General features: G+C 37.3%; 2 protein-coding genes across 4 annotated transcripts in view; both read left to right on the top strand.

Annotated features, from left to right (window-relative positions):
* CD69 (CD69 molecule) overlaps positions 1–3,784 on the top strand; it is a 9,385-nt gene extending 5,601 nt beyond the window's left edge. Inside the window, exons 3-5 of the mRNA XM_042945775.1 lie at positions 1,016–1,215; positions 1,557–1,660; positions 2,668–3,784. Of these exons, the coding sequence (XP_042801709.1) occupies positions 1,016–1,215; positions 1,557–1,660; positions 2,668–2,776 (413 nt within the window). The 3' untranslated portion in view covers positions 2,777–3,784. The remainder of the gene's footprint in view (positions 1–1,015; positions 1,216–1,556; positions 1,661–2,667) is intronic.
* Positions 3,785–28,419: 24,635 nt separating this feature from the next.
* CLECL1 (C-type lectin like 1) lies at positions 28,420–52,955 on the top strand. 3 transcript variants are annotated; one of them, XM_042945773.1, is made up of 7 exons: positions 28,420–28,554; positions 28,722–28,811; positions 32,558–32,644; positions 34,676–34,774; positions 45,871–46,040; positions 51,204–51,316; positions 52,335–52,955. In XM_042945773.1, exons 2-7 carry the CDS (start codon positions 28,730–28,732, stop codon positions 52,447–52,449), a joined length of 666 nt encoding a protein of 221 aa, XP_042801707.1. In that variant the 5' UTR covers positions 28,420–28,554; positions 28,722–28,729; the 3' UTR covers positions 52,450–52,955. The 3 variants fall into 3 exon arrangements, with proteins under 3 accessions (XP_042801707.1, XP_042801708.1, XP_042801706.1); XM_042945772.1 differs by lacking the exon at positions 28,420–28,554 and having other exon boundaries at positions 28,581–28,811; XM_042945774.1 differs by lacking the exons at positions 28,420–28,554; positions 34,676–34,774 and having other exon boundaries at positions 28,577–28,811.
* Positions 52,956–72,089: the final 19,134 nt, after the last annotated feature.

The following is a 72,089-nucleotide window of genomic DNA, read 5'->3' as shown; positions in this document are numbered from 1 at the left end:
AGCCCCAGAACCCTCACAGAGGAGGATATGGTCTCACATGAAGGAAAAAAAAGCGGTGTGTGTGTGGGGGGGGGGGGGGGGGGGGGACTCTCATACTTTGGAATCTAGAAATGGTCTCTCTCTCTCTCTCTCTCTTTTTTAGAATCACCCCCATTTTTTATACATGGCTGATTTCTTTGAACATCCCAAATATAATTCCATATTCTTTAGATAATCAATGCAACGCTTTCTCAGTTGCCTAGAACGTCTTTAGAAGTATTAAAGGTGTCTATGATTTAAAAATTATTGTGGGATGGGGGAAGGGAAGGAAAAAAAATAAGTTAAAAATTATTGTGGGAGAAAATTACACGAGCAGATTTTTAAATCTGAAGTGAAAGGGACTGATTTAGATTCTAACTAAACAGACATTTAGCTAGGGGGAAAATGTGGGCTTCACATTCATTTTTGATAGAAAAAAATAATATCTAAGCCATAGATTAATCAGGAATTGACCAGTCTTTTGTTTTTTATCTCAAGGGCAACAGAATGGTGCTTACGCATAATTAAAATATATATATATATCTAGAAGCTCCCAAAGAATTAATTGGGATACGGTATTCAAAACATAGCAATACCAAGACATTTGCCTTTAACAAACATGAAATCTTACAATTTTATGAAATGTCCCCAGCCATAGTTCTTTCTGTATTCTGAATTATTTCCCTACAAATTATTCTCTCCTTCTCCCAATTTAGTGTTTCGTTGGCTGCATTGGAATTTATAATGCCCTTTACCCTTTTTAGTCCAAAGACTACTGGCAGGATTTTTCTATTTTCCTACCCCTTTCGGAAATTATGGCCCAAAGGACACCTTCTTATTTCTTGCATCCTGACAGTGGTAGTTAGGCACAACAGGAAATTAGATAAAGTGAGAACCTGCCTTCTTGCTCTTCTCAGAATTCACTTCTTGCCTCTCATCCTTGTCATTGTCAGCTAGTTTCTTTTATTACTAAAACAAACCATTTTCCTGTTCACAGTTGGCCAATACAACTGTCCAGAACAATATTCACACCCACTGCCATCAAATAGCCCTGTTTCTTCATGCTCAGATGATTGGATTGCATACCGGAGGAAATGCTACTTTATTTCCACTGTAACAAAGGACTGGAAGTCAGCACAAAACTTTTGCTCTGAACATTGGGCTACTCTTGGCTTCGTTGATTCTGAAGAGGACATGGTAAGATTCAAAAACAATTTCCTAAATATTTGCTATTTTTTGATAGAGATAATCTGTGATTTCTTTGAAGACATTGTACCTATCTCCCTTGTAGGGAAATTTAGTTACAGAAAAGCATGAGATCAGTCTGAGGTCATAATCAGGGTTCCGTTTAACCTTGTAAATTTGATTTGATTATTTAGCTTCAATGGCCAAAAGTTCAAACGAGCTGGTCCCAAATAGAGCTAATAAGTGAGCAGCTTAGCCATCATGCCTTGAATTGCAGCTTTTGAGAAATGTAATTTATTACATACTTACCAGAGGGGTTGTTTAACATATGCCTTCTTTGTGCTTTCTTCAAGATCTTTTTAAAACGATTTGTGGGTAGAGCCGAACATTGGATTGGGCTGAAAAATGAAGATGGCCGGACATGGAAATGGTCAGATGGCAAAGTATTCAATAACAGGTAAGTTTTTAGATGTCTCTTCATCCTCCCCAGAATGGCAGCTCAGGGAAGCCATTTTCCTTTCAAATCAAAGGTTGTGCCCTTTATGAGCAGAGCTTTACCAGTCTGTTTTGTACGCTTATACTCTTTCAAATTCTTCAAAGAACGGTTTTAATATTGCCATTTTTCTCTTTTTATCTATTTGGAAATCATACAATAAATGCTTCTAGCATGTTTATCTCAGCAAATTTCAGTGTGAGTGACAGACTCAGAAATTTTCCAGAAATAATTGCAATGCTGCAAAAAGAAAAAAATCCAACATTTCCAATCTCGTATATATATTTTCCTGATAAGCTGGAGTTTTTCTTTTTTCTTTTTTTTTAGAAAATAATTCCCTTTGCCCTCTCCCAATTCTCATCACCACAGAGATAAAGAACAATATTTCTAATCATGAATTAGAAGCTTCTGTGAACCTAAGAGAAAACTTGCCTCAGAATGAAAGATATTGCCTAATTTTATTACCTGTAATTAATGTACATTTTAAAGTTTAAAGGACATTTTATATGTTTAGTGTTAATCTTTTCATCTGAAAACTCAGAATTGAATAAATCTCTAGGTATCTAAATAGTTTCATGATAATTACTGATATGGAGAATAAATTTAAAAATCTCTAGAAAAAGAATTCTTAATATATGTCCTATGGGACTATACATGCAGATGGGCTTTAGGGGCCATAAACCTAACTCAGCAACAACCAAGAATCACTCTTCTGGTGGTATGCCAACCGAAGGAATGGAACTGTTACTCTCTGCTCTGTATCCACCCTCCACATAGTATTTCTTCCAGTCTCGGTCTACTGTCTTTACAAGTTAGTTTATGGTCAACTTGACCAGCTGACATGCTTCATGAGGTCCTACCAAGCGAAAAAAAAAAAAAAATCACAGACTACCCTCACAAAGTTCATTCTCCTGTAACTGAATGGAAATAATGAACTGAAAATAATGCTGACTTTCTTTATTGTTTGCCAGGTTCAACCTTACAGGATCTGAGAACTGTGCATTTCTGAATAGCACAGGGGTCATCAGCACAGAATGTGAAAAGAATTTATACTGGATATGTAGTAAGCCCTTCAAATAATGAGGAAACATATTTGCTTCTAGACTATGGTGACTTGGAACTCGAGGAAATTTGTGTTGATGGATGCTGCTTTATGGTCAGAAATTTTCCATAAAAACTTTGTGGGAAAAAAAAACCTTTGTATTATTTTGGAAACCTTCTTCCAAATGAGACTATGGAAAAAAGGAAAAGAAATTCCAGGTTATCCAGCCATGAGCTGAAAAAGGCACAGGTTGCCTGACCATTCATTACGCGCAAAAATGAGAATGACTTTAAGCCTTATGGATGCACTTTATATTTTAAAATTCAGAAATAGTAAAATAACTAGGCTTAGAGTTATTATTTATTGTTGAATGACTACCGAAACTGAGTGTGCTCCTCATATTTGCACTATTTGAAGATGTTAACTGATGGTATTAAAAACCAAATGTCAACATAAGAAATTTTAACCAGTAGTGCAGACATTTAGTCTAAATGCATTTTTTGAGAAAAAAATCAGAGAACATTTCTAAGTGGACAAATGCTTATGAAACTAAGCTTCATAATATTTTTCTCTTTATAGAGAAGTTTGCCAAGTTACTTTGTCATTTTCCTGCCAAAAGAGTGGGATAATCATGTATTTATATGGTTTGTTGGTTTTTGTTTTTGTTTTTGTTTTTTTAGTTCTACGTAACTCATCTTTTCCAATGGTACATACTTCATTGTCTTAAAAATCTTACATGTAGCATTTTACAGAGACACAGACAAAAGCAAAGACTATAACGGATATTTGTGAAGCAGATGAAAGTGTTGGAAAATGTGCAATATGTGATGTGGTAAATTTCTACTGGGAAAAAGTCTGTATTCTTCAAACCTGGAATAGTCAAGTCTTATCTGACTATAAATTTGTACCTTTCCTAATCAATTCTCCCACGTGCAATGCTTCATATGAAGTATTTTCTGAGTGCAATAGTGTTTCTTTGTCTTTTGTATTCACTGCCATTATAAGCTGATTTTGTGTAAGTTAAAATAAAAGTAGAATCCACAAAACGGTTTCTAAGAAGTGTTCATTCCTTCAAAATACACTAATATATGTCATAGTATCAGAAAACAGAACATTAGAACATTTTTTAAACTTATGTACAGTAGAAACTTAGCTTTATAGCACAGTTTGTACTTTTGGTTTTTGGAATTTTTTTTAACATCTATTTTTAAGACAGAGAGAGACAGAGCATGAGCCGGGAAGGGGTAGAGAGAGAGGGAGACACAGAATCCGAAGCAGGCTCCAGGCTCTGAGTTGTCAGCACAGAGCCCGACGTGGGCTCGAACTCACAGAGCGCGAGATCATGACCTGAACCGGAGTCAGATGCTCAACCGACTAAGCCACCCAGGCGCCCCTAGTTTGTACTTTTTGAATTGTTTTCATATGTGCTTCCAAAAGGGCTCTATTTATTTTTCTGTAGAGCAGATGTGCAGTGAACATTCAAATTGACTTGAGAGGAATGTAGGTCATTTAAATTTCTGACTCTGTTATTTTCTTCCTTTCTGTTGTTATTCATCACCCTCATACTAAAGAGACATAGAGAAATTAGGAGACATCTAGAGTTATTTTGCAAGGGCCTATTTATAAAGCTCATCTTCTCTCAGGCCTGGTGCTGACAGCTCAGAGCCTGGAGCCTGCTTCTGATTCTGTGTCTCCCTCTCTCTCTCTGCCCCTCCTCTGCTCATGCTCTGTCTCTCTCTCTCTCTCTCTCAAAAATAAACATTAAAAAAATTTTTTTAAATAAATAAAGCTCATCTTCTCTCCAATAAAAGTATAATTGGCCCTCATAACTGATGCTCTGTATTTTAGTCATTTACACAAAATAATCCATAAAGTAGAAACAAGGCGCTATGTTAATCTCTACAAGATACTCGAGTCAGGAAAAATTCTGTTACCTTCAAAATTGTTTGATGAATGCGTTTCACAATATGCTTCTCCGAAAGCTGCAATGTATTTCATCATATTCTTCTCTGAAGGCTTCTCTGAATGCCATTCTGATATCTCTAAACTGTTATCACTAGAATGCCATATTGGAAAGAAATGTGGGTTCCAGACACTGCCTATAGTGATAAAAAAAAAAAATAGAGGTTTCTTAATTTCAGTGTCCTTCAGTTCCCACAGCTGCAAAATAAAACAAATGGCTTTCAAACTCTAATATCCTATCGTTAATAATAACAAAGCACTCTTGAGTCACGTTAGAAAACAAAGTCTTGTGATTTACCTGTTATGAAATGTGTAGGCGGAAAGTGTAGCTAAAGGCCAAAGCACAGGACAAGTATTTGTTTCGCTTCCGCCCCGCACCGTCACCGTCACCAGTTGTCCAGCTGTTTTAGTTAGCACTGGTCAGAAACTTACTTACAATTGGGTAGAAATTAAATTAGTTAATACATGGAAACGAACTTAGAAGAGTCCCTGCCTCAAAGTGAACCCCCAGGATGTATTAACTTTGAATAATGATTGTTATGTCATTAAAGGTCCAGTATTGACATAGAGCAGCATTTCTACATAATATGTTTATTTCTACAGCATGTTTTTTTTTTTAATTTTTAATATTTATTTATTTATTTATTTATTTATTTATTTATTTTTGAGATGGAGAGAGACAGAGCACGAGCAGGGGAGGGGCAGAGAGAGAGGGAGACACAGAATCTGAAGCGGGCTCCAGGCTCCGAGCTGTCAACACAGACCCCAACTTGGGGCTTGAACTCAAGGACCGTGAGGTCATGACCTGAGCTGATATATATACTCGATTTGCTCCCGCGTTCAAGCTTTTACGTAATTTTTAAAATGTTGAATTTGCAGGCTATATTCATCTTGGATAATTATGTTAATGCGTGCTGAAGGCACCTACCAATTATCTGTGTTTTATTTGGCATTTGCAACACAATTTCAATTCCTTCCTCTGGAAAGAGGAATAACAGTTCACCTGCTTATTTCACATAAATACAGGGACTCAATAAAATGACAACTACTTTTAAAATGATAGAATGCCATTGAAATGCTGGATCCTATAGTCAGTATTGAACTGATTCAACATTTTTATAATTCTAATATAGAAATGATCTTTCTAAGCTTGCTCTCAGTTTTCATAAATTTGACTAGATTTTAACACATGAAAATCTATGCTAATAAAATTCTAGAGAAAATGTTGGAATATATATGATTGGAAAGATTGCTGATGATCAAACACATTGGTATAGTTTAACCTTTGGAATGCAGTTTTTAAAACACTTACCAAAAACCCTAAAAAGATTCCATGTTTCTTTTGATGTGACCATTTTGGGGGGGAGAGAGAAGACTTTAAAGGAATAATCTCTGATGTTCAAGATATAACCACAAAATGTTATCAAAGAGCTATTTTTAATAATGATAAATTAGAAACCACTTAATGGTCCAAAATTAAAGATTTAGTTAAGTAAATATGATTCTACTACATGATGAAATAATATGACGACAATGAAAAATAATAATAAAAAAGAATGTTTAGGTATATGGGGGAATGTGCAAAGTATTATTGTTAGGCCAGGTGAAATATATATCCAGTAAGATTTTATCCTGTTAAATATTAAATAGAAATACACACATTTTGTGTTTCTATATCTTAAAGACAGAAAACTACAAAGGTGAAGACAATGGTTTTCCCTGAGTAATAGGAGTATAGATAACATTTGTTTTCTTCTTTATGTTTCTTCATAGTTTCAAGATATTCTATAAGAGAAATTTATGTTAATAAGCCCTAATATAGTATCATTAAAGTAGCAATTTTATTATTTAAAGTATGACTCTATTTCCTAGTGACCAATTGCCAATATTAAAAATGAATTTGGGGGCACCTGAGTGGCTCAGTCGGTTAAGCATCCAACTTCAGCTCATGTCATGATCTCACCATTCACGAGTTCAAGCCCCATGTTGAACTCTGTGCTGACTGCTCGGAGCCTGGAGCCTGCTTCATATTCTGTGCCTCCCTCGCTCTCTGCCCTCTCCCCCCTTGGGCTCTGCCTTTCTCTCTCTCTCTCTCTCTCTCTCTCTGTCAAAAATAAATAAACATTAAAAAAATTTAATAATGAGTTTGTTTGCGGTGCCTGGATGGCTTTGTTGGCTGAGCATCCAGCTCAGGTCATAATTTCGTGGTTCCTGAGTTTGAGCCTTGCATCAGGCTCCTGTTGTCAGCGCAGAGCCCCCTTTGGGTCCTCTCCCCCCAACTCTCCCCCCTCTCCCATCCCGTCTCTGTCCCTCCTCCTCCTCTCTCTCTCTCAAAAATAAATATTTTTAAAAAATGGGTTTGCTTTGAAACAGTCCCATAAATACAGAGAATAAGCTAATAGTTGCCAGAGGGGATGGGAATGAGGGGATGAGAAAAATGGGTGAAGGAGCATGGGAGAAACAGGCTTCCAGTTATGCAATGGATAAGTCTGGGCATGAAAGGCAAAGCAAGCACAGGGACTATAGTCAATGATACTACAATAGCCTTGTATGGTGACAGATGGTAGCTACACTTGTGACGACCCTAGCATAATGTATCGACTTGTGAAATAACCCTGTTGTACACCTGAAACTAAATCAACACTGTGTCAACTATACTTTTTTTAGTATTAATTTTTGAGAAAGAGAAAGAGGGAGAGAGAGAGAAACAAGCTGGGGAGGGGCAGAGAGAGAGAGGGAAACAAACTCCCAAGCAGACTCTGCGCTGTCAGTGCAGAGCCCGACGTGGGGCTCGAACCCACGAACCGGGAGATCATGACCTGAGCTGAAGTTGGACGCTCAACTGGCTGAACCACCTAGGCATCCCTCAACTATACTTCAATAAAGAAAAAATAATAATAATAATAAGGTTGCTTCAAGAATCTCCTCTATCCTAATTTAACTCAAGTTCCCCCACTCTTATGGGCACGGCATGGTGCAGTGTCACCTAGTGGCGGGGCAAAGTCACTACACTTTTGTTTTGTTGGGTTGTTTCTTGGCTCGGAAGATGTGTTTAACGGGAGAGAAACTGCAGGTTTGTTTTTCTTTTTAAACGCAGTTTAAACCCGGTTTAAGTGTCATGGGTAGTATAATCAGCTTTACGTATTTCATTATAAAGACATTGCGTCTAGTTTCTGCTCCACAGTGCAGACCAAGGAGATGATCTACACCACAAATAATGCTACCTAACGTGTAGCTTTGTTTTAGTTTGTTTTGTTTTCTAGATTTATTTGAGGTATGATTAGTATGCAAGAAAATGGCACATAATTAATATGTACAATTTGGTGCCTTTGGTCACATGTACATATATGCTCATGTTACCATCACCACAATCCAGGTGATAAACATATCCATCACCTCCCAAAGTTGTTCTCTTGGATTTTGTTTGCTTGTTTGTGTTTCAAACTCACAACATGAGGGGGGTCTGGATGGCTCAGTTGGTTAAGCCTCTGACTCTTCGTTTCGGCTCAGGTCATGATCTCCCTGTTCATGTGTTTGAGCTCCGCATCAGGCTCTATGCTGAGAGCACAGAGACTGCTCAGGATTCTTCCTTGCTCCCTCTCTGCCCCTCCCCCCACTCATTTTTTCCCCCTCTCTCTCTCTTTCAAAATAAATAAATAAACATTTAAAAAATCACAGCATGAAATCTAACCTCTTAACAAAGTCAGTAGAGTTGCAGGTTACAAAATCAAAATACAACATCACTTGCATTTCTATACGCCAACAACAAACACTAGGAAATTAACAATCCCATTTCAATAGCTCCAAAAAGAATTAAAAAAACCTTAGAAATAAGCCTAACCAAAAAAGTGAATGACTTACATGGTGAGCGCATTAATAAAAGAAATTAGAGCAGATACAAATAGCTGGAAAGACATTCTGTGTCCACGGATTGGAAGAGTTAATACTATTAAAAGGCCATATCACTCAGAGCAATCTACAAATTCAGTGCAACCCCTATCAAAATCCCAAAGATATAGTGTATAGAAATAGAAGAAAAAACAATCCTAAAATTCAGATGGAACCACAAAAGACCCCCACATGGGCAAAGCAATCATGAACAAGAACAAAGCTAGAGGCTTCATACATCCTCATTTTAAAATATATTACAGGGGCGCCTGGGTGGCTCAGTCGGTTGAGCGTCCAACTTCAGCTCAGGTCATGATCTCGCAGTCTATGAGTTTGAGCCCCACACTGGGCTCTGTGCTGATGGCTCAGAGCCTGGAGCCTGCTTCTGATTCTGTGTCTCCCTCTCTCTCTGCCCCTTCCCTACTCATGCTCTGTCTCTCTCTGTCTCAAAAATAAATAAAAACATTAAGAAAAAAATTTTTTTTAAATAATAAAATATATTACAAAGCTACAGTAATCAAAACAGTATGGTACTGGCATAAACACTGACCTAGAGATCAGTGGAACTAGAGAGCCCGGGGGGTGGGGGGAAGCATGCATATAGAGTCTTTTGATCTTTGACAAGGGTGTCAAGAAAACACAGTAGAGAAAGAATAGCCTTTTGAATAAACGGTGTTGAAAAACCTGGATATCCACATCTACAAGAATGAAATTGGATCCTTATCTGACGTCACCATACATAAAAATTGAGTCAAAATGGATTAAAGATGTGAAAATAAATCCCAGAAAAAAAAAAATTAGGGAAAGTCTTCTTGACATGGGTCTCCACAATGATTTCTTGAATGACACCAAAAGCACAGGCAGCAAAAGCAAAAATAGATAAGTAGGATTACATCAAACTAAAAGCTTCTGCGGAGCAGAGGGAATGGCAGAATAAAAACGTAACTGGGGAATCTGGGCGTCTCAGTTGGTTCAGCGTCTGACTCGGTTTTGGCTCAGATCGTGATCTCACGGTTCGTGGGTTCAAGCCCCACATCGGCTCTGTGCGGATTGTGCAGAGCCTGCTTGGGATTCTCTCCCTCTCCCTCTCTCTCTGCCCCTCTCCCAGTCATGCTGTCTGTCTCTCTCAAAAATAAATAAACTTAAAAAAAATTTGAAAAGGTAACCTATTGAATGAGAAAAAAATATTTGGAAAACATACATCTGGATAAAGTGTTATATGCAAAATATATAAGAATTTTTTTAATTCATAGCAAAAAGATAATAATAGTGATAACCTGATTTAAAAATGGGCAAAAGACTTAAATAGACATTTCTCCAAAGAACTCACTTTTTAAAACCTTTTTAATGTTTATTTATTATGTAATATGTGCAAATATGCTAAAGTACTTTGTATATGCTAAAGCCTCTACTACCAAAGTCTATATTACCAAAACATACTTCAAAATGTCTAGTTTTTGAGACCTGAAAGTCACCTTTTTCTTATTATATAATATGACTAATTATCAATATTAATATAATGATGAATATTATATAAATGTGATTATTAATAATATATACTATAGTGAATATTAATATCTTATTTTATACATATGTTATACGTGTTTAATAGCTTGCAATGAACACAATACTGTATTAATTAATATTAATGAAATATATTTAATAACTTGTAACCAACATACAGACAAGGGTACAACACATAAATGTAGGTTTAACAATTTTTTACAGAACAAATATCCATGAAAACTGTACCCAAATCAAAAAGCAGAACATTGCTAGCACCAAATGACACTTTCTTGCCCTTTTTTCGTCTCTACCCCTTTCATCTCCCCCAGAAATACAGAGATACCTGTTTTCATAACTTCTAAAATTGATGTTTGCAGTTTGTTTTTGACCTTTGTATGAATGGAATGAAGTGGTGAGTGTTCCTCTGTGTCTAGTTTCCCTCAGTATATCTCAAGCTCAAACTCATAGCCAACATCACGTGGGTGAGTTTCATCCACGCTGTTAGGTGTACCTGTTGTTAATTACTTTTCATTCTTATATGTTGTTTCTTGTATGAATAGGCAGTATTGATTGATATTTGGGTTGTTTTCTGTTTTTTACTGTGGACGGGGAAAAAGAATTTCTTTCTACCCTTCTAACCTCCTTGGCAATCAAATTAACGTTAGACAGAGTAACAGGAGAAAAACTAATTTAATTGCAAATGTGCAGGGACCCCATAAAAATGTAAGACCCAAGGACAAGCCGGGCAATGGAGACTTCTATGTCATCTTAAGCTAAGGCCTGGGGCTTCAAAGGGAGGAAGAATAATTCACAGACCAAAGAGAAGAACAGAGATGTTTGATAAACAGACATTTGACCTGCCATGCAAATAAGTCATTCACGTAAAAATGTTATCTCTTGTTAATGGCTCTCTTTCTGAGCCAGGTCCCATATCTAAATATTTTTTAGATAGTTTAAGGGAGAGGTAAAGCTATTCTTGAGTCTGTTGGGTCTTGATTGACTTCAGCTTGCAACAGTCTGCTTGCCCACGTGGCACATTTTGGAGAGACTTGTTCTGAACCCCTTTACTCCTATTTAAATAATGTTGTGATTGGCAACTACAGGCTTCTTATGTCGGCTGTTTCTCAACCTGTTCTGCTCTCACAGGAGAAATGGAGACATGTGGATGTGAACATTATCGGTGGCAGAGGTCATGAGATGTCCCAGACTTTCAAAATTTCAACTTAATCTTGTCCATAAAAATCTCCTTATGTTATGCGGCAACAAAGCATAAATGGGGTTCCTAACTACGTGGTCAGGACAATGTGATCTTGGATATCTGGTTCCTTTCTGTGAGTTAGCACTCCAGCTAACTGCCTGCCAAATTACAAACCTGTGCTCCTTTGTTCCTAAAATTGTGCCCCATAAATGCGTCCCTCAAGAAATCATAGAAAATCCATTAGTATATCACAATTCCAAATTCTATTCAGCACTAAAGGTCCCATTAGTCAAATTTGGGAGATAATCAGTCAGAAAAGCAATCCTAAGTCTCTCCATGGTCATGGAACCGGAGTTCAATACCACAAAGTGAACTTTATAAATACTCAGAAGTTAGGGGAAAGTGGGTGATGGGCATTGAGGAGGGCACCTGTTGGGATGAGCACTGGGTGTTGTATGGAAACCGATTTGACAATAAATTTCATATTAAAGAAAAAAAAAAAAGAAATACTCAGAAGTTAACAGCTCAGCCTCTATGGTACTCCAACGCCATCATGCAAAGAGGAGCTTATGCCATCATCAGTGAAAAATGTTGCTTCTCTGTAAACAAAGCAGGACAAATAATATCTAATTTAAATCTGTTAAAAGAAAGAATTAATATTTTTTTGTCAGATAGAAGAAGTACAAGTATTCTATAGACCTGATCTATTTCTGGAGCTTGGACTGGCTTAATGGGATATGGGAAATGGGCTCTGATTTGTTCTTTTCTGTTTATTCATCCTCAGTCTTTTTTTTTTTTCAGAGAGAGACAGAGAGAAAGAGAGAGAGAGCACAAGCAGGGGAGAGACAGAAAGAGAATCTCAAGCAGGTTCATACCCAGTGTGGAGCCAGACATGGGACTCCCTCCCATGACCCTGGGATCATGACCTGAGCCAAAATCAAGAGTGATGCTTAATTGACTGAGTCACCCAGGCTCCTGTGGGTGCTCCTGACAGGCGCCCCTGTCAACTTCATTCTAATCTATGTTGTTTCTACTCTCTGCAGATCTCTTCCACGCATTTACTAATTCCATTTCTCTCTCCACAGTCACCAGATCAGCTTTTAGTGTGGAAGTTTCCAGGGAAGCTAGAAACTGTAGGGGCCCAGGGCAGGAACTAGAACTGTAGAGGCCCAGGGCAGGCCATCCCAAATGTGCCACAATGGCATATTGATTGTTTTGAATTGAAGCTATTTGGAAAACAACCAACACGAGGACACTTAGACCCTCCCTTGTCCCCCTGAAAGCAGGAAATAAATCCCCCATGTGAAAAAAATGCCCTCCCCATGATAGGAAGGAAAAAGACCTCCTTATCACCAAAGACAGAGACTTTGAAGTTGAGAAATTTGTAGAAAAAAACCTCTCATTACTCTTTTACTGTAATCTATGACCTCAGCCCAAATTCCACATAGAATTAAAGCTACTAATTAAAGCTCAATGGAATACTACTTGGCAATGAGAAAGAATGAAATCTGGCCTTTTGTAGCAACGTGGATGGAACTGGAGAGTGTTACGCTAAGTGAAATAAGTCATACAGAAAAAGACAGACACCATATGTTTTCACTCTTATGTGGATCCTGAGAAACTTAACAGAAGACCATGGGGGAAGGGAAGGAAAGAAAAGAGAGGGAGGGAGCCAAGCCATTAGAGACTCTTAAAAACTGAGAATAAACTGAGGGTTGATGGGGGGGTGGGAGGTAGGGGAGGGTGGGTGATGGGTATTGAGGAGGGCACCTGTTGGGATGAACACTGGGTGTTGTATGGAAATCAATTTGACAATACATTTCATATTTAAAAAAAAAGCTCCCAAACACCTGTTGTTTTCTCCTTCTTCTTCTTCTTCTTCTTCTTCTTCTTCTTCTTCTTCTTCTTCTTCCTCTTCTTCTTCTCCTTCTTCTTTTTCTCCTTCTTCTTTCTCTTCTTCTTCTTTTGAGAGAGAGCACGTGAGCAGGAGAGAGGCAGAGAGAGAGAGAGGGAGAGAGAGAGAATCCCAAGCAGGCTCCATGCCCAGTGTGTATGGAGCCCATCAGGGGGCTGGATCCCATGGCCGTGAGATCATGACTCGAGCTGAAATCAAAAGTCAGACACTTAACTGACCCAGCTATCCAGGTGTCCCTATGTTTTCTTTATCCGGTCAATTCCTATTGTCTCTTTTCTAAAATGTGTAAACACTGTCTGCCTTGGTCATTTCTTGGCATCTCAATGTCATAATTGAGTCTCCGCAGACATGTTATAAAACTTGTGTCTTTTTTTTTCCTCCTATTAATCTATCTCATATCAATTTAATTCCTCACTAGCTAGAAGAACCCTGGGGGTGGGGAAGAAAAGGAAATTTTTCCTTCCTCAACACTGGCAATCTGGCATCATTTCCCTTCAATTTTAGTGACTGAAAAGTTTGAAGTTGACCTTCATCTCCTTCAAAGACCAGCCACTCTTCCTTGGCCTTACTCCTAGCGCAGTGTTTAGAGGTATTTTTGGTTGTCCAACATGGTGGGCAGTCAATGGTGGGGAAAGCTTGATACTGGCCTCTAGAAGGGAGAAGTAAGAGACGCTTCTAAACTACACAAGGCACTGAACAGCTCCCGACAACAAAGAATAATCTGATTCAAAATGTCCGTGGTATCCAGGCGAGACCATCTTGTCCTGGGGTGTAGCTTTCTGGTGAACCAACGAGATGTACTGATTTTTCAATGTCCCTACCCCTGCCCAAGCTCTTAGACTGCCCCAAACCCTCTTCTGCTGCTCTGATTCTGTCTTTGAGAATCTTGTACAGGAAAGGCAGCTCTTCTTTCTGGGTTTTAACTTTCTTTTGGACTTGCCTGGGGTTACTTACTAATTTGCTATCTCACTGATGCCGTTAATATATTTAGAATATTTTGCTGGCTCGACACGTTTTCCTTTGTGGAGAGAGGATCGGTATTACCTAGTGAGAAAATCACCCTGTTTCTTTTGAATAACCAAATGAAAGTACTGGAAGTCTCCTCCTGCTTTTAAGAAATCTTCTGAGAAATTCTCAGACTCAGTGCTCAAAAAGTTACTTGTTGCTTAATACCTCTCACCCTTAATTGTTGTTGCCGGCTTCTCCAAGAGTCACATTTTGCTGGTTCATACCTGCATCCACGTGGCACAGCCTTCGACCCCTACTACTTTGTTAAATGTGACGATACTCGCTCCCTGCATTATGCAAAGCACTCAAAAATATAAAAGTAAGGAACGTTTGTATTGAATGACGATATGATGATTAATAAGGATAATAAAAACATAGCAATAATTATAACCAACATTACATCGTGCTTCTATGCTTCTATCAGCCAGAGACTAAACGCTTACCATACAATTAATTTATTTAATCTTCCCAACAGCCCTGTGCCTTAGGTGTTATTAATGTCTTATTTTGTATATAAGGAAACCAAGTTACATAGAGAGTAAGTACTTTGCCCAAGGCCTTAAAATTTTAGATCGAGTATTCATACCCAGGCCGTCTGACACTTTGGGACATAGCCATTGAGAATGTGTCACGCTGAGAGTCACGGGTCACTGCTGTCAAAGTTTATGGCAACCACAATCACTTAGGGCCCCCTACCGACAAAACAGCTCCTTTTCCTCCAGGTTACACCTGCTGCGAAAGCTTGCTTAGTCATCTTCAGACAAGACTTCGTCAAAACCGTCTAGTCCTTCCCCATTTCCTGCAGGTGTTTGTTCAGAACTTCAGTGGCAATTGTTTTGCTTCCAGTGGCAACAATAACAATGGGCATGAAAAGCTGACCAAAACATCCAAGCGAAAATTTTGTTCATTAGTAGAGTTTTGGTACTTGTTTTGCTGCATGTGGGCTTTGAACACCTGTAGCGGACTTTGAGAAGTGGGCTTTGAACATATTCCTGGGACCCTAAAAGGTTATACACATGTGTAGGGTGCCAGGCCAGGATCGGACGCATGCCCAGGAATGACCTGGGGGGGCGGGGGGGTGGGGGACTAAGCTTTCACCTCTGACTGACCTTGAGAGTCTGCACAAACAGGAAGGGAAGGCTGAGAAAAGTTGTAACCTGCCTGCCCGAGTGTCGAAGATGCGTCTCGACAGGCACACAGGCTCCCTCAGCGAAGACTGAAAGATTTGTAGATGAAGAGTCGAGAAATCAGCAAGAAGGAAAAACACGCACATTTTTGAATGGGCAAAAAGACTTGAAAGGTCATTGCGCGCGCGCGCGCACACACACACACACACACACACACACACACACACACAAACTGACATGGCAAATACGCTTATCAAAATCGTCATCAAATAGAAATTAAAACTAAAAGGAGTTATTGTAAGACCGACTACAATGTCTAATATTTTTTTAAAAAAATAAACAAAAACAGAGACTAGCAAGCATTGGTGAGAATTTGTATCAGTTGGAACTCATGTACAGTTGACCTTTAAACAACATGGGTGTCCACTGTGTGGGTCCACTTACACACAGATTTTTTTTCAATAAGTATAGTACAATATTATAAATGTATTTCCTTCCTTTTGATTTTCTTAATAATATTTTCTGGTCTGTGTTGCTTTACTGTAAGAATACAGTATAGAGGCGCCAGCGCAGCTCGGTCAGTTGAGTGACCCACTCTTGATTTCGGCTCAGCGTATGATCCCAGGGTCGTGGAATTGAGCCCCACGTCTGCCTCTATGCTGAACTTGGGGCCTGTTTGAGATGCCCTCTCTCCTACTCTGCCTCCACTCGCGTACACACACACACTCTCTCTCTCTCCCAAATAGACAAAAAAAAAAAAAAAAAAAAGAATACAGTATATAATGTATATAACACGTAAAATATATGTTAATTGATCGTCGATGTTATTGGTAAGGCTTTCTGTCAAGAGTAAGATATTGGGAGTTACGTTTCTGGGCGTTCAAAAGTTGTACACAGATTTTTCAACTCTGTAGGGTGGTCTGTCCCCCTAACACCTGTGTTGTTCAAGCGCCTACTGCACTTGTGGAAGGAGATTAAACTGATAGCTACTATCTTGGTTGGCAGTCTCTACCAATGGGACACCTTATGACCTATTAATTCCATTCATCTGCTAACACAAATAAACGTGTATGTGCATGCAACGAAAGATACAAAAATTTCAGAGCAGTTTTATCCATTCTAGCCCTGAACTGGAAACAACACAGGTGTCCCTCGACTGGAAAATAGATACATTGTGGTGCATCTATACCATAAAGCACTGTATTTATCACACCGGCAGCGACACAAATATGTATCCAAAAAACCGATGATCAAAGAAGCTGGACACAAAAGACTCCAAATTGCGTGATTCCGCTTTTATGAAGTGTTTTAAAAAGTCTGGAGTGGCAGGGAAAACCATCCTAACACCAAAGGCTGCGTATCCTGAAAATATTTGACGGCACGTTGCAGCGTGACTAGGGCACTTCTTCATTAGCTTTGTTTCCTAAGAAAATAAAAGGTTCTTTTCTTTCAAAATTCACCCCTGCTTGTGAGTGTCAGTTCCTTTCTGGTGTATTTCTAGGTGGCAGTAGAACTTTGTGCATACTCTGTGGCAGAATTCTTTTGCTTTATATATTAATTGTTAGCGAATGGTTTGTCTCCCTCACTAGAAAATTCACTTCCTATAGGGAGGACACCATATTCAATCTCAGCTTCTAGTTTCAGAGAAGCAGTTAAGTTTAGTTATTGAATGTATAGGCTTTGATGTCAAATAACCTGGTTTAACATTTCTGTGTACTTTGGGTAAATTGCCTTGTGTGCCTCATCAGTAAATAGGGGTAGTCAAAGTACCTAGCTCTTATATTTCTTGTGATGCTGTGAGGTTTAAGTAAGTTAATATCTGAAGTATATAATAATCTTAATAAATGTTAGCTCTTTGCTAATAAAATCATCAGAGTATTTTGTAGGTTTCATGTAAATTTAGGTTACTCCCTTTCTGCGAATATGTTTACCTTAAAATTGTGCAAATTTCATACAAATACTATAAACTTTATATAACATTTTTTGAAAATTAATCTATCAATACAAATAAACCCAATGTTTCCCTGAATAGAAAATGTTTTGGTATATATACATATGCATACCACCTATATATATATAATTTAAGGTCTGTATTTATACTTCTATAAATTTATAATATTATATAAATATCATATAGGATTCAAACCTAATTAAGTAATTAGTATTAATTAGTATTAGTAGTAATACTACTACTAGTAATACTAGTAATACTACTACTAGTAATACTAATTAGTAGTAATTAGTATTATAATTAATTAATTAAGTAATTAGTAAACTAATTAAGTAACATCATAAGTTATTCGCCCTTTAATAAAACTAAATGAAGCATTAAGTGTAATGTGTCTATGTTATTCTTAAGATATCATGGATTTTTGTTGTTGTTCTTGTTGTTTTTGGTTTTGTTTTTTTTTTTTGGATTTTTGTTTTTAATTGCTGAACAAAGTTTACTTAAAAATTCAGTAGAGGACTTTCAGGTGTATTCATAATATTGAACAGCTGTATTTGTTTCTGCTTTGTTCAAAAACTCCATTAAAACAACATTCATTGAAAAACAAGAAATGGACTGGAAAGGATTAGGAGGAAATGAACACAAAAGATAAATATTTATACATTTTAGAATATGTCAAGTGACTTAAGCCATAGAACTCTGAATGCTATGAAATTATAGAGACTATGCATCTCTAAAGTTGGATGTGGTGGGCAGACTGTAGGATAGCCCCACAATCTCTCTGTTGTGGTCTTTGTGCCCTTGCGTGATCCCCTCTCCTTAAGTGTGGGTGGGAACCATGACTTGCTTCTACCCATAAAATAAAGGAAAAATACATGAAATATAATAATGTTACATAAGATTGTTAATGCCTGTCTTGCTGGAGGAGACTCTCTTTATTGCTGGCTTTGAGAAAGCAAGATACCATGTTGCAAAAGTCTTTGTGGCGAGAAATTGAAAGCTATGGTCAATGAGAAATGGAGGTTCTAGTCTGACAGCCTACAAGGAACTGAATGTTGCCAACACAAGAGGTTGGAAGTAGATCCACAGTTGAGCCTCAGATAAGACCACAGCCCCAAGCAACACTTGAATTGCAGCCTTGTGAGAGGTTGAAGCATAGGACCCGCCTAAGCCATGCCTAGACTCCTGGCATAAGCAAAATGAGATAATAAATAAGTGAAATTATTTTAAACCACTAAGTTTATGGTAATTTGTTGGTCAGAAGTAGAAAACAAATACCGTAGGGGGAAAACTGGAGTATTAGTTGAAAATACACATAAGAAACGTTTCAGTCTTTTGAGCTCCTTTCCACCTTGAACAACCAAACTCCAATCTGATATCTCTGCAGGAGATTGGAAGTTTGCTGCCTGGAATGACTGAACCAAAAAGAAATCTGAATTCAGGTTGGGAGTCTTTAGGAAAGGCTAAAGGAGGAGGTATTTTATTAAAAAGAGAGAAATTAACTGCAATTATGAATAATAAGATCAGAGACTCTTTCATTAGTTTCAAGATCCTTAAGATCCAGGCTTAATACAACCAGGCTGAAAACCAGAGAATTGTACCAGAGAATTATACCTCTAATTGAGGTATAATTGACAGATAACATTATATTAGCATTAGGTGTACAAGATAATGACTTGATATGTGTATATACTGTGAAATCATCGCAATGTCTAGTTGACATCTCTTACCACACTTAGCGACAAGCTTTTTTTTTTCTCGTGATGAGAATTTTTCAGCTCTACTATCTTAGCAACTTTCAAGTATACAATACAGGATTATTGACTCTAGTCACTAGGATATAAATTACATTGCCAGGACTTATTTATTTCATAACTGGAAGTTTGTATCTTTTGACCACCTTCACCCACTACGCCCATTCTAACCCTTCACTTAAAGCAACCACCAATCTCTTCTCTATATCCGTGAGTTCTTCTTCTTGTTGTTGCTTTAAAGATTCCACACAGAAATGAGATCCTATCATATTTGTCTTACTCTTTCTGAGTTATTTCACTCAGCCTAAAGTAGAATTGCTCTTTGAGAAAAGTGACGAATACAAAAGACCTATTGAGAATAAGAAGACATGAACAGTCTCTGCCTTAATATCCGTAAGGATGTCGGCGGGTTCCAGATACATAATGTTCTACTGTTCATTTAGTATCTCACCCTCACATATTAATAGGCACTTATGGGACACTAGATATTTAGGAAAGTCCCTTAAAAGAACAGAGACCAGGGGCCGCTAGATGGCTCAGTACGGTAAGCACCTGACTCTTGATTTCAGCTCAGATCGTGATCTCACAGTTGTGAAATTGAATCCTGCATGGGAGTCCACGCTGGGCATGAAGCCTGATTGGGATTCTCTCTCTTCTCTCTCTGCCCCTCCCTCCTCCAAAACAAACAAACAAATAAACATAGAGGCCAAAGCAAGCACATATCAGATAACATTCGTGTAAAAGTTGATGGCAAACAACAAGAAAAATTCTAAATGTTCTTATAATTAATATATTTGGTGGGGGAAGTAGGGGAAAAAAACTTCATTACATAAGTAAGAAGAGCAAACTGAAAAGAGGACATTTAAAGAATAAGAAAGAATGCTTGGAAATTAAAGTTATAATAAATTCAGGAAAGGAGATTCTATGAAGAGAGTGGAGGAAAACTTGAGGAACTAGCCTAGCTAGTAGAATCTAAAGAGAAACGGATTTTAAAAAATGGGGAAAAGTTTAATGATATTAAAAAATCAAGGGTGCCTGGGTGGCTGAGTCAGCTGAGCGTCCTACTTCAGCTCAGATCATGATCTCGCAGTTCGTGAGTTCTAGCCCCACATCGGGCTCTGTGCTGACAGCTCAGAGCCTGGAGCCTGCTTCGGATTCTGTGTCTCCCTCTCTCTGCCCCTTCCTCGCTCATGCTCTGTCTCTCTCTGTCTCTCAAAAATGAATAAATGTTAAAAAAGAAAAAAAAGAAAGAAAGAAAGAAAGAAAGAAAGAAAGAAGAAAGAAAGAAAGAAAATCAACCCAAGAGCACCAATATCTCACTAATAGGAATTCTAGAAAAAGACATGAGGGAAAAGTTGGAAGAAAATTATAATAGAAATATGAAAGAAACTTTCTCAGAAACGAAGGACATGTTTCCCATTTAAAATGTCCCATTGAATGTCCGACAGAAAGAGGGAAAATAGGCTGACAGGGCACCTCATTAGAGAATTTCAGAATTCAAGGGACAAATTAAAGGTTCTTAAAGTTTCCATATGGAAAAGTTAGGCTACAGGAGTGCCTGGGTAGCTCAGTTGGTTAAGTGTCCCACTCGATTTCAGCTCAGGTCACGATCTCATTGTTCCTGGGTTTGAGTCCCTGGTCCAGCTCCGTGCTGACAGCAGGTGGCGCTTGCTTGGGCTTTTCTCTTTGTCCCTCCCCTGCTCGCTCTCTCTCTCTCTCTCTCTCTCTCTGTCAAAAGAAATAAACTTAAAAAAAAGAAAAGTTAGGCTACAGACACAGACTCAGAAATTGGAACAATAATTGTAATTTTTAATAACGATATGCCATCTGACAGAAAGTGCCACTAAAATTCAGAGGAAATGTGATTACTAATCTTAACTTTGTATCTAAACTGTATTTCAAGTTCACACGTATAATAAAAATCCATTTCAAACAAACTACTGAAAGCTGTAATCTCTCCTCTCTCTCTCTCTCTCTCTCTCTCTCTCTCTCTCTCTCTCTCTCTCCTCTTTCTCATATATATCTCATGCTTGGCAAACATCTCTTAACCCTAATGTGAACAAATTTCTGTGCTGATAAGTAAATGTCTTTGAGTTACTTTCAACATCACGTTAGACAATATTGCTCCCTCCACTGATGATTAAACCTAATTTTCTTATCTGCATTCGAAGTTAATAATTCTATGGTTTCTCTGAAGCTAAAATTTTACTCTGTTTCAGAACATTCTTCCTCTTTTTGTAACTGTTTAACACTCCTGATTTCACAACTTCTCTTTTCTCAGACTTCCCCCTAAATGTGGTTACTTACTTAACACACTATTTTTTGATGTTTTTGACATTTCAGCACTATTGACATTGGATCTTTTATTGTGATGCTGTATCTTATTTTTCTGCCTTGTACTTTAAAGACACTGGGAGAGAAAGGGAACTTTACAAATTGTTACGATGTGTTAGAATAACACTATTTTTTTAATAACTATTTTTTATTAAATATTCTTCCTTAAGTGTTACTATGTTCAGTCTTTTTTTTTTCTAAACACAAAAATGCCTCTTTGAGAACATTAAATTAATGAAAGAGGGAAAATGAAATAAAGCACCAGAGCTTGAGGGAGGTCTTTAAAAACTACTAGAATAAATGTCACAGAAAGTCAGTTGTGTGGACCCAGGGCAAGAAAAATTTGCCACAATGGCATATTGATTATTTGAATTAAAGCTATTTAGGAAACAGCCAGTGCAAGAAGGACATGCTGACCCTCCTTTGTCCTGCTGAAAACAGGAAATATTTCATGTGAAAGGTACTCTCCATGTACCGGAAGGTAGAGGGATATCATTATCATTTATAAATAAACCTTGTAACTGTTTACTAATTTACCGCCTTAGCCCAAATTCTGTTTAGAGATCCTTATTAATTGAAGTTCCCAAACATAACATTCTTTGTTCTGTCAATTCTTTACAAATGTATTGCCTCTTTATCTGAAATATATCAAAACTGGCTGCCTCGGTCATTTCTTTGGGTATCAATTTTGTTATTGGGTCTCTGTGTGCATTTAATTAAACTCTGGGTTTTTTTCTCCTATCAAACTGCCTTATGTCAATTTAAGTCTTACACTAGCTGGAACATGCTTAAAGGGTAGAGGAAAATTTTTCCTTCCTCATAGTAGTGAGCAAGAGAAAAACAACAATATTTGTATAGTTCACTAATGGTTACAATGTCGCATATGTTACAACAGTGCTTTAATATTATTATATATCTGTTGTAGATAGAAACATTGGCATTAAAAAGATAAATTTGCCCAAAGTTGTTTACCTAAAACAATTTGAAGTCAGGACTCAAGCTCAGGTGTTTTGAATTCCAATCTCCCTAGTCTCATAATGGATTATGATGGAAACTCAAAAACAAATCACAGAGAAAATAAAAACAAAATATTAGCAATATAATAGTCATCTTTTCAAAAAATTTGTTTATTGGGGCATCTGGGTGGCTCAGTCGGTTAAACATCTGACTCTTGGTTTTGGCTCAGGTCATGATTTCATGGTTTGTGAGATTGAGCCCTGCATCAGGCTCTGCACTGATGGCATGGAGCCTGATTGGGATTCTCTCTCTCCCTCTCTTTATCTGCCCCTCCCTCCCCTAATTAAGTACGTAAATAAATAAATAAATAAATAAATAAAATTTGCTTATAGAATATAATGTGAGTGCAAATATGTTTAAAAAGTATAACACCACTGGCCATGATGGATTAACAAGAATCATTCTTAACCTCCCATTGTAATCAAGTAGAAAATTCAGCAAACCTACCAAAAAAGGCTTTCAGAAATTGTACAACAGATAGCTCAGATCGTGTCAGAAAAGGGAAATAAGTAAGATGGGCACTAAGATGACTCCAGATTTCACTGGGAATAATCTTCCATAATGCAGGCACAGGAAAGAGCATCCAAAGGAAGCTAGCAGTCTCACTGAAATTGAGGACACACAGATACAGAGTAGGACTTTGAGGCAGCTGGAAGTTGCAGGCAGAATTTCAAAAAAGAATCTCCCTTGATTCTGCTGAATACTACGATGCTTATACATAACATAAAAATGCACCAATCCGGGTAAAAAACAACAAAGCGGTTATCTGCAGACCAATTCTCAGAGCCCAAACAGGGTGAGGAGACATTCAAGCTCTTACTTGCCCAACTAGAGAGTCATTAGTATTCACCAGGGCCATCACTACAGAAGCCTCAGACCTTAGTGGTAGGAATAAACTAACCCTGACATTAGTTCGTACCTAACCTAACAACAATGAAAAACAGGTTTCAAAACTGTTAAACTTATCTGCAGGTAACTTGACCCATGAAAGGAGGAAGAAAGGAAGGAAGGGGAAGGGGAAGGGTCAGCTCAGGTCATGATCTCACGGGTTCATGAGTTCGAGCCTTGCATTTGGCTCTGTGCTGACAGCTCAGAGCCTGGAGCCTGATTCGGATTCTGCGTCTCCCTCTTTCTCTGACCCTCTCCCATTCGCACTCTCTCTCTCTCTCCCTCTCTAAGATATATAAACATTAAAAATAAATAAATAAATAAATAAATAAATAAATAAATTCTTATTAATGTATAATTGACATATAATTCTATATTCCTTTCAGGTGGGCAACATAATAATTCACTATTTGTATTTATGGGAAAATAATCATCACAATAAGTCTAGTTAGCACTATTGCCATGCATAGTTACAGAAATTCTTTTTCTTTGCGAAGAAAGCTTTCAAGATCGACTACCTTAGCACCTTTCCAATATGCAATACAGTACTCTCACTGTAGTCACCATGCTGTGCATTACATCCCTGTGACTCATTTATTTTTTTTTTCGTGTCTTATTTTCATTTCTTGTTCTACTAATAGGAGTGAGATAGATTGAAGGCTTTGTTGGTGATACTTTTCATTCATTTTCAAATTTATTTTTATTTCAATTTATTTTTTACTGAAGTATAGCTAACACACAAGGTTACATTTGGGTATACAACGTAGTAATTTGACACTCCTATGCTATGTGTAATTACCAGTGAAGTTACCATCTGTCACCACACAACACTATTGCAATACCACTGACTGTATTCCCCTTGCTGCACTTTTCATCCCCATGATTTATTCATTCCATAACCGGAAGCTGGTATCTCCCACTCTCCTCCACCCATTTTGCCCCCTCTACCACCCTCTCCCCTCAGGGAACCATTGGTTTGTTCTCTGTACTTTGGGGTATGTTTCTGTTTTTCATTTGTTTGTTTTATTCTTTACATTCCACATATAATTGAAATCTTATGCTATTTATTTTCCTTTCTGGACTTATTTTACTTAGCATGAATCCCATTAGGTCTACCCATGTTGTTGTAAATGTTGCAAAAGGCAAGATCTCATTCTTTTTATGGCTCAGGAATATTCCATTATAAATAGAAAAATATACACATATATAATATATCGCATCTTTTATATCCATTCGTCTATCAATAGGCACTTAGGTTGCTTCTATCTCTTGGCTACTGAAAAAATGCTGCAATAAACATAGAGGTGCATGTAATGTTGCAAAGTATTTTTTTTTTAATTTTCTTTGGGTGAATACCCAGCGTAGAATTATGGAATCATATGGCATTTTTATTTTTACTTCCTTGAGGAATCTCCATAGTGTTTCTACCATGATTGCACCAATTTATATTCCCACTAACAGTGCACAAGCGTTCCTTTTTCTCTACATCCTCATTTTTTTAAGGCTTTCCAAAAGTTTTCAATGTTCAGACAAGGTTAAGAACCACTAACCCGGAATAATTAGATAATTAGATAATTGTTATAGATTACTGAAAAAGGGCAAAAGGTGTCATTTTCATGTAAAATGAAATCTTTTCACACACTTTATAAAGTGTATATATATATATATATATGTATATATATATATATATATATACATATATATATATATATAGTTGACCTTAAAAATATGTATGTGCACACACACACACACACACACATAAATGGATACAAATATATCATAGAACAAACAATTATTTCCCTGTCCCCATGCCCCAGCCAACCTGCAAAATAAAACCTTTTCCCCCCCAGAAATATTCAGAGAAAACATGTACATTTTTCTGTTTCTCACTCTTACCATCACAGGAAGAGTTACTTGTCTGACTGGTAAGCTTTTAATCATTCTCCAGATTTACCTCCCTGCCCTCCCACAGCATTATATTTCTCTGAATATGTTCTCAATCCCATGCTTGTCTGAGGTGAAGAGGACATTTTCATCTTAAATGAATAAATTATTATATACGACTCTCCATCACTCACCCACGCATGCACACTGGAACGTGACAGAAGGAGGTATACAAAGGGGAGATATTAAGTCTGAGTTTATGCAAAAGTAATGGGGCCACCAAAAGAAAGAGGTGACACGGTGGAAGGAGAGGTGAAGTTGGATTACTTTGGATCATTTTGAGTTTGAGATATTGGAAGGCAGTTGGAAATGAGGACTTGCACTCCAGGAAGTGAGCCAAGATGGAGGATTCCACTTGGAATCCAGGCCCGGAACCATGATTAATAAAATTATGGTTAAAGTTAGGACAGTAATAAAACATATTTCAAATGCATACTACTTAATTACTTAGAACTGGCATCTATCAATAATGGTAACAGAAGGAGCGCCTGGGTGGCTCAGTCGGTTAAGCATCTGACTTGGGCTCAGGTCATGATCTCCTGGTTTGTGAGTTCAAGCCCCGCATTGGGCTGTGTGCTGACGGCTCAGAGCCTGGAGCCTGCTTCGGATTCTGTGTCTCCCTAGCTCTCTGCTCCTCCCTTGTTCATGCTCTCTCTCTCAAAAATAAATAAACATCAAAAAAAAAATGTTTTTAAATAACAATGGAAACGGAACAACTCAACATTCAAAAAAGTTATAGCCCAGGGAAGTTGTCACCAAGTTTGAGAACATCATCGTATGCGTATAATTTTCTTTATACGATACAGCAGCCTAACTAAATATCTGTTATGCTTTCACATCTTTACTGATGAATATTTCATGAGTCTAGTGTACCTAACTGAATAGCTCTATTTTGTTTCCAGACATATTTCTATTATTTAATCACATACACCACAAGACACCACAACTTTTAATATCCCATTTTTCAATTAATCCATAAATTGACTACCTATAAAATGGTTTTTCTGGCTAAGTGAGTCCTATACCTACAAGAATCATGACAATCAAAAGTTAAATCTCACCAAACCTAGAGATTACTCCATAACTCATACCTTGGTGACTTACTTTGGGCAAGGAGAGAAGGCAGAGATTATTAATATCAAATGTGGGGGTTGCTACATGGCTCAGTTGGTTAAGCATCAGACTCTTGGTTTTGGTTCAGGTCATGATCTCGTGGTTTGTGAGTTGGAACCCTGCCTCGAGCTCTGCTCTGACATCAAAGAGCCTGCTTGAGATTTTCTGTGTCCCTCTCTCTCTGACCCTTCCCTGCTTGTTTGAGCACTCTCTCTCTCTCATAAATAAATAAACATTAAATATATATATTTATATATATATATTTATATAATCATATATACAATATATATTAATTAAATATATAATATTTATTATATTTATATATATAATGTTATATATATATATATATATAACTGTAAATTCCAAGGATTTATTACATAAATTCTCCATATGCTAGGATTTTATATATAATAAATTTTCCACCTGCTAGGATTTTTTTTTTAGTTTTAGATGGCTGAATCTCTGATAATATTTTTTATACGAATAGAAGTCTACTTTTTAGTCAAAACCGATTGCTCTCATTCTGGAAAAATGTTAAGAGTTCGGTAATAAAATTCAGTGTAGCCTTAACTGTTTTGGTAATTCAATACATAATTATTAAGTGTCTGTTATGTTTCAAGCATAGATTGAGTGATGGATATAACAAAGAAGAAGAATAAAATGTCATTCTCACCCTCAAAATCTAGAAGGCATTATTGTATTATACTATGGACTTCAGACTGTTTGACGTAAATTCAAATCCTCACTCTAAAAATGTGTGGTCATGCAACCATCTTCATATAACCTCTCAAAGTCAGTTTTTCATGTATAAAATTCAGTTCAACATATAAAGTTTTAGAACATCCCAAGAAAGAGAGAGTGTCACAGTGGTCATGAGGTCAACTTATAGCCCATCCTGGGTCAGAAGCCTTGTGAGTCAGAAGCCATGAGGGAACCCTCGATGCCAGAAAATCAAGATCTGTTCTCTAGCTATTTGGTTAATATAGGTAAAATCCTTGGATCTGAGGGATTAAGGATAACTACAGTTTAAATAATTCCATGCAACGTATTTGGGTGAACATTGAGGAAACCAATTCCTTCCGGTACAGAAGCCCATTTAATCTACTGCTTATGAACTAAAGCTTTCTGTCATTTTTCATATCTGGCATTTCTGACCTCTGAGTCTTATGAGAATTTCACAGGTAGTTGGGCTCTCTCCTCAGTTATTTCCCTACGAATATTCTAGACGTCACTATCTTCTACTTTGTTTCATCAATGATGATATCTCTATCTTCCATGAATTGACTGATTTTTTTTCCTTATCTGTTAGAACTCACTTCTTTTTTGTTATTGTTTGAGACTTTTACATTTTTATTCCTTTAATATAATTTTAGTGTAACTTTAGAAAAAAGAGGAGAACAAAATTTACGTTTTATACATTGCATTCAACAGGAAATTTCTATGAACCTTGTTTAAACATAAGATTTATTTTCTTTAATGGCATAACCTTGAATTATTTTGACATAGAATTTATTTCTGTGCCTTAAATATAATTATCAGCTTGGAAATCCTCTGCATGATCCATGTTTTAACTCAGTTTGATGCTCATATTATAAAACATAGAAAAGAAGGAATAGGTCTAAGGGAATTTTTACCTAGGTTAAAAAGGTATTACCTAGGCAAATACGATGCATTTCAAGATGAGAAGTCTATCAGTTATTTCTATCACATCCATTATAAAATCCCTCGTTTTCAGGTACCGGGGTGGCTCAATCGGTTAAGTGTCTGACTCCTGATTTCAGCTCAAGTCATGACCTCATAGTCATGAGATCAAGCCCTGCGTTGGGCCTTCAGGGCCTTCAGTGCAGGGCCTTCTTGCGATTCTCTCTCTCCCTCTCTCTCTGCCCCTCCCCTGCTCATGCTTTCCCTCTCTCTCAAAATAAATAAACATTTTTTTTTAAATCATTCTTTTTCTTTGTCCTCCCTTCCAAATTGCTATTCCACTTTGGAGAAAATGCTGAATGGTCACAGAATTTCTGCCAGAGAATATATGTCTGAACTAAAAGAGGAAGTAGTTTATAGAAGAAAAAATGGCAGGAGGTCATCTGTGGTAATATCAAAAGTGAAAACTATTCCAAATTTAAGCAGAAAACTAACTGTAGAGCAAGAAACTCCTGTACGAATAGTAGTTTTCTTCCCTATCGTGAAGTGTTTGGAAATCTCTTGTCTTGATTGGTAAGACTGAACACATTGCTTTGTCATTTATTCATAGGAGAAATCCACCAAATTTGGGAGAACAAAAGAAAATTGTTCATCTCAGTTTATTTGACTTACCGGAAATTTATTTGCAGAACTATGAAACTCCCTTAGCAGAACATCATTTTTGGTCTCTCTTTTTTTAGTATGTGCAATGGCTGGAGATATAATCTATGCGGATATTAAAACTGATGGGGCTTTTTCTCTAGGAAATTCATCTTCGCTTCAGAAATCTGGTAAGTTGGATTTAGGGGTCCTTCTAAAATTAATATTTTACTTCTAATCTCCTTTATTTCTGTCCTGTGCTTGTATATGTCTTACTAAAAAATAGAAAAATGCAAGGATAAGAGTGAATGTTTTTAATGACACAAATGTTCATAAAGTTAATTGTAATTTATGCTTTTCTTTTTCAAATTTTTATAAATTCCAGTTAGTTAACATCCAGTATAATATTAGTTTCAGGTGTAGAATTTAGTGATTTATCACTCACATATAACACCATGGATGGAGTTGGAGAGTGTTTTGCTCAGTGAAATAAGTCAGTCAGAGAAAGACAAATACCCTGTGATTTCACTCATATGTGCAATTTTAAAAAACAAAACAGGTCAACATGGTGGGGGGAGTGGAGAAAAAAGGCAAACCAGGAAACAGACTCTTAACTATAGAGAATAAATTGAGGGTTACTGGAGGGGAGGTGGGGGTGGGGGTATGTGTTGAATGGGTGATGGATATTAAAGAGGGCACTTATGATGAGCACTGGGTGTTATATATAATTCTATTCTTAATACACAGAACTTCGCTTTTGGTTTTTGTAAACTTTCTATTCTTTGCATTTCTTGCAGTGACCATTTATACTCATACAGTGACATCTGTTCTCATGACCCCTTTTTTCTCTACACTTTGTATACCCCTGATTAAACCTGCCCTTTTAATATAGAATGATATATTTATTTATACAGAGGGGAAAATTCCTGGCTACTATTCACATTGTTAATTATCTTTTTGAAACTTGCAAATTGATAGGGTAACAATGTTAAACTAAACTAAGGAGACATGAAATGCTAGTATTTTATTTCATGAAGTTTAGAATTAGTGACTATCTGAGTAATAGAATATTTTTGGAATATGAAGAGATAGGCATATAGCTAAAGATAACATTGCACCTTAATCACAAACCACTCAAAACTGATAGATTTTAAAATTCAATGTGTCTTTTATCCTCCAAAGTACTAGGGAAAATTTCATGTTGCATTTCCATTCTTTTCTCTAGGATAGAGGTTGATGGGGGGTGGGAGGGAGGGGAAAGTGGGTGATGGGCATTGAGGCAGGCACCTGTTGGGATGAACACTGGGTGTTGTATGGAAACCAATGTGACAATATATTTCATATTAAAAAAATAATTAAAAATAATAATAATAAAAAATAGTTTATATAAAATATTTATGTAATTTAAAATCTCCTCATTGCGTTTGCCCTTATAGAATGAATATAATGTATGATTTTCTATATTTCCACAGAATGTATTTCTTCTTTTATATTTTTAAATTTGTTATGAAATGAAACTGATGTGTGATTTTCTCCGATTGCAAAAGCATATTATTCCCTACTTTTAAATGTCACCTCTCTAACTTGCCCAATAGAAGCTTATCTGCTTTCTTTTCTCCCTACACTGGGTGCTTTCTTTTTCGATGAGAAGATAGAACTTAATTTGAAAAATAACGTGTAATAGAATTGCATTCTTATTCTCCCATTGTGAAAATTCTCACACTATTAGTCCATTTTTCTAGCATTATTTTAACTCACTTCAAGCAACAAAACCAGTGTTTTCAATTCTACATTCCAGGGTTTGATTTCCTTTTTGTTTACAGATAGAACTTTACTTCCCTCCAGGCTTAGAGATTTGAAGATAACATCTTTAATGCCATCTAGTTCAATATTCCAGTATTAAAGAGAGAAAACATAAATATATAAAGATTAAATTACTTACCCACAATGGTGCTTATGACCAGAAATCAAATACTTTATTACTCTTTCACTGCATATCCCTGGTGTTGGATAAATACAACTTCTGTTCTCATGTGTCATATCACAGTAGAGGGAAAAAATTATTTGGTACACTGAAATGTCATGTCCTCTAGAGCCCTACATACGATATGTCAGGTTCTTAGTCTTCTTCTTACTCCGTATGTTTTACTTATTTTGCTCTGGCTATTGTCTTTCTCTTTGCTCCTTAAAGTTACCATATTCCTTACTTCTTCAGAGCCTCAAAAATGCTGAGACCCTGTCCCTAATCTCTTAATCTTTGCATCCCCAACACCTCACATAGTACCAAGTACCTAACAGGCCATCAGTAGATGCTTGGTAAGTGGATGAATGTATAAATGGATAAATAAATAAACGGATCTCATGAGACCCTCAATAGATATTATAGGTTCATTTGTTCTTTAAGATATAAAACAAAGAGGTCACGATGAAATTGAGCTGAAGCGAAAAAGTGGAAAAGTATGATGCCACTGAGAATATCCCAGGCTAAAATTGAGAAATTCACACTTTTGGTAAATCGTACCTTGAGGGTCAAAAAAATGAGCTAATATCCCTTATGTCAGTCCCTTCATAAAATCTGAAATTTTATTCTGTAAGTTTTTAGGTCTGTAACCTGAAACATGTTATTAAAAACATGTCTATTTTATATTAAAAATGTGTGTAGGGATACCATCACATTCTTCTTGAGATTATACCTTGACTGGCACCATTCTCATTGTTGTACATGATAAATAAAAATACACAGCCTTTTTTATCTTCTGACAATTAAAATCCCACTAAAGATGTTTTATTCAATAACAGTAAGAATTTGAACATAGAACAAAACACTCTATAATAATATACCACTGGGGCGCCTGGGTGGCTCAGTCGGTTAAGCGGCCGACTTCGGCTCAGGTCATGATCTCGCGGTCCCTGAGTTCAAGCCCTATGTTGGGATCTGTGCTGACCGCTCAGAGCCTGGACCCTGTTTCAGATTCTCTGTCTCCCTCTCTCTCTGACCCTCCCCCGTTCATGTGCTGTCTCTCTCTGTCTCAAAAATAAATAAACGTTAAAAAAAATTAAAAAAAAATAATATACCACTAAATAAGCATTCAGGTTAACCAGTCTTGACGCTTGACTTTGTAATTGGTTATGTATCAACATTAATTATTTTATTACTTTCTCAGTGTATATATCATCTATCTAGTGGAATTGGTATGCTGCAATTATTTTGCATTAGAGATTGCCCGTTTAATTATCAGCCAAAGCTAATAAGTCCTTTTTTTGTGATTTATTATTATCTTTTGACTACTCCAAAGACAATGAGATAGAGTGAACAGCAAACCAACTACTGGTTTGGTAGTCAGTCAAGACAGCTGAGGCCTGATCTCAGCTCTGTCATCAAATAACTATGTGGCTGTGGACTTGAATATCCCCACTAATGTGCAGATGTTGGGTGAGGTCATCTCTAAGAGTACTTTATTTTAAAATAAAAATGAATGAAACATATGAAATCACAGTTATGTATCACAGTAAGTAGGCATGTTACATAAGAGAGAAAAGAATGAATCAATCCACATCAGTGGGTGCTGTCAATAAACTTATTAGAGAATCTGGAGAGTCTCAGTCTTATATAAAAATTTAGGACTGCTCACAGTAGATCATTGTAATGCTGTGGAATAAGTGCAATGAACCCATAAACAAAAATTCATACCTATTCAAAGTTTTATAAGTCCCCTCTTCACAAACCAGAAAAGTATATATGTTATGCGTGAGTGCGTATGTGTGTGTGCATGCATCCGCAAAAAAGAAGCTGGGTGTATATATTTCAAAGGAGAGTAACTTAGAAGCATGATAACCAAGAAAATTTATTGAGTCCCCTCTTACCTCTCACCATATAAGGAAATATCTGCTGGAGTTACTATCCAATTTTATCTCTCCAATCTATCCAATTTTGTAGATACTCACCATCATGGAATTTTCTTGAAAGTTGGATGTGCAATTATCATCATCCTTCTTGTAATAGTAATTGTGTTGAGCATTTTGGGTAAGTAATTATCAGTATTATTCATTTATCCTGAAGTATTTTTCTCTAGTGACCTGTTGTAATTGTGTTTGCTGTTCAATGGTTCCCTAAACAATGCAGTACAACTTCACAAAAAGTATGAAATTTGAAACAATTAAAATGAAAGATTCTCCATAGAACTTCAGTATGTGATATAATTGTGGATTCTTTTCATTGAGAAAAGAAACAGATGTCAAGAATATATTTATATTTTATGATTGAACCGCACAATGCAGTTTAATATTGAGCTATACACAAGCTGCTCTAAAACTATTTTCCGATGAAAGGAAATTAAATTTATAAGTTTAAATTTGTAAGTTTATTCACATGAGCTAGTCCTGGGCACTATCAATCTTAAATCAATATGTGAAAACATTTCTTAATAAACCATTTAAAAATTCTACTCATGTACTTTGAACATAACTGAGCATAATCCAATTATTCATATGGCAAATATTTTTAATTATTGAATAAATGCTTGGAGAAAAGTTCTTCACAAATGTCTATAGAACTAAGGTAACACACAGAGTGTATATATTGCAAGGAATCCAGGTTTCCAGATTAAATCAAACTCTAGAACAGGCCAAGGCATACCTGCCTACATCAAGAATCCTTGTAAATAGTATTAGCAATTATGAATGGCCTTGGAAGTTACGAAGAAATAGGCACAGTGATAGAATTCCAGAATGGGAAAGACCTAGAAGTCCAGGTCGAACCTCTAGTTGAGATGCACACCCAAAACCCCAGAAAGATCAGTTGTTTCATTAGTTTAATATAACTAGTCTATTGTCTAATTGCAGCTATAAAATTAGGGAGGAGGGAAGCAAAAATAATTAGCATTAAAAACCTATTCTATATATGTTTTTATGTTAAGCTAATAGATTTGTTTGTTACTAAAACATCAGTTTGTCAATAAAACGTATTTTTTACCAATAGAATTGTTACCAAAGTAGATTTTAAATATTTAATTGCCTAATACACATTATTATGAAATTATAAATTACCAAAGGTAATTTCAGTTCAATGGCCATCAGAAAGACAGAAATATTTGTCATTGTAGAAAAAGTACTCCGGGCTCACCCTATACTTCTATATATAGCATTTACATGCAAAGTATTGAAACAATTATGAACCAAATCAAAACATATAAAATCTTTTCCCTGAGGGGAGCCTGGGTGGCTCAGCTGATTAAGGATCTGACTCTTTTCTTTTTTTTTTTTTAAGTTTATTTATTTATTTTGTGAGAGAGAGAAAGAACATGAGTAGGGGAGGGGCAGAGGGAAAGAGACAGAGAGAATTCCAAGCAGGCCTGTGCTGTCAGCACAGAACCGGACTTGGGGATCCATCCCACGAACCATGAGATCATGACCTGAGATCATGACCATGAGATGATTTCTTGATCATGAAATCAAGAGTCGGGCAGTTAACTGACCACACCACCCAGGTGCCCCAAGCATCTGATTCTTTGACTCTTGATTTTAGCTCAGGTCATGATCTCATGGTTCATGAGATGGAACCCCAATTCTCTCCCTCACTCTTCCCCTCCCCTACTTGCATGTGCATGCACACACTCCCTTTCTCTCTCAAAATAAATAAATAAACTCATAGAAGAAAATAAAATCCTTTCCCTGAATCAGGTGACACTTGATTGAAACAAGTGTCATTAACACGATATAATTGTGTTTCATTAAATGCAAACTCTCCAAATGAGGCTTATATCCATGGCTGGTTATTTTGTGCTTATTAAAATAAGTATGAAGCCTCCAGGAAAAAATCAGGTGAACAACATCTGGTCCCAGATAGTATCTTTTCATTTTCACTAAAGTTAACATTAATAAGATTAAGAGTCCAAAGGAAAGTCCAAATCTTGGGGGAAATAATGTTGTTTTTCCCCTTAGAATGTTAATTATTTAAGTTCCTATAGAGTTTCTACATGATTGAACTTTAGTCACTAGAACCCAATGGTTTTGTGTTTTTTATTTAGTTAGGAAAATATGTTTCTTCTTTCATCAGTTTCCCAGTTCAAATCTGCAAGACATAATACAATGGATGATGAATCAAAAGAGAAATTCTGTGCTGGGGAAAGTAAATCTGGAACAATCGCCTCAATAGGTAACATTACTATATATTGTCTAATCCCTGAATAGCCAGGCATTGACAGTAGCTTCAGTTTTACCTGAATATATCTGAATAGAAAGGTTCCTCTGCACCTGCAGAGGTATGGTTGAGATCATTACTTTCTATAGACCCATTACAGTCCATGACAAAAATACTCAGAGTTACAAGGCAAAGGAGAAAAATGAGCTTATATAGAGTTCTAACTAAATGTAAAGGTATTTCATTGAAATATTTGCATTTTATTCTTTTTATTTCTAGTGGGGCATGTGAGGATGTAGAATGTGATCACAATATTTTCATTTTTAAAGTCCATGATTATCCAAGGTAGTTTTTTTTTCTTACCAGGTGATGTTATTAAATGCAAAATAATTATAAATGGTAATCTTACGTTGGTCTTTCTCTTGCTGTCTCATATGAATGTATTTGCATTCTTTTATTTCTTTAAAGTTTATTTATTTTTGAGAGAGAGAAAGAGAGAGAGGGAGAGGAGCAGACAGAGAGGGAGAGAGAGAATCCCAAGCAGGCTGCGCACTGTCAGCCCAGAGCCTCACGTGGGACTCGAACCCACGAACCGTGAGATCATGACCTGAGCCGAAGTTAGACACTTAACCAACTGAGCCACCCAGGCGCTCCTGTATACTTTTAAAAGTCAAGAAAACACTCAATTACTTTTAGCCTTTCTGCTTTCTATTTTCCAGAGACCTTATTACATGTTTAAATCTATTAATTTAATTTTAACTATATACCGTTCTTCTTCTGAACATCCAGGTATAATTCTATTAGAAAGACTTACCAGTCCATAATACAGAGTACATTCAAATTCTGAGAATTCATTAAAACCTTAAATTGGATTTTGATATTTCCAAGCCCCCTTGACCACATTCTAAAAGCTGTCTGATACAACACATGTTAATTTTTTTTTAACTGGTGTGATGCTGAAGGAAAATTTTGTGGGACGCCATCCCCAGAGCAAGAGTACTATAATGTACTATACTGGAGACACAGGTCATACTAGTGTTATTAAATAAAGCTCTAGCTTTAAATTTTGTTAGACTTGTTTTCTAATCCTAATCCTATTGCTATAGATGTATGTCACCTCTCCTAGATTCCTAGATCAATTCATCAGGAAAGAACATCAATTCTAAATTTGATCTTAATAAAATAATAAAACTTAAAATATGTAAAATAAAAATAGATCTGTTCAGCCATCAATTCTAATTTTTTGTCCACCTTCTATTTTCTTTCTAGAATTTAAATTAGATGTGCAATAGGCTTACCCTCCATTTCTCTTAGCATCCCGTTGTGTCCTCAAAGTTATCGATTTGTGCTGAAGGCAATGTTTTCAGATATGTTTTGCAGTCCACACATGCTCTCTTTTCCTGGGTCTAAACTACAGACTCATTCATGGAGTCTGATTTCAGGGATTATAGTGTTCAATTCTAAGGACTTAATTTCAGTCACACTTGTGTTAGCTTTCAATAGTCTCCTGTTATCTGATCATTTTTCTACTTATTCTTTTATTCTTTAAATAATTTAAAACATTATGATTTTTGATACATATGATGAATTAAATATCTAAAGTCTTTGGTGACCAAATCTGCTCTTTGTGTATCCTGCAACGTGGCTTGTTTTTTAAAGCATTTAATATGTTTTTATTCTAATGTGAATGATTTCAATTGATGGAATTTCTAAAAGAAAAATACTTTCTGGCAAAGATTGGTTGCAATTTCATCTGCGCGGAGGGAGTGAGGGGCTAATGGTTAAATGACTTGAGATGCTTTTGAAGACACTGGACTGGTGTTCCTGGGTGGCTCAGTCGGTTAAGCATCCCACTTCAGCTCAGGTCATGATCTCACGGTTTGTGGGTTCAAGTCCCAGTCAGGCTTTGTGCTGACAGCTCAGAGCCTGGAGCCTGCTTCAGATTCTGTGTCTCCCTCTATCTCTGCCCCTCCCCCACTAACGCTCTCTCTCTCTCTCTCTCAAAAATAAATAAATGTTAAAAAAAATAATTGAAGAAACTGGACCAACCAGAATCTCACTGGCTCACTCTATCACTTTTCAGCAAACCCAAGGTCTGGATTTAGGACCCTAGAACTGATATAAATCATTAGCTTTGAATTAGGGAGGATACTTGTTGGGATGAGCACTGGGGGTTATATGTAGGGGATGAATCATGGGAATCTACTCCTGAAATCATTATAGCACTATATGCTAACTAACTTGAATGTAAATTTAAAAATAAATGAAGTTAATACAAAATACACATAAATTAAAAAATAAAATTTTAAAAAAGTAAAACTTTCAGTATTTCACCATTAAGTATAATACTTTCTATATGCTAATCCGATTCAGGAAGTTACCTTTATTCCAAGTTTGCTGAGAGTTTTTATCATGTATGGGCACTGAATATCGTTAATATAAATAAATAAATAAATAAATAAATAAATAAACACATACGTGTTAAGATAAAAATAAACAAATAAATCATTAGCTTTGAGGGCAACCTGGCTTTATGAACTCGTTTATGGAAATGCTTCCTATTCGGCTTCTAGCTAAGTGCCTCCCTTCAGCGATTTTCCTTATTTCTTACGAGCGAAGCAATACTTTTATTTTCATATTTTAGAGAGGGAGAGAATGAGACAGCACAAGCGGGAGAGGGAGAAGGAGAGAAAGTATCTCAAGCAGCGCAGAGCCCTATGTGGGGTTCGATCCCACAACCCTGAGATCATGACCTGAGCTGAAATCAAGAGGTGGATGCTTAACTGACTGAGCCACCTGGGCTCTTCTAAGCAATACGTTTTTATCTAATTCTTTTAGGATATAATTATCTTCTAGAAAAGTATCTTTAAAAGAGAGTTTTTTCAACACTGCCTTAGCATTGGTATGCCTTAAGCTTCTTGAGCTATAAAGATCTAGGTGACTAATTGGTAAACCATAGACTTTTATTTTTTTGTCTTGCTACACTTCAGAAATTTTTTTATATTCCATAATATAGAAATGGTTAAGAAGCACTGGTTCACACTATCTGATCAAAGTATCTACTATTAGAAATATAGAAGTACAAATATAGTAATTTCTTATTAAATGTATCCTTAAAAGTCCTAGTTGCATTGTTGCTGGCGTCTTTTTTAAAAAATATAATTTATGGTCAAGTTAGCTAAAATACACTGTATACAGCATGCTCTTGGCTTTGGGAGAAGATTCCCATGATTCATCGTTTACATACAACATCCAGTGCTCGTCCCAACAAGTGCCCTCCTCAATGCCCATCAACCTTCCTCCCCCTCCATCAACCCTCAGTTTGTTCTCTGTATTTAAGAGTGTCTTATGGTTTGCCTCTCTCTCTGTTAGGAACTATTTTTTCTCCTTTCCTTCCCCCATGGTCTTCTGTTAAGTTTCTCAAATCCCACATATGAGTGAAAACATACGATATCTGTCTTTCTCTGACTGACTTATTTCACTTAGCATAATACCCTCCAGTTCCATCCACGTTGTTGCAAATGGCAAGATTTCAGTCTTTCTCATTGCCAAGTAGTATTCCATTCTATAGATATACCACAACGTCTTTATCCATTCATCAGTAGATGGACATTCGGGGTCTTTCCATATTTTGGCTATTGTTGAAAGCACTGCTATAAACATTGGGGTACACATGCCCCTATGCATCAACATTCCTGTATCTTTTGGATAAATTCCTAGTAGTGCTACTGCTGGGTCATAGGGTAATTCTATTTTTAATTTTTTGAGGAACCTCCACACTGTTTTCCAGAGAAGCTGCATCAGTTTGCATTCCCACCAACAGTGCAGAAGGGTTACTGTTTCTCCACATCCTCGCCAACATCTGTTGTTTCCTGAGTTGTTAGTTTTAGCTGCTCTGACCGGTGTGAGGTGGTATTCCAATGTGGTTTTCATTTGTATTTCCCTGATGATGAATGATATTGAGCATCTTTTCATGTGTCTGTTGGTCATCTGGATGTTTTCTTGGGAAAAGTGTCTAATCATGTCTTCTGCTATTTGTTTTTGGGGTGTTGAGTTTGGTAAGTTCTTTATAGATTTTGGATACTAACCTGCTATCCGGTATGTCATTTGCAAATATCTTCTCCCATTCTGTACACTGCCTTTTAGGTGTGCTGGTTGTTTCCTTTGCACTGCGGAAGCTTTTTATCTTGATGAGGTCCTAATAGTTCATTTTTGCTTTTACTTCCCTTGTCTTTGGAGACATGTCAAGTAAGACGTTGCTGTGGCTGAGGTCAAAGAGGTTGTTGCCTGTTTTCTCCTCTAGGGTTGTGATGGTTTCCTGTCTCATATTTAGGTCTTTCATCCATTTTGACTTATTTTTGTGTATGGTGTAAGAAAGTGGTCCAGTTTCATTCTTCTGCATGTTGCTGTCCAGTTCTCCCAGCACCATTTGCTAAAAAGATTTTTTTCCATTGGATACTCTTTCCTGCTTTGCCAAAGATTAGTTGGCCATACATTTGTGGGTCCATTTCTGGGTTCTTTATTCCATTCCATTGGTCTGTGTGTCTGTTTTTGTGCCAATACCATACTGTCTTGATGATTACAGCTTTGTAGTAGAGGCTAAAGTCTGGGATTGTGATACCTTCCACTTTGGTTTTCTTTTTCAACATTACTTTGGCTATTCAGAGTCTTTTGTGGTTCCATACAAATTTTAGGATTGTTTGTTCTAGCTTTGAGAAGAATGACCATGTTATTTGGACTGGGATTCCATTGAATGTGTGGATTGTTTTGGGTAGTATTGACATTTTAACAATATTTGTTCTTCCAATCCATGAGCATGGAATGTTTTTCCATTTCTTTGTGTCTTCTTCAATTTCTTTCATAAGCTTTCTATAGTTTTCAGAGTACAGATCTTTTACATCTTTGGTTAGGTTTATTCCTAGGTATCTTATGGTTCTTTGCATCTGTAAACGGGATCAATTTCTTGATTTCTCTTTCTGTTGCTTCATTATTGGTGTCTAGAAATGCAACCGATTTCTGTGTGTTGATTTTGTATCCTGCAACTTTGCTGAATTCATGTACCAGCCCTAGCAGCTTTTTGGTGGAGTCTTTCAGGTTTTCCACACAGAGTATCAGGTCATCTGTGAAAAGCGAAAACTTGGCTTTTTCTTTGCCAATTTGGATGACTTTTATTTCCTTTTGTTGTCTGATTGCTGATGCTAGCACTTCCAACACTATGTTAAACAACAGTGGTGAGGGTGGACATCCCTCAGTTGTGTTCCTAATCTCAGAGGGAAAGCTCTCAGTTTTTCCTCATTGAGGATGATATTAACTGTGGGATTTTCATATATGGCTTTTATGATGTCAAGGTATGTTCCTTCTATCCAGACTTTTTGAAGATTTTTATTAAGAAATGATGTTGTATTTTGTCAAATGCTTTTTCTGCATCTATTGACAGAATCATCGCTTTCTTACCCTTTCTTCTATTAATGTAATGTATCACATTGATTGATTTGTGAATATTGATCCAGCCCTGCAGCCCAGTAATGAATCCCACTTGATCATGGTGAATAATTCTTTTCATATACTGTTGGATTCAATTTGCTAGTATCTTGTTGAGAATTTCTGCATCCATGTTCATCAGGGATATTGGCCTGTAATTCTCCTTTTTGGTGGGGTCTCTGATTTGGGAATCAAGGTAATACTGACTTCATAGAATGAGTCAGGAAACTTCCCTTCTGTTTCTATTTTTTGGAACAGCTTGAGAAGGATAGATATTAACTCTGCTTTCATGTCTGGTAGAATTCCCCAGGGAAGCCATCTGGCCCAGAACTCTTGTTTGTTGGGGATTTTTGATAGCTGATCCAGTTTCTTCACTGATTATGGGTCTGTTCAAACTTTCTATTTCTTACCGTTTGAGTTTTGGTAGTGTGTGGGTGTCTAGGAATTTGTCCATTTCTTCCAGGTTGTCCAGTTTGTTGGCATATAATTTTTCATAGCATTCTCTAATAATTCTTTGTATTTCTGTCATGTTGGTTGTGATGTCTCCTCTTTCTTTCGTGATTTTATCTATTTGGGTTCCCTCTCTTTTCTTTTTGAGAAGTCTGACTAGGCATTTATCAATTTGGTTTATTTGTTCAAAAAATCAGCTCTTAGATTTATTGATCTGTTCTATTGGGTTTTTTTGGATTATGTGTTGTTTATTTCTGCTCTAGTCTTTATTATTTCTCTTCTTGTGCTGGTTTTGGAGTCTTTGCTATTCTGCTTCAAGTTCCATTAGGTTAGGTGTGATTAGGTTTTGTATTTGGGATTTTTCTTGTTTCTTGATATAGGCCTAAACTGCAATATATTTTCCTCTCAGGACTGCCTTTGCTGCATCCCAAAGGATTTGGACTGTCAATGTTTTCATTTTCATTTGCTTCCGTATATTTTTAAATTTCCTCTCTAATTGCCTGATTGACCCATTCATTCTTTAGTAGGATATTCTTTAACCCCCATGCATTTGGAGGCTTTCCAAAATTTTTCTTGTGGTTGACTTGAAGTTTCATAGTGTTGCGATCTGAAAATATGCATGGTATGATCTCAATTCTTTTATTCTTTTTTATTTATTGAGGGGTGTTTTGTGACCCAGTATGTGATCTATCTTGGAGAATGTTCCATGTACACTTGAAAAAAAATGTGTATTCTGCTGCTTTTGGATGAAAAATTCTGAATATATCTGTCAAGTCCATCTGGTCCAGTGTATCATTCAAGGCCATTGTTTCTTTATTGATTTTCTGCCTAGATGCTATGTCCATTTTTGTAAGTGGAGTATTAAAGCCCTCTGCCATTACCATATTCTTATCAATAAGATTGCTTATGTTTGTGATTACTTGATGTATATATTTGGGCACTTCAAAATTGGGAGCATAAACATTTATAATTGTTAACTCTTCTTGATGGATAGACTCCATAATTATGATATAATGCCCTCCTTCATCTCTTGTTACAGCTTTTAGTTTAAAATCTAGTTTGTCTGACATAAGTATGGCTACTCCAGCTTTCTTTTGACTTCCAGTAGCATGATAGATGGTTCTCCATTCCCTCATTTTCAAGCTGAGGGTGTCCTCAGATCTAAAGTGAGTATCTTGTAGACAGCATATAGATGGATCTTGTTTTCTTTGTTGTTGTTGTTGTTGTTGTTGTTGTTGTTTATCCGTTCTGATACTCTATGCCTTTTGATTGGAGCATTTGGTCCATTTAAATTCAGAGTAATTATTGAAAGATATGGATTTAGTGTCATTGTGTTATCTGTAGGTTTCATGCTTGTGGTGATGTCTCTGGTCCTTTGTAGTCTTTGCAGTGTTCCACTCACAGAGTCCCCCTAGGATCTCTTGCAGGGCTGGTTTGTCCTTCAGTTTTTGTCTGGGAAAGCCTTTTTCTCTCCTTTTATTCTGAATGACACCCTTGATGGATAAAGGATTCTTGACTGCATATTTTTCCTATTCATCACATTGAATATTTCCTGACACTCCCTCCAGGCCTGCCACATTTCAGTGGACAGGTCTGCTACTGTGCTTATGTGTCTACCCTTGTAGGTCAAGGCCCATGTGTCCCTACCTGCTTTCAGAATTCTCTCTTTAACTTTGTATTTTGCCAGTTTCACTATGATATGCCATGGAGAAGGCCCATTCTTGTTGAATCTGAAGGGAGTTCTCTGTGCCTCCTGGATTTGGATGTCTGCTTCCTTCTCCAAATTAGGGAAGTTCTCAACTATATTTTGTTCAAGTAAACCTTCTGACCCTTTCTCTCTCTTTTCTTCTTCTGGAACTCCTATGATGCAGACATTATTACTTTTCACTGAATCACTTATCTCTAATTCTCCCCTCTTGTTCTAGCATTTTTTATCTCTCTTTTTCTTAGCTTCATCATTTTCCATAATTTTATGTTCTATTTCACTTATTCTCCCCTCTGCTTCCTCCATTCTTGCTGTCACTGCGCCTAATTTATTTTGCACCTCACTTACAACATTTCTTAATTCATCATGACTGTTTCTTAGTTCCTTGATCTCTGCAGCAATAAATTCTCTGCTGTCTTCTATGCTTTTATTAAGTCTAGCTATTAATTTTATAACTATTATTCTAAATTCTTGATCAGATAAATTGTTTACATATGTTTTGAGCAATTCTCTAGCTGTCATTTCTTTCTCAAGTTTCTTTTGAGGAGATTTCTTCCGTTTCACCATTTTGGCTAGTTTTCTGTCTTTTATGTGTCCTAATAGCTTGTTATATGTCCTGCACCTGTGAGCACTACTATTATAAAAGGGGGTCATACACTGTCCAGGGCCTGGCCCTTCAGAAGGTCTTTTTGGAGTGTATTGTGCCCTCTTTCTTGTTGTGACTCTGTTTGCTTTACTTCCCTACTCATAGTAGTGGTTTTGACCTTCCACCAGGTGTGCTTTGATTTGTTCTTTGAAGTAAACCTGGAAAACATTTAAAAATGGGGTGATAGTGGAAGAAGCCTTATCCCATACAAAGACAGAAATGACAGGGGCAGAGAAAAAGAAAAGAAAAAAAGAGAGAGAGAGAGAAAAATTGACCAAGCAGATAATCAGAGAAACTCTACCACTTAATCCAGAGAAAGAGAAAAGAAAATGAAGAAGGAGATACAGAAGAGGTGTAAAAAGAATAGATTAAAAATTTCTGCTTAAGCAAAACAACAACCAGAATAGATAAAGGAAGAAAAGAAAGACAGAAATTATATATATATATATATATATATATATATATATATATGTAATAAGAATTGACCAAGAATCAAATCAGAAAATGCAAAACCACTGGACCAATATCTGATTAGTTTCAGCTGTACAACACAGGGACTCAACACTTTCATACAACACTTGGTGCTCATCACAGGTGCACTTCTTAATCCCTATCACCTACTTAACCCATCCCACCATTCACCTCCCCTCTGGTAACCATCAGTTTGTTCTTTACAGTTAAGTGTTTCTTGGTTCTGTTCAACAATTTGAAGATGTTTTTCACTATATTCTGCCCCCCATAATTCATTATGTGAAAGGGCTTTTTTTTTTATGTTTCCCTATAAATGGCGTGCAATTTTTCTCTGTTTTCAAGATTTTTCTCTGTTGTAAGCAGTTTATTTTATTTTTGCGTATGTAAAAATACCTGCTTAGGGTTTGATTAGCTTCTTGAAAGTATAGATTTATATATTTAAATAATTTGGAGGAAATTGAACTATTACCATTTTTCCCCTTATTTTCTCTTTCCGATGGTTCTAGGATTTCAATTTCATGTATGTTAAATATTTTTATATTGCCCTGCAAAACATTGAGACTTTGTATATTTTTTCCAACTGTTTTTCCTTGTTTTTTTATATTGGACAATTTCAAGTTCCCTAAACATTTTTTTTCCTGCTAATTCTCTGCTTTTAAGCCCAATCTAATGAAATTTGCATATCATGCATTTCTTAATTATAAATTTCATTTCTTAACAAAAGTAAAAATTCTCTATTTCTTAGAAGTATCCCATTTTTTAATTACAAACATATTTTCTTTTACATACTTGTGCCTAATTAGAACAGCTGCTTTAGAATATTTGGGGATAATTCTCAGCCTGCATCATTTTCCTGTTGTGCTGCATTGATTTCCTTTCTCATTTTAATCGGTCATATTTTCCTGATTTTCTTATGTCAAGTATTTTGAGATTGTGCCCTTGGATATTGTGCAGGCTATGCTGAGCGTCTGTATGCTGATGTATTTCTCCAAACAGTGTTGATTTTCCTATTTTAGCAGGGACTTGGTATAGCTGACCTCAAATTTAAATTTCTGTCTTTTGGGAAGTTCCTGGGTGGCTCATTTGGTTGAGCGGTTGAGGGTCTGACTCTTGATTTCGGTTTAGGTCATGATCCCAGGAATGTGGAATTGAGCCCCACATGGGGGCTCTGCACTGAATGTGGAGTCTACTTAAGATTCTCTCTCTCTCTGTCTCTCTCTGTCTCCCATTGCCACTCTCCCCCACTTTTGCTCTCTAAAACAAACAAAAATATCTATCTTTTGGGCAGTAGCTCAAATCTCAAACAAATTCTTTTTTTTCCCCAAATAAATTATTTTATCCTTAGCTATAATGTAGCTTTCACATGCATCAGGCAGCGACTTGGAAAACTTTTATACTTGGAACTTGGTGTACATCCTTTATGTTTTCTTCTTCATGGGATTCATCCTCCATTTTCAATATCTGTGGTTGCTTCAAACTCTGTTCTCTGTTTTGTTTTGTTTTGTTTTTGTTTTTGTTTTTGTTTTTTAAGTCTCAAAAGACTGCAGATTGTCTATTGAAATTTTACTCACTCTACATGGCACCAACATTGGGCTGTCTTAAGCTAACAGTTGTAAAAATAAAAAATATATACCTTTCCATACCTATTTCAAGTGTCACTTCCCCTCCAAAATCTGCCTGCTTTTGTTCATGTTTCAGTGCCTTCAAGTCATTTTCTGTGTATATGTATGTGTGTTTTTAAAGGATATTTATTTCAAGGGCAATAAATTACCGGTATATCCAGGATGGCTATGTGTCATCATCTAAACCTACTGGCAAATATTATAAATCAAAACTACCTGTTACAAGCACATTTGGGGATGTCAAGATCCTTTTTGTATGGGAGGATCAATCTATCTTAAGCTTTGGGGGCCACTTATTATGCAAATTTTGTCCAAGAAAATATATTCCAGTGTGATAGATAACTCCCAAAATGTCTGGTGTAATGGTGGACCACTAATTAAAATCTCTAATTTGTATTTTACTTTAAAATTTTTATCTGCCTGAGACTTGAGTGCAGGCAGTGTCTGCATTGACCCTATACAGTCTTGATCCTAGTGTCTTATACATTGCCTTGCTGATAGAAAATATGATATATTTTTAAGTGAATTAAACAGAAAAAGAATGGAAGAATGAATGAATATACACATGGTTGAAATTCTGTTAATCTTTATTCTTTCCAAATCCACCTTGAGAAAAGCATATACTTTTGTCAAAGAAAGCTTTAGACCATAATTTAACAAAATTTGAGAAGCTTGTATGTGGTATTAGGGATATAGTTCTAAGTCTCTTTTAATTACTTATCCTTTTTCCTTCCAGTTTCTTTCAACTCTTCTACCGCTCATAAATCATGCCCTTCGAAAGACTGGAGGCTACACGGGGGAAAATGTTACTGGGTTGCTAAAGCTAATAAATCTTGGCATGAAAGTAAAAATGACTGTGCCACGAAAAATTCACATCTCATGGTGATTCGAGACTTCATTGATATGGTGAGATATCAAACTTGGAGATTATAGCATCCTCACACTTTTCATTACAGTTATTGTGCTACATACTTGGAAATTTCTATGAAAATAATGTGAAGCCTCATTCCTGTTAACTACATAAATGTTGGTTGAATGAATTGTTGAACTACATGTTTATTTTTAAGCTTTTTGGGAGGGAGTGGCTATGGATTGGAGGAATTCATTTGCTACTCTACACCTAACTTCTCCACCAAGGATCCCCATTGCTTACTAGATTCCATTTTAAAACGTAAGACGGTAAATATCTTCCCTCATCTCTCATGTTTATTGCAATATTCACAATGGCTGCAGTCAGATATCATGGCAGCTAAAATTAAGATGATGCTGAGAGAAAAGAAATACAGAATAGTCCTCATTAAGGACCTTCTTCCTTGAGCAGAATATTTCTCTAACTGGCTTAATTTAAATTGAAGTTTTGTGGGGCACCTGGGTGTCTCAGTCAGTTGAGCGTCCAACTTCAGCTCAGGTCACGATCTCGCGGTCCATGAGTTCAAGCCCCGCGTCAGGCTCTGGGCTGATGGCTCAGAGCCTGGAGCCTGCTTCTAATTCTGTGTCTCCCTCTCCCTCTGCCCCTCCCCCGTTCATGCTCTGTATCTCTCTGTCTCAAAAATAAATAAACGTTAAAAAAAAATAAAAAAGAAAAAAGAAGTAAACTATCTTCTCACCGTAACCGGTGTAACACCAAATCTCAACCTGTAAGACTGTCTATCAGATGCAGTTCAAATTGACTCAAATATGAGCTGAATCCAGGATAGAGTAAGAATTGTATTCTCCTTGAGGTCAATTTTAAGGCAAGAAAGGGGAAGCAGGTATCAACTGGAAATCTCATAAGAATGCTCTGGAAGGGATAAATAACAAATCAATGCATGAAGAAATTGTTCAATAAAATATTTCACTAAGAACCTCATCTATTTCCCTCTCACCATCAAAGGGAAGGATGCTGAAATACAGAAAAAACATATCTTCTAGGCAATCAATAAACCAGATGGGGGAGACCAGTAGACTGAGACAATATATTTTAATAGAAAATTCCTTCTTCCAGCTCAGATTACACCCCTTCACATTATTCCTAAACAACTGAATGGGCCAGGTATAATTGTTCTCTTTCAAGGATAGATAAGAATCTAAAAGGAATCAGCATAGAATTTATACATAAATATTTCCGTTTCCAAATTTCTCCAAAGAGGGCATGTAAAAGTCAGATAGATAAGATATATATTACAGAAGAATAATTACTCCAAGAAACAGAAAATAATTTCTCTAGCAAATTCATCTCTAGCTTTCAAATAAGTTAAGAATAAAGTGAAAGGAAGAGAATTATAAGTCCACCTAGAAAACCCATGTGTCACCTATGGCAAAGAAAAAAAAAAGAAAGTAGAAAGAAGGAGAAAAAGGAGGGGTGGGGGAGGAAGAAGAAGAAAATGAGAAAAAGAAGTATTTAAGCAAACAAACCAACAAAAGCAAGGAGATTTTTCACGGCAAGGTGCGAAGATCGTGAAGAAATGTCACTACAACTTTTAGAATAAGAAATAGCCAGTCAACTATAAATTGCCAACTTGTTTCAGATCCATGGGAAAGGTAGGGTTGCAGAGCCAAAATCTATGTTGAAACAGGTACCTGTGGGAAAGAGAAGACACATCCTCACTCACTTGGGATACACAAATCAGGCATTATGCATCAGAAAGAAGAGTTCAGTCAAAATAATTGAAAGATGAGTTCAGGCTGATAGTAAGGTGCAAGAACAGTGTGAGGCTCCTGGGCTCTTTAGAAATAAGGGAATTCTACAAACCCTGAAAGACTATTTTTCTGTCAACGTCACTGGCTCTCAAAGAACAGATTGGAAAGAGGGGCGCGGGGCACCTGGGTGGCTCAGTCGGTTAAATGTCCGACTTTGGCTCGGGTCATGATCTCGCAGCTTGTGGGTTCGAGCCCTGCGTCGGGCTCTGTGCTGACAACTCAGAGCCTGGAGCCTGCTTCGGATTCTGTGTCTCCATCTCTCTGCCCTTCCCCACTCACACTCTGTCTCTCTGTCTCTCTCTCTTGCTCTCAAAAACAAATCAACATTAAAAAAAGAAAAGATTGGAAAGAACCATAAAAAAAATGTCCATTGTGGCACAGACCTGGGAGGAGAAAAGAGCAGTGATGCGGAAGTGGCAAGAAATTCCCCCCTAGATCCTTGTCCCCCTGTCTGTTAACTGTGCTATGGCACAAAAGCCTTAATGTGCGTGCCGGTGACAAGGACAGCTGCCTTTAGGGCGCTGGTGAAACCCACTGCAGGTGAGAAAGAGGACTGGGAACCGAAAATACTCCCGTGGGAGGGTCAAGAATACACAATGGGACCATGACTACATTCAGAGGAGGGGCAGCAGAACAGAGAAAGCCGCACAGAGAAGACAGGGGTGAGTGCCTGCCTAAGACTGAGGCATAATCAGAACAAGAAAGACCATTGCCTCTGCTGCCTTTTATTATCAAGCTAACAAGTTTCAAATAGGAAGTCAATAAGGGAGAGGGACAAGGGAGGAAGAAGAATGAGCAAAGAGATCTTCATGAGGCATGGTGAGAAGGGAGACTTAAATTCTCAGGTCAAGGAGACATTTCCCTGGCACACAGACAAACGAAAACCACTGAACACAAGATGCCACCGCAGGAATTTGAAACCCGAGGTGCACCAAGGATTACCAGAGCAGCAACAGATGAGAAACCCACCCTCCTAACTATTAACTTCAACCCTAGGACAAACTAGTAACCTCGTTTCATTACTACGCACAAAACCAGTGGGTTTTGTCAAGTCAAGTTAGCATCAAATCATTGGGTATGAGGTAAATAAAAAGACCCAAAGAAACAAACAAACAAACAAGCAAAAAAAAAAAAAAAAAAAGGGAATACTGCAAAATGATAAAGGAGTTGTATGCGGTTGCTGGGGCAGCCGTGACAAAGGACCACAAACTTAATGACTTAAGCAAGAGAAATGAATTTCTTGCAGTTCTGAAGGCTGAGTCCCAAGATCAAGGTATTGGCCAATGCCTCTCTCCTTGGCTTTCAGACGGCCACCTCTTACTGCGTCCTCACATAGTCTTTCCTCTGTGTGGGTGTATCTGTGTCTCTCCGTGTGCCCAAATTTTTCTTCTTATAAGGACAGCAGTCAGATTGAATTAAGATCCACGCTAATAGCCCTAGTTTAGCTGAATCAGCTCTTTAAAGGCTCTGACTTCAAATGCAGTCATATTTTGAAGTCCTGGGGGTCAGGGCTTCAACATAGGAATTTTGGAGAGACACAATTTGGTCCATAATATTCTACCCTTTGGCCCTTGAATCCCACAACAGGAGTCAATTATATATATATATATATATATATATATATATATATATTTATATTTATTTATATATTTAAAATATATATATATATTTAAAATCTTCAAAGATAGATCTTCTACAAAGCATGTCTCAGACCTTCAGAAAATTAAACTGGAAATTAGGAACAGAATAGTGTTTGGAAAGTTCCCAAACGTTTGAAAATTCTGCAACACACTTCTGAATGATGACTGGGTCAAAAAGGAAGTGATCAGAGCAAAATTTTTAAACTATATTGTGAATTGAATAAAAACAGCATCTTAATGTGTCTGAATTTACAGGTTTCAACTTAAGCAGAGCTTCGAGGGAAATTTATCGCATTAAGTGCTTATGTTTGAAAAGAAAATAATGTAGAATCAGTCATCTACACTACTTAAAAAAAAAAAAAAAAGAAACTAAGAAAAGAACAAACTAGCCCCAAAGCAAGCAGAAGAATGGAAGATGTACATTACTCGATCTCAAGTCTTACTATAAAGCAAAATTAGTTAATATGGTGTAGAATTGGCAAAAGACAGATAGACCAGTGACACTGAATAGAGATGCCAGAAGCAGACCTACAAAAATTTAGTCAACTGATTTTTTTTTACCATAGCGCAAAGATAATTCAATGGAACAACACTACGTTGTCTTGTATGCGTGCATAATGACTTTATTTTCTTACAAACAGTTATGACATTTAGCCTATGAGTTCAGCTGCATGTGACAGAGAACCAAAATCACCGTAGCTTAAACAAGGTAGATGTTCACTTTATTGACTCTAAAACAGTTTCACTTATAAGATATCCCTTTGGTACACTTAAAAGCGTTAGGACAATTAGAAAGCAAAAAGAAAACTCCCAGTTAAACTACTATGAGCCATGGATTGTCTGATGTTTCCAATGTTGAAGTGTTAAAATAGGGGGAAAATGTATCTATTCCTCTATGCAATTGGTTATGTCACTCACGTTTTAGTCCGTACAGCTATGGATTCCTAGTCTTGTCTGTGGAGTGCTGTCTGTGTCCACCTATTTCCGGTTGATGGACCACCATATGGACGTTCTAGCCATCAGAAAAGAAGGAAATAATGAATGGAAGGATACAGCCCTACCTTTTACGTGCTTGATTAGAATTTCAGTATCGCTTGAATTGTGTTCCATTAGCCAGAAATTAGTCACATTGTCACACTTCGCCAAAAGGGAGCCTGGGAAACATATCCTTACTATGTCTGGCCATAGATATGGCTCAGGGGTTTTATTACTATAGAAAAAGTTATTAAGAACTATGAACAATATGTACCATGTCAGCTCAGATATTGCTTCCTTTCTTCCCTGTATATTCTCTTGCTTCTATCTATTTTTTCTTACCTGTAATTAATTATAACCACTAACATTTATGTAATGAGAATTTATTATGTTCCAAGCAGTGTATAATAATGTTATTTAATAACAAAGCTCTTTGAGATAGGTACTACTCAGATAACCTGAGTCTCAGAGATTGGGGAAAACACAAGTAAAAAGATTCAACAACTGTGCCAAGATGCACAGCAATCGATCATCGAGCCAGGACTCAAATTTGAAAGTTCATCTTCGCAGTCTTAGGATTCCCGGCAACCACGCATACTTTACGACATTGTAGTGCAGTACTTTGTCCCTCCAGTATGATCCGTTAGAAAAGTGTGAAGTTCAATCCCTGTTTCTCGTGTAGGACCAGCATACAAAAGGTCCTCTTGAGAAATTTATTTTGTGTATCTATAAGAATCGATCAGTTGTTTCCTATAATATTTCCTATTCTCTTTAGAGTTTCCTATGGAAGCACCTAAATACCGGAGTGTTTTACTGGATTGGCTTGACTATTCCACCTGGAGGGGAATCATGGACCTGGGTAGACAACAACCCTTTTGACTCCCATCTGTGAGTTTATTGTATTTTAGCTTTTTTGTGATTTTAATCCCATACTGTATGACAAGAAAGAGTCGTCTGATGCTGTTGGGCTTGAACTGAGGAAACAGGTATACATTTCCTAACCGAATCATATGATCTGGCAAATATTCATATAAAATGGTCTACTCGGAAAGTTGAGGGAAAAAAGACATCATATTCCACACACTCAGAAGATTTAGGGATGGGAAGCAGGATTTGCCAATAGCGTTCTTTTATTTTATTAAAGAGGCAAATTGACCAGTGTGAAATCTCTTGTAAGAGCACAAGTTTATGGGCACCTGGGTGGCTCAGTTGGTTGAACATCCAACTCTTGATTTAGCTTAGGTCATGATCCCAGGATCATGGTGTTGAGCCTCATTTGGGGCTCCTCACTGAGCATGGAGACTGCTTAACATTCTCTTTTTCTCTCCTTCTGCCCCCTCCCCTACTCATGCTCTCTATCCCTCTCTTAAAAAAAAAAAAAAAAGACCACAAGTATAGTTTACAAAATATAAATTTCTGCTCTTTTCAACAGTTTTTATTTTTATTTTTTTATTTTTTGAGACAGAGAGAGACAGAGCATGAACGGGGGAGGGTCAGAGAGAGGGAGACACAGAATCTGAAACAGGCTCCAGGCTCTGAGCGGTCAGCACAGAGCCCGACGCGGGGCTCGAACTCACGGACCGCGAGATCATGACCTGAGCCGAAGTCGGCCGCTTAACCGACTGAGCCACCCAAGCGCCCCTTTTCAACAGTTTTTAAATGAACAAACCCAGAAGTGCCATTTTAGCATTATCCACATAACCTTGACTAATACTCCTTAACTATTAACTTCTCTTGCAAAATAAAACTGAGGGGGGGAAGAATTACCTTACCCACCATATTGTATATTGTTTAAATTGTTTAAATACTCATGTTTTTATTTTAAAAATTAGAAAATATTTTCTGAGGCCCTCTTTAGTCTCTGGACATTTGCTGTTGTAAAGATAACCATTTTCTTCCTTCATAGGTTTTCAGTAGAAGAAAAATGGCGGACCCGGAGCATGAAATGTGCCCAGGTGTCTCAAATTAAGATAGCTGAACAAAAATGTGAGAAAATTAATCCGTGGATTTGTCAACTGTAACCCACACTGCAGGAAATCAGTCTCCATTTCTCTGACGGAAAGACACCACATGAAGTTTGAACTCAGAATATATCAAAGTCCAGAGGGCCACGTGTGTCCCAGAGGGGTGTGTGTGTGTGTGTGTGTGTTCATTCGGGTGGGTATAGTACTATTTCTCAGAGATTTAGGAAGGCTAATAGAGAAAATGAAATGTTGTAGAAACTGAGAAGATAGAATGAACGTATTTTTTCGTCTGAATTATCAGTTATTCAATCCCCATTCTCATTTTGCATGTGGTTTCGAAACTTCCGTCTTTATTTTCTCCACAGCTTCCCTCTATAATATCCTTACCTAATTACATTTTTACGAAGAAATTCATATCAAAATCAAATTTACATCTCTAGCCCAGACTTTTCCCGGATCACCAGACCCATATACGGTACTGCTTATATAACATATCAAGTTGGGGCACCTGGCTGTCAGCTGGTTGACCATCTGACTCTTGATTTAAGTTCAGGCCATTACCTCATGCTCATGAGATTGAGCCCCAAATCAGGCTCTGCACTAGGTGTGGGGTCTGCTTAAGATTCTCTCTCTCCTTCTCCTGCCCCTCCCCTGCTTACGAGCAAGTGTGCATACACTCTCTCTACTATATCAAAGAAAGTTAGTTCATAAATGACATTTAACATATGAAATCTGAAATCTCAAAGGCATCTCAAACTCAATATATAAAAATAGTTCAATCATGGGGCGCCTGGGTGGCTCAGTCGGTTAAGCGTCCGACTTCGGCTCAGGTCACGATCTCACGGTCCGTGAGTTCGATCCCCGCTTCGGGCTCTGTGCTGACGGCTCAGAGCCTGGAGGCTGTTTCGGATTCTGTGTCTCCCTCTCTCTCTGCCCCTCCCCCGTTCATGCTCTGTCTCTCTCTGTCTCAAAAATAAATAAACTTTAAAAAAAATTCTTTAAAAAAAAAATAGTTCAGTCACTTTCCTCATGAAAGGAACCATCCTCCAGCACTCAGTGTCTCAGTCAATGGCACACCACACAAGACAAGAAATGTCACAACTTAGAGTCCAGCTGTGTCGTCATCACCCTCTATCTGGCCTACCTTTCTGTATTGCTATCCACTCTCCCTCCCACAAAACCAAGTATTGTTAGTGTTTTTACTAAATATCTCTCAAATCTCACCTCTTCCCTTCATTGCTTTCACAACCTTAATACAAAAGTACCAAAGTATTAAGTGACTGAACTAACAAGGCCTTCCTGTTTCTACTCCTAATCCATTTCAGTTATTCTCTACCACGTAACCTAAGTGATATTTTAAAAATACACATACTGACAATACAACCCTTCTTTTGAAAAACACTGCAACATCGTTCTTAGACTAACACCAGGGATGCCTGGGTGGCTCAGTCGGTTAAGCGCCGGACTCTTGATTTCAGCTCAGGTCATGATCTTACACTTTGTGAGATAGAGCCCCGTGTTGGGCTCTGTACTGACATTAGGGAGCCTGCTTGGGATTCTGTCTCTCCTTCTCTCTGCCCTCCCCCTGCTCAGACACTCTCTGTCTCCCTCTCAGAATACATAAACTTAAAAATGTATGTCAAAAAAGTAATAAATTTAGAATAACACCAAACTCCATAACACAGCCTAGAAATCCCAGTCAGCTCTAATCCTCGCTTACTTAGTGTCTTTCTACACAAAACTTATCCAAACTCCCAGTACCACGACCATAGTAGACTAATTTCAGGAACTCATCCACAATTTCACCACACTGTCTGACAGACATTTTCCCTGTATCTGGAAGTCTCTTTTCTCTATTCTCTATCAAGTGAACTCTCAACCACTCTCCATAAAAAGCTGAATTCTTAAGGATCTTCTCTGAGCTCCACGATGAGGTCAAATATCCCAACATTATATACCCCTTCCCAGAGCTTATCACATTTTTGGTCTTACCTATATCAGTATTTGAGTGAATATTTAATTAATGTTCTCCACCCTCACTTGACTATAAACTACGTAATAACTGGTTTTATATTTCCAGTGTCTTTTAAAATGTCTAGCACATAAATGCTCAAAAAACTACTTACGATGTTGTTTTCCCTAAATGATCACAAAAGTAAAATGCTGATATGAGGCTGGAAAGATAGGCTGCAAAAGACCAGAGGCTCAGACAATGGAGGCCTCACCGGTAAGTCATCGAGTGCCAAGGGAAAACTGGAGAATTTTTCTGCGTGGGCGATGATATTGACAGAGAATCCTATGAATGCCAAATGAGTGTACGTGGAGGCTTAAATGCTTCAGAAACAAACTTTCTCGTGACGTTTATGTTCACCTCTTTATGGCGGTTACATCCTTAGAAGCTTTCTTGTAAGTCATATCATAACGTAAGAATCCTACGTCTGTATGTTGAGTTGGACACTGTATATGAACGGATGGGTAAAGCATTTGTGTTATGGCACGTTGGCGCTACATTCCAACAAAAATGTTTTATTTTATGAGCACAGTGGTGTTCATAGGACTATAAGAATGTTTATTAAACTTGTTTTCGGACTAAACCACTTGAAAACACAGAATATTGTAAGGGATGCTAAGCACCATGGACTTGTGCATGGGGAATAGACACAAAAGTAGCTAAGAGTTTGTGCTGCAAGTAGTCTGGAAAGGTCTTGGGATTCAGACACTGCTGATGACTGTGCAGGGACTCTGGTTTGCAATCAGTTCACTAAAAGGCACGGGGTGGGCGTGCTTTCTGCTCATGCGACTCTACGCTGAAGTCTAGCAAGTGATTCTCTGGTGGTCCTAGAATAATTCATTTAGTAATCTTGGCTCAGATCCTTTGGAAATGAACCTTTCTTATTTTCTTTCTCCTTTCAAATTTGGAAGCCTATCCCATTTGGACATATACATCCAGGAGTTCTTGGATTATAGTCTTCAGGAAATAGAAGCTACCAGCATCCACATGCCTAGTCAAAGGGAGAAGTCTGTGATGGATGAAGAGAACAAAACTCGGGCTTGAGGGACCAGCTGGACTCACTGTGCGGCAGACAGAATCCATAATCGCACTCATCATTTGACCTACTTATACTGTTACTCTGATCAGTATAAAACACTGATGGCTTGGGTCTCCTGAAATCAGTGTCCATTCTGAGCCACTGCCCAGCAACTCCTCAAAAGTTCGATTATTTCTCTTTCCTCAGTGTATAGTCACCCAGGTAAATGGTCATAGATTTCTTTGGGGAAGAGTGGGGGAAAAAGATGAACTATATAATTTCTTTTTGTTTGTTTAGTAGAGTTCTTTCTCAAAGGCTTTCTCCCCACTCTAAATTACAGAGATTCTGGGTCTGTAAAATGGCTCAGGTCTGGGAATTGATGGAGGGAGCATGATCTCCTATTTTTAGAATTAAGTTAGCCTCCTAAGAAAGGGCTACATTTACTGACAAAAAAGACTCAATAGAATTTCGGGTTCCATGTCCCTAGCTTGAGTGGAATCTTCCTGTATGTTCCCATTCCAGTTTTCAAGATCTCAGTCCTTCTCGACCGGTGCCCTCACTTTAACAGAAGACATCTTGCAATGCTGAAAATCCAGAACATCCATCTCTTCAGTCTCTCACAATGCTGTTAGCAGTGGTTTCATCTTTAGGCCAATTTCCTTGGAAAATTTCCAGCTATGTGTAGGAACTTTCCTAGCTTGTCCCCCGTCGTTGTATCAGATAACAAAAACAAGCAGTGCAGACTCTCTCCAGCAGAGGGAGCCATTAAACAAACGTGTTCTTAGGGAGACGGTAGAAAACTTCCCGTTTTCTCTATGGTCTTCTGAGACATTGAGAGCAACTATTAACATCAATAACGGACTTACTACAGCTTAGTGATAAGAAAGGAAAAAGAAAAAAAAAATTAACTAGTAGACACCATACAAAAGCTTAGAGAATGAGAGAAAATAATTCAACTTTTATCTGTTTAAAAAAAAAAACAAACCCGGAAACAAACTGCAGACGCAAATGGATATGGAGGCAAGAGCATAAAGGCATGAGCTGACCTGTCTTGAGAGCTTAGTAACACCTTGTTGTCTCTGGTGATTCCCAGGAAATAACAGGAGGGAGGTGTGTGTGCACTTCCTAGGGAATGAGGGTGGGAGGGGCCTGGGAAGAGGGTTTATTTAAGGTCCCTACAGCCAGGTAAGCCATCCACTGACATTTCTGTAACAAAACTTGTACCTAATAACTGAAAACTGGGATATGTGAAGGTTCACAATGAAGCCCAGACAGTGCAGTGGAAATTCGCCAGTGTTCTAACACAATTTTGTGTTCTCCTTGTCCCTTAATTCAGTGTTTAATAGACCCATTGTATGTTGCTATACAATGTCAGGGTTTGCCATTTCAGAGCTATAGTACATCAATTTGAATGACGACCAACACTTTATATTACTATTCATTTATTTGGGGGACACATTGTTACTATTTTTTTTCTATTATATTATAGAAAGAGAGTTGACATTTTTAAAAGTCCACCTATTATTAACAATAATGAGTTTATTAATTTAACAGCTGCATGTTTTCTGCTAATATAAACCCTTTCTCTCAAATATCTCTGAGAAGAAAACTGATTTGACTTTATGGACTAGACTGACTCATGAGTCTGTTAGTTAAAAGAGGTCTTAAGATGAGCATTAGAATGTGATCTCTTTAGTCAAATTTTATGAATTCATTCTAGGTAGTGTATATACTAAATACCTGTTAGTTGAATGAATAGAAGAGTAAATGAAAGCAAGGAAGGAATCTGGCTTTTACAGAACCCTGTTAAGTGATAATTACCCAGTGGTAATGTGATTTTTATGTTAGAAAACTAGTGAGTGACCATATCAAATGTCAAGCGGGAGAAATGATAAATAACAAAATTTAAGGTCCTAAAGGAATTTTCATTCGATTGGATCATAGTAAAGTATTTTTCTCAGTTTGTGGTACTAATCAGAAGGCCTCGTGTATGTGATCAATTTAAGAAACATCCAAATATATCAATTCCTTGTTAACTCCAACTTACAATAGTTTAAAAATTCAAACTGAGGACGTAGTGAGATTTGGAGAGAGGTGATCCCGGGCTAGCAAGATGCTTGTTAGATCACCTGGTGTTCATGTCCACAATTCATCGGATTCCTTGTACAAGCCAATGAAATAAGTTAAATTAGCCTTAAATTTGGGAAGGAAGGGAAGAAAAAGAGAAAGAGAGGGAAACGAACCACAGGAGATTCTTAACAATAGAGAAAAAAACTGAAGGTCGATGGAGGGAGGTGAGTGGAGGACGCGTTAAATGGTGATGGGTATGAAGGAGGACACGTGCTGTGATGAGCACTGGGTGTCGTAGGTGAGTGATGAATCCCTAAATTCTACTCTTGAAACCAACTAAATTGCACTGTTATGTTAACAAACTAAAATTTACATTAAACAGATTTTTGTTTGAAAAAAGATGAGCATGGAAAACCTAAGTAAATCAGTATTACCACATCTCATTTTTTGCAGTTTCCGTTAACCAGTGAATCCTTCCACTCCACTCTCATATAGAAGTGAACAGTATTGGGGCGCCTGGGTGGCTCAGTTGGTTAAGCTTCCAACTTCGGCTCAGGTCATGTTCTCATAGTTTGTGGGTTCGAGTGGGGTCTGTGCTGACAACTTGGAACCTGAAGCCTGTTTCATATCCTCTGTCTCCCTCTATCTCTACCCCTCTCCCACTTGCATTCTGTCTCTCTCCAAAATAAGTAAACCTATAAAATAAAATAAAATAAAATACTATAAAACTGACACACAGACTGTGAGAATTAAGTTGTTATAATAAGAACAGTGGCAATTGAACCAGGACAGTAACTCTGAACTATACCAGTTGGGGGAGGGGGGGGAGATTAGGGCGCTCCAAGATCAACATGAATACTAAAAATTGGATACTGTCGTGGAGAAAAATTGGCCACAGAGATATGAATTAGAAATTACTTTCATCACGACGCTTAAAAGAGCTGAAATGAACAGGGTCTCTGATGTAAATTGAACAAATAGAAGGTAACCATGAAAAATCATCACAGATTGGCTTTAAACAACTGACTCTTGGGGCGCCTGGGTGGCTCAGTCAGTTAAGCGGCCGACTTCGGCTCAGGTCATAATCTCACGGTCTGTGGGTTCGAGCCCCGCATCAGGCTCTGTGCTGACAGCTCAGAGCCTGTAGCCTGTTTCAGATTCTGTGTCTCCCTCTTTCTCTGACCCTCCCCTGTTCATGCTCTCTCTCTCTCTGTGTCTCAAAAATACATAAATGTTAAAAAAAAAAAAATTTAAACAGCCGACTCTCTTGGGTCCCAAACTCCAACACTAAAAAAGTCACCACTTAAACAGCACATACTGCTTGTTGAGCATAGTTTTAAGTGCTTTAAGAATATTAAATAGGTTTGAACCATATCAAAAAGTTGCTAAGTGGATACTGTTATGATTCTCATTTTATTTTTATTTATTTATTTATTTATTTTTTTTTTTTTTTGAGAGAGAGAGAGAGAGGCAGAGAGATATGGAAAGAGATATCAAGCAGGCTCCATGCCTAACATGGAGGCCGACACAGGGGCTATATCTCATGACCGTGAGATCATGACCTGAGCCAAAATCAAGAGTCAGAAATTCAGCCCTACCAAACCACCCAGGTGCCCTTGATTCTCATCTTAAAGATGAAGAAACTTATCCTTCTGGAAAATCTGAGTACATTTTACGAAGTCTCACATTTAGTAAGTGGCAGGGCAGAAATGTAATTACCTCTGGTAATCTGGTTTCAGAACCCACGCTTAGCTACTGTTATATTGCATCTAACTTCCAGAGAGTAAAGGTAGTTGAGTAAAGATGAGCATTTGGGGGACGGTGGTGAACTTCGGTAGACATTCAAAATTAGTATTGATATTTTCTATTTAAACCTCCTCAATCGCAAGCCAAAATACCCTGGCTGTCTTTGGTATGCAGTTCACCTTAGACCAGCATTGTATAAGGTTGATCATGAACATCACACCTACGTCTTAGCCCAGAAACATTAATAGCATCAATCATTAGCAATTCTTTTAGTTCTGAAGGAAATACTTGTATTTTGGTGATGGAGCGTCAACCAAATAAGAGTTTGTCTATGATATAATATACCTCAATACAGAAAATTTCATGTGAGAGATACACTTCTGAGTATTAAAAAAACTAATTTCACAACCCTGAGGAATGGGTATGTTCTATAATTTTAATAGTGACAAACATATAAACAATCATGCTTTCCTCCCACTTTTAGCTACCAGAAAGCTCGAAGTTAGATTCAGTCTTTAATAATCACAACTTTTGTCTAGTTTTATGACAATATATTAAGTTGCCTTCCCATTCTTTGGTCCTGATAGTGAATAGAATATTTCCTCTAAGTGTATATATTCCTGAAAATCAGCTCAGAAACGTTTAAAATAAATTTTTGTAGCAATAAGTGTGTTTTGTTTGTATTGTTTATTGTGTTTGAGGCACCTCCAGGATAGTTCTTCTATTTGTAGATGCCAAGATTTGGATTCATACCAAAGCATCCTCCAGAATAATTTGAGAGTAGGTTACTGAGTACCAAGAGCCTTATTTTACATGCATTGCTTCCTGTCCCTTGAGGAACTATGTATTTTGCCTCTCCTGTACCACTAACTCCAATGCTACGAACACAGTAGGGATTTGAATGAATTTATTAATAAATGAGTGAATGAAGTAAATACCTTCATTCTCAAGATGCTTGGAAACACCAGTTAAGCTTCTAACTCTCCTTTCTTTGTGTAAGCAGCAATTCTATGAATTCAAAGGATTCAGTTGTATCTCAAGTTTCTATCAGAAGAGTCTTAAGGAGCTCATATGAATAACTGGTGTAGGAATTGAGTCAATTACCAGTTTATCGCCTCTTTGCTCCAAATCTATCATTCACCATCTCCTCTGTTATAATGGACATGGCCTGTACGTTTTTCTGCCATGCCAGCTGGCACAGCGTTAACGTTTGTCAGTTGAAGGAACTGAAGAAGGAAGGCAGTCAGGGGAAGGAGTTTCTCTTCCTGGTTCCAGTGTCCTTTGTTCACCAGGCTGTTGCACAGTTGGGTTTCCTTCAGTACCCGATGGCCAGCTGCATGTAGCACTTGCCCCCTGGGGAACTTTGAATCACACCTTGTCAGGTGCCTTCACAACTGAGTGGTCCCAGCAGGGCAGCTCTGATGGTGGGCTTCTCCTCATATAGGATCCGGTGGCTCTGGAATGAATGGCCAATTGTAACACCTTCCTGTGGACGCCCTAAAGGCCAAATTTTCAGATTCCTGCTGACGTGGCACTTCAGCCAGCATCTCAGATATCTGCTGAGCCATACTGGTGTCCTCTGCCGAGGTCAGGATTTCGGTCTGTGGTGTGGTATGGGAAAAGCCTCTTCTTTCAATGTACTGTCTCAGCCCAAACGCTGATGGGTGCTCCCTGTGTCTGATTTTGTATTCTTTAGAGTTTTCTTTACCTCCTTTTAACCAAGGCCCTGTAACTTTAATCCTCTACTAATAACTTTATATATTAAATTTTCCCAGTTCCAATTACCGTGGGTTCTAGTCCCTTGATTAGAATTTGATTGATGTAAGAATGATTGATTGATATAAGAATGTAGTTCATTCAACAGAAATTTTACGTGAGCCATTTTTTTTCGCCTCCAGAACCTCTTGAAATTTCCCTCTGATTCAGTGGTATTCAAATTCTTTAAGTAATGGAATCCTGTTTAGAGACAAAATCCCATGTGGAATACCAACATGGATAAAATACCAACATGGATAAAAAAAAAAAAATGGAGGAGCTTTGATTTCAGTGGGATTGGCTCACAAGATGCCCCAGGTATGACTTCTCCTCCTTCTCCTCACTCTCTGTCCATGATGGTCTTGAAACATCTCTCTGGAACACAAAGGATTCTCAAGACGCTGTCTTAGTCAGTTAGGGCTGCTGTAACAAAACACCACAGACCGAGTAACTTAGAAACAACAGAAATTTAGTTCACATAGTTCTAGAGACTGGAAGTGCAGACCAGAGTGCCAACATAGTCGAGGGAGGGGCCTCCTCATCCAGGCTTCAGACTTCCAGTTGTATCCTCACATGGCGAAAAGAACCAGGAGCTCTGTGGGGTCTCTTTTACAAGGCACTCATTCCATTCATGAGGGCTCCACCATCAAGAACTAATCACCTCCCAAAGCCCCCACCTCTTGATACAATTATATTGGGCGTTAGGATTTCAACATACGAGTTTGGGGGACTACAAACATTCAGACCACCGCACACAACTTGAGAAACAGCTCTGACTCCATCTTGTGGGCAATAAAATAACCCTTCCTCTAAATTTGACAAATTATACTGGCATATTCACTGTAACCAGTAGGCGCTGGATGGATATCCTGTTTCTGTTTCATTCAAGAAATAAAATAATGTCCTTTTAGATTGATCCAACTATCTAATCCTGGAGCAATAGGATATAATAGCCAGAACTTAAGGATCTCGGGAGGAAATGTCCTTATTTCTATTAAACCAGAGTTGACTCAAGATGAGAGACAGCGATAGGGCAGGATGGAATATTTAAAGGAAATAGATTTCTAACCTCAGTGCTGAATATTTAAGAACATAAACTTCTGCTTTCACTTCTTGAGTGGAAGACTCAGAAACTGCCAGCTTTTCTGGAAAGTCCCTATTCTTACTGGGGCAAAAAAGAAAACACTGGGGGAAAACATCTTCTCCTTTCATAGAGGCATATTCAGCCTATAGTAGACCTACCTTCTCAGAAGTCCTCAGCCTGAAAAGTCCTCACCTCAAATCTTCACCTTAACTTAACTTTATCCCCTTAAATTCAGAGAATGAGTAAATATGAGCAACACTGCAGAGGTCTCATTCTATAAAATTAGCATCTGTGGACTGGACCCAGCACAGCCCATCAATATTTTGAAATAAAGTGGAATAAAATTATTCATTTTTGCAATTACTGGCTTTCCTGACATCAACATAAAATATCTCTGGTTTACAAAACAGTATGGAGAGAACTGCGGTGTAGTGATCATACGGTACAGATTTTGGTGTTCTGGAAGAATTTCATGGAAGGAGGGAAGCACAAAATAAATTAAGAATGTCCTAAAAATAAGATTGCATTCTCGTAAGTTTTCCATGTAATTGGTACATTCTGGAAACAACAGATCACCAGGTTTCATGTTTGCAATCATTCACAAAAGCAAAAAGACACAGAGAAAACACTTGTCCCCAGCTCCTCTTATAAAAAGAACTATAATAGAAAGGCTCACAAACTCTAATTCCTAGACTGTGCATTGATTATTTCCAATTTGATTCCACACATTTGAAACAGGATGACATAATATTTTGAGTGTAAGGAAAATGAAAACCAATGAACTTTAAGTTATTGAATGCAGAAGTTCAAATTGTCAATTGAGTTAGGAGTGGAGAATGTGATAGAACAGAATTGACAACTCAAACTTCTACAAAAGTCAGGGAGTCATGTGAGTGTGGAAGTTTAGTGAAGACCATGGAAAATCAAAGAACACATATGCCACATTAGTGTCTGCACATAGAGTTAAGTATGGCTGAGCCTCCATTCAAAGATTACCATGAAGTTGGTCACAAGTGGGACCTAGGCATGTGTGTTTTAAAATCAAAGTGCTTCTGTAGCCAAGAATTCCTTATCCAACAAGGCTGTCATTCAAAATAGAAGAAGAGATAAAGAGTTCCAGACAAAAACTAGAGAAGTTTGTGACCACTGAAACAGCCATGCAAGAAATTTTAAGAGGGGGACTCTGAATGGAGAAAAGACAAAACAAAACAAAAGAAGACCAACAGCAACAAGGACTAGAAAGGACCAGAGATCATCAGTAGAAACACCAATTCTACAAGCAATACAATGGCACTAAATTCATATCTTTCAGGATTCACTCTAAATGTAAATGGACTAAATGCTTCAATCAGAAGACATAAGTGGTCAGAACGGATTAGAAATCAAGAACCATCTATATGCTACTTACAAGAGACTCATTTTAGAACTAAAGACACCTGCATGTTGAAAGTAAGGGAATAGAGAACAATCTATCATGCTAATGGTCATCAAAAGAAAGATGGAGTAGCCACATAGCAGCCACACAAACTATATTTTTAAATAAAGACTGTAACAAGAGATGAAGAAGGGCATTATATCATAATTAAGGGGTCTATCCACCAAGATCAAATAATTGTAAATATTTATGCCCCCGATGTGGAACACCCAAATATATAAATCAATTAATCACAAACATAAAAAAACTCATTGATAATAATACAATAATAGAAGGGGACTTCAGCACCCCACTTACAACAATAGACAGATCGTGTAAGCAGAGAATCAACAAGGAAACAATGGCTTTGAATGACACACCGGACCAGATGGACTTAACAGATATATTCAGAATATTTCATCCTAAAACAGCAGAATACACATTCTTCTCAACTGCACATGGAATGTTCTCCAGAATAGATCACATACTGAGTCACAAATCAACCCTCCACAAGTACAAAAAAGATCAAGATCATCCCTTGCATATATTCAGACCACAACACTATGAAACTCAAAATCAACCACAAGAAAAAATTTGGAAAGACCAGGAATACTTCGAGATTAAAGAAAATTCTACTAAAGAATGAATAGGTAAACCAAGAAATTAAAAAGGAAATTTAAAAGTACATGGAAGCCAATGAAAATGAAAACACAACCGTCCCCAACCTTTGGGATGCCACAAAGGCATTCATAAAAGGGAAATATGTAGCAATTCAGGACTTCCTAAAGATGGAAGAAAGGTCTCAGATACACAACCTAACCTTACACCTAAAAGAGCTGGAAAAAGAACAGCAAATAAAGCCCAAATCAGCAGAAGAAGGGAAATAATAAAGATTAGAGTAGAAATCAATGATATTGAAATCAAAACAAAACAAAACAAAAAACAATAGACCAGATCAATGAAACCAGAAACGGGTCTTTGAAAGAATTAACAAAATTGATAACCCCCTAGCCAGGTTGATCAAAAAGAAAAAGGAAAGGACCCAAATAGAAAGTGGAGAAATGACAACCAACACTGCAGAAATACAAACAATAATAAAAGAATATTATAGCAATGATACGCCAACAAATTGGACAATTTGGAAGAAATGGAAAAATTCCTAGAAATATATAAACTACCAAAACCAAAGCAGGAAATAATAGAAAATTAGAACAGACCCATAACCAGTAAAGAAATTGAATCAGTAATCAAAAATCTCCTAGCAAATGAGAGTCCGGGGCTGGGTGGCTTTCTAGGGAAATTCTACCAAACATTTAAAGAAGAGTTAACACTTACTCTTTTGAAACTATTCCAAAAAATAGAAATGGAAGGAAGACTTCCAAACTCATTCTAAGAGTTCAGCATTACCTTGATTCCAAAAGCAGACAAAGACCCCACTAAAAAGGACAACTACAGATCAATTTACCTGGTGAACATTAATGCAAAAATTCTCAACAAGATACTAGCCAACTGGATCCAAAAATACTTTGAAAAAATTATTCACCACAATCAAGTGGGATTTATTCTTGAGATGCAGGGCTGGTTCAGTATCTGCAAATCAATCAATGTGATACATAACATTAATAAAAGAAAGGATAAGAACCACATGACCCTCTCAATAGACGCAGAAAAAGTATCTGACAAAATACAGCATCCTTTCTTGATAAAAACCCTCAAGAAAGTAGGGATAGAATGATCATATCTCAAGATCATAAAGGCCATATACAGAAGACCCACCACTAATATCATCCTCAATGGGGAAAAACTGAGAGCTTTCCCCCTAAGGTCAGAAACACAACAAGGATGTCCACTCTCACCACTGTTATTCAATATAGTGTTGGAAATCCTAGTCTCAACAATCAGACAACAAAAAGAAATGAAAGGCATCCAGACTGGCAAGGAGGAAGTCAAACTTTTACCCTCTTCACAGACAACATGATAGTCTATGTAGAAAACCCAAAAGACTCCCCCCAAAAACTACTAGAACTGATCCATGAATTCCGCAGTCACAGGATATAAAATCAATGTACAGAAATCGGTTGCATTTATACACACCAATAATGAAGCAGCAGAAAGAGAAATCAAGTAATAGATCCCATTTACAATTGCACCAAAAACTATAAAATACAAAGGAAGTATAAAGATTGAATCCCATCGATAAGTCACCTGGTTGTAACTTTTGAATTGGAGACTTCCCCAAGGAGATCTAAAATATACAAAAGGGAATTTGGCTTTGGAAGAGAAACGCAATGGAAAAAAACATGAATTTGGGAATCAGACAACCTATTTTTAGGTGTGTCAAACCGAGTTGCTTAATCTTTTGGTTCCTGTTCTCTAAAATGCACATAGTAAAATATTTGCTACCTAGAAAACAGAATTTTCATGAGGATCAGCTTTACATGGGAAAGTAGATTGTACTTTTCTGAAACTTTGACAAATTTTTTTTAGGTTTGGGGTTACATGCCACACTTTTGACCTCAAACTTTCTTCCTTTTGGAAAACAGGAAGATGTAAAAAATAAAATAAAACCAAAAAAAAAGGCAAAAAAAAAAAAAAGAGAAAGGAAAGGAAAGGAAAGAGAAAAGAAAAGAAAAGAAAAGAAAAGAAAAGAAAAGAAAAGAAAAAACACAGATGCAAGAATCTTCTCACTTTCTCACTGTTATGCAAGCCCTACCATCATCTGGACCATCTTTTCCCTCTGATGTTACTTACCACTTCTCAAAGTAAACCTACACTCCAGCTGGGTCAGTCACCTCTCTGTTAATTAAAAAAGACATAGCCATAATTATTCCAAAAGTAAGGGCCTCTGGTATTTGCCTAGGTCTGGATTAGAAGAGCAATTGTTCCAATAAGGGAAGGGAAGCAAAAATAATAGAAAATCAGGGAGGGGACAAAACATAAGAGACTCTTAAATATGGAGAACAAACAGAGGGTTACTGGAGGGATTGTGGGAGGGGGGATGGGCTAAATGGGCAAGGGGCATTAAGGAATCTACTCCTGAAATCATTGTTGCAGTATATGCTAACTAATTTGGATGAAAATTTTAAAAATTAATAATAATAAATGAAATAAAATAAAATAAAACAAAATATGAAGAAGAGGGAGAAGAAGAAGAAGAAGAAGAAGAAGAAGAAGAAGAAGAAGGGCGAAGAAGAAGAAGAAGAAGAAGAAGAAGAAGAAGAAGAAGAAGAAGAAAGGCAATTGTTCCAGAGAAGGTGAGAATTGTGATCCATGAACAGGTGGCCAAGCATCTGCTCCCTGTAGGGAAAGTAGAAATGAGGTAGCAAAGTAAAACTGAAACACTAAATGAAGGCCCCACTGCAGCAGAACATTAACCCTATCTTGTCCCTCCAAGAGGCATATTATTGCCTGAATTTGGGACCGCTAAGGCAGCAATGGAAACAGCTTCTGGGAAAGGAAAAAAAAAAAAAATTCGTCTGTTATAGTACTAGCCTAGGGTCAAGGTATGAAGAAGTTTAGGGTGATGGAAATAGCAAGAAGGAAAAAAATGCTGGTTACTTTTTCATGAAGGCCTCACAGGTCTGTACCTTCTTTGCCATCAGTGTAAATTATCTGGTAGAATAATGCCAGCTGATACAAACTCCCTTGTATAGATAGCTTCTGACGATGATCCAGAATTCATATGCCCCGTCTCCCATCTCCAATCTTAAAAACAGAAGATCACATCCTGGATTACCCCGAGGTCAATGCTATCAAGTAAGGAATGCACAACACCTGTACTAAAGAGGTAACATCTACTTCCACTGGCCTTTTTTTTTTTTTATCTTTATTAATTTTTGAGACAGAAACAGAGTGCAAGTGGGGGAGGAACAGAGACAGAGGGAGACACAGAATCCGAAGCAGGCTCCAGACTCTGAGCTGTCAGCACAGAGCCTGACGCAGGGCTTGAACCCACGAACCAGGAGACCATGACCTGAGCTGAAGTCGGACGCTTAACCGACTGAGCCACCCAGGCTCCCCCATTGTCCTTTTGTAATGAGAAAATAAACACATTAAAAATAAACATTAAGCTAGTTTTTGTCTGTTTAAAAATATGTCAATCAAGCAATCTAGTGGCAGGTAGTGAATTAGTAGATAGCCCTCCAAACATCAAATGCTTTAAAGAATGCTGAGTTAAAGAAAGTTAAATAACTGGTAATCAAAAAACAAATTTGAGGCTAAAAGAAAAAATAAATTATTTCACATCCCATATACGAGGTTTGAAACGCAGTGCAGTAGATCTTAACTTTACAAAATTGCATGTGAGATATTTATTTATATACATGTTGATTCTTTTTTTTTCCCTAGGAATGGAGGTTTTTATTTTTATTTATTTTTTATTTTTTAAATATAGTTTATTGCCAAGTTAGCTAACATACAGAGTATATAGTCTGTTCTTGGCTTCAGGAGTAGATTCCCATGATTCATCACTTACATATAATACCCAGTGCTCATCCCAACAAGTGCCCTCCTCGATGCCCATCATCACTCATGGTAGGGAAAACGGGTATGTGTTGATTCTTAAAGGTAAAAGTTAACGTGACATAGAAAAATTTCATATGTACAAATAGTTAATTCTGCATTAATAAGCAAATTAATAAATACTTTGTGTTATAGAAACAAAGTTAAGAATAGTCTATGAAAATGAAGGTACCATATTTGTTGCAAAGAAAATTGCTCGAATTTTGTCAGTGAGGATTCGACTTTCGTTATTTTCTATTGCTCTGAAACAATCCACAGAACCCACGAATACAAACGTAATAATAAAACATTTGTTCTTCCTATCCGTTGGTTCAATCTATTTATAGATAGGAGCTCAGTTTCTGCAAAAAAATGGAACTAAACTGAATTGTTGACTGGCAGTTAGCTTTGGCCTGGGACCCAGGTTTCACACAAAAGAAGGAAGCCATGTTGCCTAATAAATCGGGGAGAACAAAGGGGAAGCGGTTCAAAGAATAAGATTGGGCAACATATTAGGGAAAAAGTATAAAGAATTTCCTTTTAAAAGTGAAGCAAAGTTTTTGGAAAAAAAAATGTTAATTATAAAATAATGTGAGTAATATGATACTCCTATATAAAAATTTTATGCTTACTCCATACACTATTTATATGTACACTTGACCCTTGAACAAATGGCAGGGTCAGGGGCATGGACCTACCTACCACACAGTCAAAAATCCAGTTAACTTTTGACTCCCGGAAAACCCGACTACTGATAGTCAACTGCTGATCAGAAGCCTACTGATAACATAAATAGTTGATTAATATACATTTTATATATATACTTTATTCTCAAAATTAAGGAAGGTAGAGAAAAGAAAATGTTATTTTATTAGTATATTTTATATATATAGTATATATATATATATATACTAATATATATATATATATTAGTATATTTTCTATATACTATTAGTCAACTGCTGATCAGAAACCTACTGAAACGTAAATAGTTGATTAATATACATTTTGTATATATACTTTATTATCAAAATTAAGGAAGGTAAAGAAAAGAAAATGTTATTTAGAAGATCATGAAAGATCATGACTGTACTACATTTATCAAAAAAATTCTTAGAAAGATCATGAAAGATCATGACTATACTACATTTATCAAAAAAATTCTGCATATAAGCATACCCACGCAGTTGCAACATGCGTTGTTCAAAAGTCGACTAGGCTTTTTTCCATACCCAAAGCTTCTGCCGACTCCTACATATGGACAATTTTAAGCCTTTAGCTTTAATTATATCTCTTCCCTAAAATCTGGAATCTTGTATACCAATGCCTACTAGACAACTTTACTTAGATGTTCAGAGGAACTTTAATATCGTTGTGCCCCACATGAACTATTTATCACTATGTTTGTTCTGTATTTCTTTTCCATTCTCTTCTCTTCTCTTCTCTTCTCTTCTCTTCTCTTCTCTTCTCTTCTCTTCTCTTCTCTTCCTTTCTTTCCCTTCCCTTCCCTTCCCTCCCCTCCCCTTCTTTTCTTTTCTTTTCTTTTTTCTTTTCTTTTTTTTTGAGAGAGAGAGGGAGACAGAATCCCAAGCAGGCTCCTCACTGTGAGCACAGAGGCCAATGTGGGCTGAGCTGAAATCGAAGGCTTAACTGACTGACACACCCAGGTGCCCCTTTTGTTCTGTATTTCCTTCTTTCTTTTTCTTTTTTTTTTTTTTAATTTTTTTCACATTTATTTTGAGATGTTTATTTATATTTGAGAGATTATTTATTTATGAACGGGGGAGGAGCAGAGAGAGAAGGAGACACAGAACCTGAAGCAGGCTCCAGGCTCTGAGCTGTCAGCCCAGAGCCCGACGCGGGGCTCGAACTCGCAAACCGCAAGATCATGACCTGAGTCAAGTCAGCCGCTTAACCGACTGAGCCACCCAGGCGTGCCTGTGTTTCTGATCATAGCTCTAGCAAACAAAATCTGCTAGCACCAATGGAAAACGTTTTTGGCCCCATGAACGCACTGCAATTTAAATATTGCTCATGTTATTATGCCACTCCTACCCGAGACTGACTTCCCCACTTCCAATGCTTCTGTGCATAAATAGCTCCCTACTCAAGGTTTGACTAGGGCACATCTAAATGGACATAGCCCATATGCCCCTCAGCATCCTAAGTTCCAGGGGAGGTTGGGAAAGTGAACAGCTTTTTTAGCTTCTATGGTGGGGAAGGGCTTGCCTACCATCTGGATTCATGTGGCAAAGACCGCCTCAGCAAAGGAGAGTGACTCAGTTGCTGCACATCTGAAATGATGACAAATAAATATCCACTACACCATATTCTTTCCAGTCACCCACATCAAATGCCTGCAAGTTATCCTACAATTATCTGTCTCCACGCATAAATCTTTGATGGGATGTATCTTTTTTTTTTTTTTTGAACTTTTTAAACTTTATTTATTTATTTTGAGAAAGAGAGGGAGAAAAAGAGAGAATCCCCCAGCAGGCTGCACGCTGTCAGCACGGAGCCTGACACGGGGCTCGCTCTCAGGAACTGTGAGATCATGACCTGAGCCAAGATCAAGAGTGAGACACTCAACTGGCTGGGCCACCTGGGTGCCCCTCGATGGCATGGATCTTGATGGAGACAAAGAAAAGTGGAGCAGAGGGCCTTAGTATGACATTAAAGAGGGTCGACAGAAAGACAAATTTTATTTATTTTTAATTTTTTTAACGTTTATTTATTTTTGAGACAGAGAGAGAGAGAGACAGAGCATGAACAGGGGAGGGGTAGAGAGAGAGGGAGACACAGAATCTGAAATGGGCTCCAGGCTCTGAGCAGTCAGCACAGAGCCGGACGCGGGGCTCGAACTCACGGACCGCGAGATCATGACCTGAGCGAAGTCGGACGCTTAACCGACCGAGCCACCCAGGCGCCCCAGAAAGACAAATTTTAAAATAAAGGCATACTAAGTAAATACATTTTAAAATACAGGGATACATGACACGATAAGTCTATGTCTTAAGGCTACCAACAACTGACAAATATCTCTTACAGGAAGGTCTCTAGGGGTCCAGTGAAAGAAATGGCACAGAAACGTGTAAAAACAGACACGTAAACACACTCACACTTCCAGATGTCTGTAATTGTTCATATATTTCTTGAAAGTCAAGACCTTATTTTATAATGTATATTTAACTATACTTCCTTTGGCCCTTTAAAAAAAAAAAAAAAAAAGGACAGGGGCACCTCGGTGACTCAGTTGGTTGAGTGTCCAACTCTTGATTTCAGATCAGGTCATGATCTCACAGTTCATGACATGAAGCCCCATGTCAGGCTCTGTGCTGTCAGTGCACAGCCTGCTTGGGATTCTCTCTTCCCCCCCGCCCCCCCCCGTCTCTTTCTCAAAATAAATAAATACACTTAAAAAAATTTTTTTTTTTTAAATTTTAAACAGCACAGAGCTTGCTTGGGCTTCTCTCTCTCCCTCTCTCTCTGCCCTTCCCCCGCTTACACTCTCTTTGTCTCTCTCTTTCTCAAAATAAAAATAAACAAGCATTCTTAAAAGTTATAAGAAAAATCTTTTTAAAATGACAGTACGCAGCACAGTTTAAGTTGCATGGCCTCAAAAAATTTCTGGTCTTGACTAGAGTTTCTATATTCAGTATTAATGAATTGAATTCCCATGTAGAATTCAGAAGTTAAACTCATAAATTAGAAATATTAAAATCAATGGCATTTTTTCCCCGAACAAAAAGAAATCTCAAATAGTAGTGATTGCTTGGGCACAGTGAGCAAAAGCATGGTTTTTTTTTTTTCTGAAAATATGAAAAGTGATGTAATGGAGGTGGAAAAACCACCTGCCCTAATATTTTATAATAGACTTCTCATCTTCAACAGCCTTTATGCATGTTATGCGTTTTATGCATAAATGCAACAGCATTTATGGTTAGCTGTAAGAGGAAGAGCGCAATGAACAAGAATTTGAGAAACCCTGGTCTTTCCTTCCCTTGGACATGTACTAAAATTCTCTATCCTGAAAGACTCTACACACTGGTTCTCTCAAACAATATTTATATAGTAAAAGAAGGGAGGTCACTCATATAAA

Source organism: Panthera leo, chromosome B4 (assembly GCF_018350215.1).
Source record: "Panthera leo isolate Ple1 chromosome B4, P.leo_Ple1_pat1.1, whole genome shotgun sequence".
NCBI lineage: Eukaryota > Metazoa > Chordata > Mammalia > Carnivora > Felidae > Panthera > Panthera leo.
The sequence above is the reverse complement of the archived record's forward strand: the minus strand, read 5'-3'. Positions and strand labels throughout refer to the sequence as shown.

Excerpts from the sequence above, each read along its gene's own strand:
- CLECL1 (XM_042945773.1), top strand. The coding sequence starts at position 28,730 with ATGGCTGGAGATATAATCTATGCGGATATTAAAACTGATGGGGCTTTT. Across the intron at positions 32,645-34,675 it reads AATTGTGTTGAGCATTTTGG|TTTCCCAGTTCAAATCTGCA; the intron begins GTAAGTAATTAT and ends TTCTTTCATCAG. Across the intron at positions 46,041-51,203 it reads TTCGAGACTTCATTGATATG|AGTTTCCTATGGAAGCACCT; the intron begins GTGAGATATCAA and ends TATTCTCTTTAG.